General features: G+C 41.7%; 1 protein-coding gene across 1 annotated transcript; it reads right to left on the reverse strand.

Annotated features, from left to right (window-relative positions):
* Nucleotides 1–17,908: 17,908 nt before the first annotated feature.
* On the reverse strand, nucleotides 17,909–58,891 carry LOC134284904 (SET domain-containing protein SmydA-8-like). Its single transcript, XM_062844443.1, has 7 exons — nucleotides 58,559–58,891; nucleotides 47,878–48,066; nucleotides 47,206–47,737; nucleotides 38,151–38,335; nucleotides 29,387–29,690; nucleotides 19,112–19,419; nucleotides 17,909–18,412 (listed from the first exon to the last, which is right to left on the reverse strand). Exons 1-7 carry the CDS (start codon nucleotides 58,721–58,723, stop codon nucleotides 18,272–18,274), a joined length of 1,824 nt encoding a protein of 607 aa, XP_062700427.1. The 5' UTR covers nucleotides 58,724–58,891; the 3' UTR covers nucleotides 17,909–18,271.
* Nucleotides 58,892–60,948: the final 2,057 nt, after the last annotated feature.

Below are 60,948 nucleotides of genomic sequence, written 5' to 3' on the forward strand. Positions count from 1 at the left end.
CTCGATCCGTGTCATTGACTGGATGTGCTCATTTTGCCCCCATGTTCCCCTAAAAATACTGATTTTCTGAATTAAAAATTTGTTTCAACTGATTGCGGCAAACAAACCAATTTTTTCCTGATGTAGTATTGTCAGGTGTATACTATGTGGCACACCTCGATCTGTGTTATTGACTTATGTGCTTATTTTGCCCCATTTTCCCCTTAAATACTGTTTTTGGATTAAAAAATAATTTCGATTGTGGCCAACCGATCTATTTTTACCTGATGCAGAATTAACTAGCGCATACTTTGAGGCGCACCTCGTTCTGTGTCATTGGGTGGTGGTGCCCATTTTGCTCCATTCTCCTCTACAATACGGATTTTCTGGATTGAAAAAATTGTTTCAATTGATTGCAGCTAACCAATCATTTTTTTCCTGATGTAGAATCGACCGCTGCATACCATTTTCTTCATTTCCTCCTAAAATACTGTTTTCTGTGTTAAAAAAATATGTCAATTGATTGTGAGTCCAGTGAAAAGAATTGTCAGACAAAACAGGCACAAAACAAGCAACAAAGAAGGCGCGACGATTACTCTTTGTCCCTACTGGTAACAGATAATGACATGATCTCGATTTTTTTCTGTTGCAGACAAAACGGAAGCTGAATTTGCTGCGTACTTTTCAACTCGTGAATAATCAATTATTACTAACCCAAAGTCGAAACTGTTTGATGATATATCTTCAACAGAGTGGCAGTGTTTACCAACTCGAAGTTATCGTTCGAAAATCGCAATACAAGGCTTAAAAATCTCTAAACTCGTGATGTACGATGTTTATCCTATTATTTTCAAGTTGGGACAAACTCATGTCGCATTGGGTGGATTGTCGCAACAAATACAGGTTGCGACCAGTGCTGCTAATGGTCGTGACCACTAGCCTGGTACACGGTTTATATGGGAAAATACAAAAAATGAGAAACCGCAAGCTCCTGTATACTTTTTGAGTTCCACTTTGGGCCTATATCAACTGTGCAAAATTTCAGGTCGATCGGAAAAACTATATTTTAGCGCCCGCCATTCTTAGTTTTTCATACGATTTACTATGGGGAAGTATTACTCCTGCAAAGAAAAATCGCTAGGAGTCACCCCTAGATTCCTAAAAATAAGTCGATGAATGATTTCTGTAGAAAACTTCACTAGGAATCAGACCTCTGAAGACAGCAAACCGATTCGACGTTCGTGGAAAAAGTAATTAGGCCTCACCCGATCGATAAAATAACGAGATTTTATTATTTATTGTTATTCCTTACATGTTAAACAGCGTTTGCATGCCATTCGGTTTTCAGTTAATAACTTTTTTCACATGCCTTAGATCGCTTTGCGGTCTTCGGAGGGTTGGTTCATCGTAAAATTTCCAACAGAAATCATTCATCGATTTATTTTTAGGGGTTAAGGGGCAACCTGTGGCGATTTTTCTTTGAAAAAGTGATTTTCCCCATACTAAATCGTATGAAAACTTAAAATGGCTGGCGCTAAAATATAGTTTCTCTGATCGAGCTGAAATTTTGCACAGTTGATATGGGGCCAAAATGGAACTCAAAAAGTGTACAGGAGTAAAATGTCTTTTTGTGTCCCACGCTAGTGACCACCCCATGACGATGAACAAGTAGGCCTTTTCATCGTCACAAAATAAAACGAGCACTCGCGCACCTAGCCATGTCATTCGCAATGATCAAATTTAGGCTAGTCGTTGTATTTAATAGATAGAGAGGACATATATTCATGATTTAAAAGATTCTAACAATAACAAAATCCATCGAGGTGCTAGTAATTACCTTGTTTACAACCGTGTCACGCTTCGTCATGACCGAAAAATGAGCGCATATTGGTCTCGTCTCCCGATTCGATGACATTGAGATAGGCACTTCTGTAAAAATCACGTGACGACTCGTGTTGACATTGACGCTTTCCAAGCCTGGTTGCGACATTGTCATTATTGTTGCGCGATGGATGAATTTTGATTCACAATTTGTGACTAATCAAACTTTTTTTCTAATGTAAAATTAACCAGTGCATTTAATGGTGCACACTTCGTTTTGTTTTACGGCCTGGAAGTGTCCTTTTCGCCCCATTTCCACTAAAACACTGTTTTCCTGGATTTAAAAATAACTGCGGCTAGCTAGACAATATTTAGCTCCACAAGTAGAATTGATCTGTACATTTTCGGCGCACAGTTCGTTCTGAATCATTTACTGGAAGTTCCCATTTTATCCCATTTTCTACAAAACACTTCTCTGGATAAAAAAATAATTTATACTATTTGCAGCCAGCCAACAACTTGTTTTTCTTTTTGTTTAACTGACCGATAAATTTTATGAGGCATAATTCGTTCTGAATCATTCAATGGAAACGACCATCATGCTCCAGTGAATGCAATTAAATATACTGGTTAATTTTACACGAGAAAGTACTTATTTGATTCACCGAAATAAGTTGAAACTGTTTTTTAATCTACACAGTATTTTAGGAGAAAAAGTTCGAAATGGGCACTTCAAGTCATTGACAAAGAACGATATATACCTCATAGTATGCGCACCGACGAACCGACGTGACAGTGGTGTTTCAAAACTGTACCCCCTCAATTTAACGGTCGGCTAGCAAAGCGAGTGAACCCTTCTGTCGAATTAGCGCAGACGCGAACCCCTTCCTATATGAATACACAGGGGTTTGGGATCAAGCTAGCAAATCAACGCGAACCGTTATAGAGGAGGCGGTAGTGTTCGACTATTTTTCATCATGGCGTCGCGGACAACAAATTTGAATTCGTCTGTTCTAGCTGTCACGTCGGTTCGTCGGTGGTATGCGTCTGACATAAAAAAAAAGGGTTGGTTAGCTGCAATCAGTTGAAACTATCATCTAATCCAGAAAAAACAGTATTTTAGGGGAAATTGAAGCAAAATAGGCACTTCCAGTCAATTGCACGGATCGAGGTGTGAACATAGAATAATCCTGTCAATTCTACATAAAAAAGTAGGTTAGCCGCAATTAAACTCTTTTTAAATTCAGAAAAAAGTATTTTTAGGGGAAAATGCGGTAAAATGAACACTTATGGATCGAGGTGTACCCCATAGAATGCACCAGCCAATTCTACACCAAGAAAAAAAAAATGGTTGGTTAGCCACAATCAGTTGCAGCTAACGTTTAATCCAGAAAAATTATAATTTTAGGAAAAAAATAGGCAAAATTCATACTTTCAGTCAATGATACAAATCAAGGTATGCCCCATAAAATGCACCTGTCAATTCTACATCAAGAAAAAAAATGTTGGTTAGCCGCAATCAGTTGAAACAATTTTTTTATCCAGAAAAAAAGTACTGTAGGGGAAAATGGGGCAAAATGGAAACGTCGGATGAAATCTTAAGCACAGACAAACAGACGTATCACTTGTAACAAAGTGCGATTAAAATCATAGTCACAAAAGTATAACCTCCCAACACCAATTACGCTATGTTTCGCAAATCCACTGAGTAGATGGCGGTAGTGTGCAAGTGTCAAACAGGAGCAAAAACGATGCGAGCGCCATGAGTGAGATATTTGTGAACTACAGAATATTTGAAAAATTCGTTAAAAAGGGAATCGATGAGAAGTGAGTAGAGTGAGACGTCTGTTTGTCTGTGTCTTTAAAAACCATTTTTGAGTTATTCCTCCAAAGGCTGATCGTCATATCTCCCAACATAATCATCAACAGTCAAAATTCGAAGGAATTTTAACACTTTACTTGGCAACTAGCGCCATCTAGCAGCGAAAGCACTAACTAATTGTTGATTCACCAGGCTGCTATTGACATCCTGATGAACTTTGCCGAAAACAACAGTCTTTTTTTGTGCTCTGGATCCCGAAATAGAAAAGTTTAAAATTTAACTTGACAACTAGTGACTCACCAGACTGCTCTTAACTTCCTAAAGAACTTTGCCAAAGACGACACTTTTCTATCTACTCTAGAGATAGCGGAGTTTAAAACATTACTTGGCATCTAGCGCCACCTAGCGGCGAAATCACCAACTTATTGTTAAATTACTAGATAGCTTTTGGCATCCTGAAGCAATTTGCCGAAGACGACCCTTTTCTATCTGCTCTGGATCCCTTGATAGACAAGTTTGAAACATTACTTGTCCACTGGCGCTAGGTGGCAATCACAAACTAATTGATTAATCAGCAGATTGTACGTGACCTACCGAATAACTTTGCCGAAGACAGCATTGTTCTAGACTAGATCTTGAGATATTGCTTGTGATGACTTATAAGTGCTTCTACTGCACTGGGGTGGCTCCAAACAAACAGGTGGCCAAAAATATTTTTGCACTAATTCTATAACGTCTTGACCCTATTCGTTGGGTTTATGCCCTCAATATATGAAAAACACGTCATGAACACTTCTAAGGTCTCCAAACTCCTTGGAATTCAGTCCTACTATATCTATAAAAGTTGTATCGATATACACGTACAGTAATTGTGATCTGCTGATGGTAATTTTTGTTAAAGGACAAGTTAAAGGATGTTTTGAAGATTTCCTCAAACTATTTTATTATGGTATTCACCACCACGGATGTTCTAGGTTGTCCCAAACTACAAGAAAAACTAGTATTCTACGAATGTCGTCGGAGCAGATCAACTACCAAGCGAGCTCCTAAAAAATACGGTGAAGAAGCACTGGTGAGAGCATTACACTGGGTCATCACCAAAATTTGTGAGGACGAAGTATTACCGAAGGAATGGTGTGTCCAGGTGTGTCCTATCTACAAAAAGAGCAACAAATTGGATTGCGAGAACTATCGAGCGATCGCACTGCTGAGCACCGCCTATAAGATACTCACTCAAATGTTATGCCGCCGATTGCAAGAGAGTTCATGGGGCTATATCAGGCTGGATTAAGGGACGGACCAGATGTTCGCCATCTGCAAGATTTCTAGCTCCTTACTTCCAAGAGATTGAGGAGAAGGTTGGCCGGTTGAAAAACAACAAAGCCGCTGAAGCAGATCAACTATCAAGCAATCTTCTAAAATACGGTGGAAAAGCACTGGTGAGAGCACAATACTAAGTCATTACCAAGATTCGGGTGGTGGAAGTAATACCGGAGGAATGGGGAGAAGGTATCGTGTGTCCCATCTACAAAATGGGTGACAAGTTGGATTGCGGAAGCTACTACGCGATCACGCTACCGAGCGCTGCCTACAAAATACTCTTATTTTTTTTGCCGCCGTCTATCACCGATTGCAAGAGAGTTCGTGAATCGTGGGGCAATATCAGGCTGGATTCATGGGTGTATGCGTTACAACGGACCAGATGTTCGCAATCCGCCAGGTGTTGCAGAAATGCCGCGAATACAACATGCCCACACATCACTTGTTCATCGAGTTTAAATCGGCGTATGATACAATCGATCGAGACGAGCTATGGTAGATTATGCATGAATATGGGTTCCCGGATAAACTGATACGATTGATCAAGGTGGCGATGGATCGAGTGATGTGCGTAGTTCGAATATCAGGGACACTCTCGAGTCCCTTCGAATCTCACAGAGAGTTACGGCAAGGTGGTGGTCTTTCGTGCTTGCTGTTCAACATTGCTTTAGAGGGTGTAATTAGGAGAGCAGGGCCCATATAGCCGAGGCGGTAAACGCTCGGGTATTCAGCATGACCATGCTGAGGGTGACGGGTTCAATTCCCAGTCGGTCCAGGATCTTTTCGTAAAGGAAATTTCCTTGACTTTCTTGGGCATAGAGTATCTTCGTGCCTGCCACACGATATACGCATGCAAAATGGTCATTGGCAGAGGAAGCTCTCAGTTAATAACTGTGGAAGTGCTCATAGAACACTAAGCTGAGAAGCAGGCTTTGTCCCAATGAGGACGTTACGCCAAGAAGAAGAAGAAGGATAAACACGAGTGGGACGATTTTCGCGAAGTCGCGAAGTACATGATGGCAAAGGGCTCCAGGGAGGAATAACCGCGCCCGCCACCCCGAATTTCAATCGACGGTGATAAAATCGCGACGTTTGAAGAATTCATGTAGAGTAAGTGTACCAATTATGGCTATAGTACCAACTATTCGCCATAGGGGATTTTCATCCTTTAACGATGTAAATCAACGAGAAATAAATTGTGATCAACAGATCACGTCCACAAAAGATGATTGCACTCATTAAAACTCCACATTTTGCTCAAATTATGGTAGAAATAAATCGTTTTCCTTAAAATTTCGGCTGCCTTGCACCCTTTTTCGCCATAGTGTACCAATTATGGCCAATCCCATAAGGATTGCATTCAAATAGTGCGAAAAGGAACCGAATTTAAAAAATGTATCCATAACTGGTACAGGGTTCCTATCATTGACACACGATGTAATAAATACTAAAAGTAGTTTTGGCTCCGTTTCTATATTTTCCCTGTAAAGTATGGAAACTAATCTATCTTTTAACATATTGGTGACATTCGTCGTTGTTCTCGTTATTTTTGTACTAATAGTTTTCCTTAGGTAGTGCCATAATTGGTACAGGCACCCTACTTGGGCTCACTGGTGACCGCCGACAACGACACCAGTAGAGAAATTCAGAAGCGCATTGTGGCAGGAAATCGTGCTTACTTTGGACTCCGCAGAACTCTACGATCGAATAAAGTTCGCCGTAGCACGAAGTTGACTATCTACACAACGCTGATTAGACCGGTCGTCCTCTATGGGCACGAAACATAGACCCTACGTGCAGAGGACCAACGCGACCTTGGAGTTTTCGAACGGAATGCATATGGAAGACGGGACTTGGAGCAGGCGAATGAACCACGAACTGCATCAGCTGAAATCGGGAGGATACGGTGGGCGAGTCACGTCATCAGGATATCGGATAGCAACGTGACTAAAATGCTTCTCGAGAGCCATCCGACCGGTAAAAGAAGACGTGGTGTGCAGCGAACTAGGTGGGTCGATCAAGTGGAGGACGATCTGCGGACCTTTCGCAGAGTGCGAAACTGGAGACACACAGCCATGGACCGAGTAGAATGGAGCTGACTCCTATGTACAGCAGAGGTAATTCAGGCCTTAGTCTGACCCTTAAGGTATCCGACTTACCTAAGGTTCACCCAGAAAAATGTAAGAAAAGTCATCTCAATCGGATACATAAGACAATTCACGAATTCCGGTGGTGCATGATGTGGCGTGAGATAGGGCGTGATTAACCAGTCCGTTGTGTTCAAACTGAGGGGTGGACCATCGTTCCACCACCCAGTTCAACCATGTTTTTGTCATGGAGCAAGCACACACTTTATGACACTCGACGAATGGTTGCCATGATGATGTTGGCAATAAAAATTGAGAAGAAGATTCGTTTATCGGTCGGGGCGTATGTGCCTCGAATACACAATGAGTGCCTAGCATCAGTAATGCTCCGTTTTTCGTTGGATTATACGGGTCATAAAAACGGTATCATACCGTGATGCAGGTATTCATGCATTAACTGAAGCTTTTGGGCTACATCTGTATACCGAATTTGCGGTGAAATATGATATGGTCTAGGATCGATTGTTGATTTTTATACCTATTGTTCATTTTTCTCTGCGTGACAGACGAGATTAAACCATTCGAAAAAAATGCAAATCAGTTCCCCACTTAAAGTAGAAAATCGGTTCAACGGCCAGAGAACCATATTTTAATTTTACCCAATTAAAATTCGAATTGAATTGATAACCTGAAAACTTCTACGATTTAATTTTGCACAAAGAAATGGAAATTGTCTCCTCTCCATTCGGAGGCTTCTTTGTCGGATCCATTGGAAGCGATGGAAATATCGTAGAGATGTGTATGTATTTTCCATTTATTAAGATGATTAGATTTATTCGAGTGCACTTTGGACAACTTGACAAACCAAATCGAACCTTTCCACGCAGAGAAACATGCGTCACACTCTATAGGGTATCGCGCCACTTGGGCGGTGGCTTCTATATTCGTCTGTTTTCACTATAACTCAGTTAATTTTGAATCAATTGATTTGAAATGTTGTACACGGGTAGATACTATACCTATCTCACCACATTCCAAAAGTTGGGTCAATTGGTTCAAATTTGACTGAGTTATAGTGGAAAGCAGACGAATAGTGGCGCGATTCCCTAGTAGAGTCTCTACTCACCATTCTTCGATAGCCGTTTCAACAATTGATTCATTCAGGCTGTGAATCAATTAACTTCCTTGTTTAACTTTTATATAACAAAATTTATAGGTCGATAGTTATTTCGAGTCGGGTTAAAATAACCCTGCTACCGAACATGATGGGATCCATAGTTATATTTTTATTCGTAAGCGTGGGCATTCAAAGCGCGCTTAAGCGCTCATGCTCCGCGGTCTTGTCGCAGTCTACACACTCCGGACATCCGGGGAAGCCTGCGTGCCCGAATCTGCGCAGATACCAGACAGAAATTATGTTATGTTAAAGTCCATTTAGACACACTCGGTATGAGCCTGTGTGTTCATCTACCCTTGCTGGAGGAATCCCATTTCCTTTGCCACTTCTGCACGATGTTCTGGCGATCCACCTGGCGCCTCTTATGCCGCGTTGCTCGAAGCACCCTTTATCCTCTGTCACCACTAGTGCTATGGGCATCATGTCCGCTACCTCGCATACCGTGTGATTTGCGACCATGCGGTATGCGCTGATCGCCCCAAGGCACAATAACCTGTGGGAACTCTCGAGTCGCTTCACGCTTCGATTGACCACTAGCGCAATTTGGCCATGGAGCGGCGCCATACCATAGAATAAAGTCCGCTACTGTTGCGAGCAGCTTATGTTTACTCGAGACTATTCAGGATAGACGAGAACTGGTCTATCGGCCAGCTGGGAGGAGCAGAACAACTGCAGTAGTGTACCTCATTGATCTTCGCTATTGCGAAACCCTCATGTGACGTGGCAATTATTTCCTGGACTGGAAAACGACCGGTTGTACAGATCGCCGTTAGCTTGGCCTTATTCGCTACCCAGTTTCCATTATCGGGAGAAATGCGGTATGGCTACGATAGTAGGGAGATGTCTGTACTTGGCTCTGGGTCTGACTGCCAAAGCAACTTTTTTGCGGCTTCACAGTGGTTCAGCTTTAGCTGTTGTTTATGCCTAAACTATGATTCGGAATAAGGATGTCCCACTGTAGAAAATTGGTAGCATCTTTGTGGTCACTTGTCGGTATAACCGATACTATAGTTCTATAAGAGCTCATGTATGCATGCCCACTATAGAACCTTTGTTGTGTAAAGAATCCCATTGAACGCAAATACATACTGCAATGTTTGTTCGTCTGAAAATGTTTGTGATGCTTATGAAACCGCCATAGAATCTAGATCAATAGAATAGTCCTTGCAACTCGCAGTACAAGTGACTCTCAGTAAGAACACGCGCGAACAATCCAGATCAAGTTGGGACAAACGGTATCAGGCCATTCAGCCGAAAAGTTATTGGGTCTTCTTCTTGCCGTTACGTCCCCACTGAGACAAAGCCTGCTTCTCAGCACAGTTATTAACTGAGAGCCTCCTCTGCAAATGACCATTTTGCATGTGTGTATCGTGTGACAGGCACGAAGATACTTTATTGATGCTGAATCTACTGATATTTTACCCACGAATTTTTCCTTCTTTTAAATATAGGCTGTTCTTTCTAGTATCATTGCTAAAATAGTTTTTGGCGCTGAAACTGCATATATTCAATTCAAAAATTTTTCCTTCTTTAAAACATAGGCTATTCTTTCTAGTTTCATTGTTAAACTAGTTTTTGGCAAAAGTTGTTGGAAAAGGTAACCCGTTTGCTCGTTTCCGCGTTTATCGAATTAACTTTTGATATCGTTTCAGAGAGCGAGTAAAGGCGCTTAAGCCTAGGCTTGAGAGCCAGGGCATATGGCAAAATACCTTTGTTCCATCCCAGAATTCCAGAGGACATGGAGTGACATTAACATTCTTAGCAAAGTCACTCCCAACGTAGTTGTATATAATCCCACTTGTTACGGAACGGTTGGTACGAGATGTCCCCGTTTCACGGTTTTAATGTTGAATATAGTTCGGAACTGATTCTCACAGTAATGCTTAATGACGCTGCACGGTAGGCCTGGCCGGTTTAATGCTTGCAATGTACAGGGGATGCCCAAATTGTGAAACAAGCGCCGCCTAGTGCGAGAATTGCAAAATAAGTCTCTGCCATACTGATCAACTTTCCGAAGACACCAACTTTCTAAGTTATCCGGATTCTGAGCTATGATATTTCTAAATTTACCTGCTCACTAGCGCCGCCTAGTGGCAGAATTGCGAAACAAGTGTTTATTTTTATGTAAGTTTATGTCATGCTTATCAACTTTGCCGAAGACACCAACTTTCTAAGTTATCGGGATTCTGAGATATGAGGATTTGAAAAATTACTTGCTCGACACTAGCGCCGCCCAGTGGAGGAATTTCGAACTTCGCAACTCATCGTCAGTAAGTTATTGGCGTACCCAACAACTTTCCCGAAGACACTATCCTTCCAAATTATAAGGGTCTTGAGCTGTCGCATATCATAACGTTTGCTTGATATGGTTCCTGTAGTTCAATTTAGCATCAAACTATTGATGGTCCCTCTAGCGGCCAAGTTGCTAACTAATCATATGAACCAAAGTTCTAAATAGTAGATCTTATCAAGCCCTAAAACTTTGCCGAAGAAAGTATTGTGCTAACTCTCAACACACTCGAGATAATAGGCCACAACCCCAAAAAGCCGAAATCCCATAAGCTCTTAGTCTCCTATTAAGCGGATTCCTATTGCGCCCCCCGACCAGTGATCTTATAAGAGTCTCGACTGTAAACTTACATCACTTTTTGGCAGTAAACCTCAACCGATTTTAATGATCAACGGTTCATTCGACGTGGAATCTGGCCCCATTGTTTCCTATTGAAAATGGTTCGGATCGGTCCAGCCGTTCCGGAGTTATAGCAATGTTCCGGACCGGTACCACAGGAAGGGGCCAGATATGAAAATATTACAAACCCATGCCTCCTCTCCTCTTCTTGGCGTAACGTCCTCACTGGGACAAAGCCTGCTTCTCAGGTTCTATGAGCACTTCCACAGTTATTAACTGAGAGCTTCCTCTGCCAATGACCATTTTGCATGTGTATATCGTGTGGCAGGCACGAAGATACTCTATGCCCAAGGAAGTCAAGGAAATTTCCTTTACGAAAAGATCCTGGACCGACCGGGAATCGAACCCGTCACCCTCAGCATGGTCATGCTGAATACCCGTGCGTTTACCGCCTCGGCTATACATATATACCAACAGCTCACGCAGCGCATGAGACGAGCTCCCCGGGAGCTATGTGCCTAGCTCGCACCCACCAGATTTTCGTGAGCCTCCTAGCAGCGCAGCACACTGCGATTTTGAAGAGCTGGGAGATAATTTGGTGGGAGGCTCGCTGTCACATTTATGTACACATGAGCAACGGGAAACTCTGGATGGAACGAATCGTTAACCGTTGTTTAGTAGTGGGAGAGAGCAGGACTGTTTCCTCACGGAACATGCAAACCATGCCCTCAGCGAGCTGGCCAATGCCAGGCCTGGTTTGGTGGCTGAAGTTCACCATGTTGGACCGAGAAGCTGACAGGCCAAAGCTCCAGCCGTAGACAGAACGATCAAAAACCAGTTTCGCAGAAACGCCAATCCCACAGCCGTCCAAGGCTGCTTTCTCGAACGAGTATATGAAGCTTATTCGAATGTGGACATTTTGAATTAAAGCGATCATCCAAAACACCTGGGCTTAGGAATGGGACCCGAGCAGAAAACATATTGAGGTATTTTTCTTAAATAATATCATACCTCCACATGCACTTCATTAACTGTTCATAATCCACGTAGACCAAAATTTGGGCATCTCAGACCCTCCCTCCCCACTCGTAAACATTTGTACATACACATTTTTTGAAATATGTAAGGAGCGTAGAGCAAAGAAGGCTTACAAAATGATAACAAGTTCTGTTACCTCGTTATCATTCGTTTGATAATTGAGTTTGTTATCATTTAGGTTGAATTAAGAGCCAACATAACAAAAATGATAACTCAAATTTTCTTCTCGAAGTTATCATTGAGTTCAAGTTGATAACTAATTGAGTTAGGGAATCGCGCCACTTGGGCGGTGGCTTCTATATTCGTCTGTTTTCCACTATAACTCAGTCAAATTTGAACCAATTGACACAACTTTTGGAATGTGGTGAGGTAGGTATAGTATCTACCCGTGTACAACATTCCAAGTCAATTGGTTCAAAATTGACTGAGTTACAGTCGACTCTCTACATCTCGATATTGAAGGGACCATCGAGATAGGGAGAGATTGAAATGCAGAACAAATTTGAAATGCACACTAGATTGAAAAAACCTCCGCAACTAGGAAAAACCGTCAACAAACAGATGTCAGTTCGCTTTTCCAGAATGTTTGCACCCTCGAAAAGAGATCTAGCAACCTGCGAATATGGGCATATCGACATATGGAGAGAAAATCTAGAACAAAAACGAACGAGATCGTATCGAGATAGGGAGATATCGAGATAAAGAGATATCGACATACAGAGAGGTAAAATGTATGCAGATTGGAGGGACCGATCAAACCATCGAGATAGGGAGAGATATCGAGATGTATAACATCGACATGTGGAGAGTCGACTGTATAGTGGAAAACAGACGAATATAGAAGCCACCGCCCAAGTGGCGTGATACCCTATACAATATTATGTTCAACATTACATTTAGTTATCAACATGAAAAAATACAGCTGATTGATAACTGGTTTTGTTATCAAGTAGTTATCATTCTAAGCTATTTTATCGACCAAAATAATAAAAATCTACTTCACCGACATCGTTAGCAATTGAAAAAAGTTTATTTTAATGTTCAACCAATATTTTCAACTATTGCGCCCAGGCGGGTTTCGAACTCTAATCGAGTGATTGTCGGTCGCAGCCTATAGCCATTATACTAACGGGACTCAGTGAGAGTGAGAGTAACTGAAGGCTAAACTTTCGTACTACAGTCGCATTGAAGGTGGAAAACGGAATCTATTTTTAGATTCGAGGTTCATCAGACTCTCAGTTTTGGAAAAACTTTAAAATATGCGTTTGGAAACAGATAACATATTTTGTTATCATTTGGTATTTTTATGTTATCGCAATAGACCAAAATAATAAATATTAAATTTGTTATCATCTGGTTATCATCAATTGGAAAAGATGATAACAAAAACAACAAAATGATAACACCGATAATAAAGTTTATTATCAAAGTGATATCACTTTGTTATCCGCCTTTGCTCGGGGACTTTGGCCAGAAACGCAAAAACCCTTCCCCCCAAAAAGTCTACGTGGTTTATGAACGGCCCCTAATGTTGTATGAGTCACACCTAGAAATAACAAGTCTTGTTATTCCAATAACGAACGCATATCTGAAATTGCAAGTGCTATATTTGTTATCCGAAAGGTATTGAATAACAATGTGATAACATTTCTTATGATTATGTTATGTTCATTTTTCGATGATGTAATTTTAAAACACGTTATTGGGTTATTTTCTCTGCTAAATCAATAACACCACATCAATACCATACTTTGCTCAAATACCTCCAATTGTTATTATGAAGTTCTCATAAAATTGAGTAGAATAATATAGCAATAACAATTTCAGATATTAGAGCTCAGGTTGCTCTTTGTACGGAATTTGCAAGGTATTCCTTTTTGCTCGGGGACAGAGACCGATCTTAGTTTTTGAGAAGTATCAAAGCCGATACAGCCCCTGGGACTGATACACCTTCATGGTGGGAGCAAAAAGTTCTTTCTACACTGAGGCAACAAAACTTAGGAAGAGCATAAGATCCCCTTAAGATTTGGTGACACTACGATTATTGTTGAAAGCCATAAATTTCACTTATGATTAGGAGGGCAAAATTTTTATATCCGGACACTTACCAAAATCATAAGTTTTGCTTAGGAATACCGTTGGATCAAAGCTGTAACTATCGTATGTTTGCTCTTATTGAAATCAACTACTGAAACTTAAAGAAATCAATATTGGTAATTATGAATATCATGTCGCAAGTAATATGATATTCGTATTCATATATTGTGGATGTTTTGATGAAATAACTCTGCTCCAACTCGCATGTCATGTGTCTTGAATTACCGGGTAAGTAAAATGATTGATTTCTCTTCATCAATCACTTGGAATAAAATGACAAGAAGCGTATTCGACTGTACGTTCATAAAAGAATGCAAGTTTGCATGTTGTGTTTTTCCATCAGAATTCAGTCAAACTTGCTTCTTGTTACTTTAACGCTAGGATCAATTAAGAGGAATCGATCATGTTACTTACGTATAATTCCATTGTTGTTGTTGTTTTGACAGAGTTTATGGGCACTTAAATAAAATCAATTTGATTTTGAGTGTCCGATAGCTCCAAAAACTGATCTGTGAGTAATGCTTGTTTGTCTAAGACGCAGCTAGCTGGAATCCATACCCTCACTGTAAAGATTTTTATAGATTTCAATTATGGCTTTTTCACAACAATGTCGCGTATGTCAATCGTAAGTTGTAGATATGAAACGCATTCGCGACAACTATAACATCAATAAGCGAATAATGAAACAGAAAAATCGACCGTTCATAAGTTGCGACTTATTAAATTCCTAAGTGTTTTTGCCTCAGTGTATACTCCGAACTGAACACTCGCGACTGTCGTACAACATGAGAGGAGGTGGCAGCTTCCGCAAAACATGCGAACTATGCAAGGTTTACAATACGGTGGCGCACATAATCAACAACTGCCCGTAATATGAACTACTGCGTAGACAGAATGATATCAAATCTGCAAAATGTTTCTGTTGCGATACTATTTCGAGGAGTATTCCTATATCAAAGTAGGAACGAAGGCTGTGACAGATTGCGACATCGTAGGGATTGATATGGAAACGGAATAAAACGAAAATTGTACAAAAATAGGTGATTTCTTTGAAGAAGTTGATTAGATAGTGAGTGAAATAGACCATGAATTGCATATTTCACCAAACAACCAAGTGAGTTCGCGCCCTGGAAGTACGTCGGGAAGAATATATAATTATATTTCTAATCACTACAGCAGATAACGGGAGATCCGGCGAAGCCGATGCCAATTGATGCTTGCCTAGAGAGTGTGCGAAAAGATACAGGTCGTACTGAAAAATTGTAAGATTGTGTATAACTAAATAAGCGCTTATCCATCAAACGACGGTTTTGAATCTGCTCAAAGAAGTTCAGCTTATCCGACCCTTGGCCCCAACCTACGCAACAGATTCTGTCTACCTATGAGAGAACTCTCATCAACTTTCCACTGACCTATAAAAATTGGACTTGATGTGAAGTTTTCCCCGGATGACAACTGGATTTATAATTTCGACCCACGTTACGAAAATGGAACTGATTGGAAATAAGATCAGGATGACCCCACCCCCTGGAGATAATGATTACCACTGCGAACCACGGACACGAAAGGATACAATGAGACAGTTTGACAACCTAACTTTTCATACAAATAAATATCTGTAATTGAAGTTGTTACGGGCTGGTTGTGCCCATAAGGCACCTCGAGTAGTCTTTTCGTTATTTTAAGAGATAAGCCAGCCTAGGGCTGCAAATCTCTTTAATGAAGATAATAATAAGAAAAATAATCATTTGTGAAAAATTATTTACATTACTTAGAATGTAAAAGCAGTATGTACTAAATTATGCTTCCAATGCAATGAACCATCAGACCTTTGTCGCCCACATTGAACATCTTTTTTGGGACCACGTTCCATATCCCTTTCGTGACGAACCAGCACAATCGTGCTGTTTTTCGGCATAGGTTTTACACATTTTTTTTCATTTGTATTTTCCTTAGAATATGTGATGTAAATAATTTTTATGATCGACTTATTACTCTAACTTGTATATCTGAACCTCAGCTTTGATTGGAATTGTTTATAAAAAACGCCACGATAAGTTAAACAAAACGTAAACAATCACCCTAGAAGCTGAAAAAATTTATCTGTCGTATTTTTATAAATATTTGTTTAATCTAGGTATGCAGGGATAAAAATCGATAGAAAAATAGTAGTTCTGCTAAACGGCGAAGAAAAAGTGGTGCTTTGTTGAAAAGCACAAGTTTTCTGGGTGGTCAAAGTGGGACCAGCACAATTGTGCTGTTCCGTCCCCAAGGCGGTCCATGTTCCATCGGTAATTGCCTATTCTTAGGCGTTTTATAGTATAGAAGATTGATTTTAGTTATTAAATCACTACAAAGTGTTAGTTTGTAAAAACTTAGACGTATAATTTCAACTCAAGGAACACGATATCAGCTTGTACGAGTTTTTTAAGGGACTTTGAATACTTGGGTGAAAAATATTACTCCATATTATCAAAATCATGAATTAGATTGGAACAGGGATTTGCTGTTCTTATTATCTTCTTTTTATTCACTTCTATGATTTGAATACCCTGTCAAGCTGATCTCGCGTTCCTAGATTTAATATTATACGTCTAAATTTCTACAAACTAACACTTTGCAGTGATTTAATAATTACAATAAATCTTCTGTACCAAAAAACGCCTAAAAGTAGGCAATTTTTAGCAATTATTTAGAGAACATCGACTGGCTTGAGGACGGATTCCTAATTTGACCCCAAAAAGTGCATAGGTGGATAAAGTAGCCGAAGTAAAGAAAGTTTTATTCTAGAGGACTTTAAGTTTATAAGAGAAAATTTTAGATAATCATGCTTTTATGGTCCGTCACGAAAGGGATATATGCTACATGAGATACAAATGCAAAAATTTCATTGCAAAGCTTTCATTTCTCAACTCAAATACTGAAGATAAGATGCAGACTACATCCCATTAGGGTCGTAGTGTCAGGATGCAGGAGATAAACAAGAAGTGAAAGCATTAACGATTAAATGCTGCTATTATGGGCAGTTATTCTTCACTGTAACTATGAAATCTGAGGGGGTGCTAAAACGCCCCTGGAACCCACTTAATACTATTGAAATTCCCCAGAATTCCCCGTAATCCCATGGAAACACCAAAAAATCTTGACAGAACACCCTTAAAACGCCTCTCAAATCCCCCGAAACAACCCCTTAAACGCCCCAGAAGCTTCTTGGAACCCCCTTTTTGGGCTCTATGGATACTTTTTGGAAAACCCCCTTAGCCCCACCTCAACTGCCCAGGAGAAAGACCTGTACTCGTGTGCAAGATTCTCTAATCAAAGCCCAAACTTATGCATAAATTTCTCTCTTTTTATGCCTTTTTTAATTTATACAGTCCCAGCCATGTACATAAAAAGAGGTTCCAGTGTACACACCTTTATATTGAACTTTTCAGTTTTGATCAGCCTAAAAAAAGGATTGATTCGCAAAAAATGTTTGCGCTGATTTGATCCGAACACATACACTAGATTTTTATTTCACACGACCTTTTTATGTGTGATTTTATTCGCACGATTTTAATGAGGTTTCGCGAATTATTTTTATACCTACGACTCTGTTGTTGCGCGTTCATCGTGAAAAAAAAACAGAAAAAAGTATACGCTGTTTTAGTATCAACGTGTACTGAAACTTTTTGCAGGCACAGAAGTTTCGCAAAAACAGAGAAAAACAAAATATCTACTCCGTGTTGCTGCTCATCTGGTGTAACGTAGAACTCGCTCGCGTTTCAAATATCTGTAAAATTAATTGAAATTGTGAGATCAAGGTCAATTATGTTCATTTGAGCTTGCAAAGTACATATTAAATTAATTAAATTTATTGTATTTTGAGCACGGCTCGAGGCAACCACTTACAATTCTGGACGAGTGATATCAATTGAATGATGGCATGGAGGATGATGTAACGCGAAATTTCAAGTGAGATGGAGATTTCATAGGAACTGTCAATCCATTTCATCACTATTGATTTTATTACGATTAAAATATTCTTTAATCTAGCAAATGCCTCTTCCATTTAATCATAAATCAAATTTTCCAAATTTCCATGTCTACTCAATTCGAACGATTCACGGATACGCTAGGATCTTTTCACTGGGAAATTCAATGCTTACAGACAGGCACAGACTTTTACGCGAAGAATTCTTCGAAAAAAAAAAATGCCAAATGTAAATTGAATGAACCACACGAACCATGCGGTTGGAACCGAATTAAGCATTTATTTGATTTCATCTCTGTGTAGCTTTCAGTTTTTTTTTGCTCCATCTTTATTTCGTCACGGAGATTGTGTTTTTGGCTGGGCGTTGTTGCTCCAACGTTGGATCCGACTTCCGCATCTCCGTTAGCTCCGTTTCAACCTCCTGCAGGAGCTGTGCCGTGGATTTTTCGTAACCGGTGTTGGCGGGAATCTGTTGGAGAGGATAAAAAATAAACCGTGAAATGGGGAACTTTAGATAAAACAAGAAGGTTAATTTTTATTCTTCAATCACCTAACCTAATGAACTGCTCTTTTATCCACTTGGGCCTTGCGTGAGCGATTCCAATTGGAAGCTGCACTTACGCTTTGTACAACGCCTAAATGTATTCTATTCTAATTGTACTATATCGAGATGGTTGCCGTTGCTCTGCTTTCACTTTCAACCCAGTCATGGTAGAATGAGCACGACGATGTTGATGTGTGGCTGTTGATTGTTCCTTTTTCCAGTTCGATTGGGGGTCCATTATGGGTTGCCGTTCGCCGATGTCCAAGTATGCGGGTCCATTTGAGCCATTGGCTGAGAAGAGGGTGTCAGCTGCTCTCAGGGGGAAAGAACAACTGACGAAAGTGCCGGGGCTGGGATCGAACCCATGACCATCTGCTTATAAAGCAAACGTGTGACCAATTGTGCCACGGACCCCGGCGAAGGTAAATTTATCTTCGATTTTTGTAAGAATTCGTCGTGTACAAGTTGTTGCGTAAAATAACTGAAAACTCTATCAAAGTTCCCCCATTGAACGGTAGCGGAAATCTCGTCGCCCAACTTTTCCCATCCTTCTTCATTTGCGAAGTCTTCCGAGGAAAAAAAATAAACGAAATAACACTGTTTATAAATCAAACGATTTAATACCTCGGGATTGATTCTGCCCTTCTGCCTGCGCCGTTTGGACGTGGCCGTAGTCGTCACCGCCGCCGAAGCCGCCATTGTCGTAACCGATGTCGTCGGACGGACGTGCCCGCCATTTGAATCAACCGGCGGCGGTGGTGACACGTTCTCTTCCTCTCGCCCAACCAGAATTAGCAATGCATCCCGCAGTGCGACCAGAAGTTTTCCCCGGAAGGGGCTAAATCCGGGCTCGAGTCGGTCGGCCACCTCCAGCAGGTCCTGACAGAGTGCCACCTGGCGGCGAAGGTGAGCTTCCGGTTGGTCGGTGGCGGCTGAAATGGAATACCAAAAGCGCCGTTGTTATTGTAACTGCGTTTGTTGTGGTTGCGTCGTTGCGTGGGACGGTGATGCTGGGTGACAGTTACACAAATAATGGATGACGATGCGGATGATGGGTTGGCTCATTGTCGAATTGGGTCACGTACCAGAATAACGGATGGAAAGCATTTTCCAATTGTATCGTTTCAGGTTTGGGGTAGGGCTTTCCGGTTGAGGATTAAAGTTAAATATATTTAAAATGTCGCTGTATTTCTGTACATGTTTGAAACTTGGGAGAAGGCTTGGGGATCTAATGGGTCATTCTTTGAAATTTTGTATCTATTCTATCCCAGATCATCTTCCGTCGTCTTCCACCTATTAAGAATGAGAAGTTATCATGCCGGCTTCATCGATGGCCACTCGACAACGGACCAGGTCTTCACCGTACGGCAAATCGTCCAGAAAGGCCGTGAATACCAGATCCCGACGCATCACCTGTTCATCGACATCATCGGCATATGACAATAGCGACCACAAAGAACTATGGAAAATATTGGACAAACACGGTTTCACCGGAGAGATTACAAGACTGATCAAAGCGGTGATGGACGGTGTAACATAACTGCGTGAGGGTTTCGGGCGATCTGTTTAGTTGGTTCAAACGTCGTCGCCTGGGACACCGGCAAGGGGATGGACACTCCAGGAATTCTGCCGGAGATGTCTTTGAGAATCTCTTAAGATATTTTCCTTTTCTTTTTTTTCTGGGATATCCCCATGGTCGAAACATAAGACCAGTTAGTCGTTCCAATAACATCCAGTTCCAGTCGATAAATCCCAAATAAATATTTCCAGACGCTTTTTGTGAAATTTATTTAGGAACTCCTGCTGAGATTCTTTCAGACATTCTTGTTGGTATTCTTGTAGCTATTTCCAGGAATTTCTATAAAAAATCTCTCTCTCTCTCTCTCTCTCTCTCTCTCTCTCTCTCTTACAGTACTGTCATGGTAAAATTAGAGCTGGCTAATCAAGGTTTTCGAATTTTACCGCCCCCTACACTGGTGCGCCCTAATAAAATGACCTCATCATTGCGCCTAACTAATAACTATTCCGGGAAAACCCCGTCATGCATTATAATTTACCTTTCTTTTTCCTGTAATTTTCGCGCAAGAGAAATTTTTGCTGAAATTCCTATGAGGTTTGCAAGAATTCCCCTTTAAATTTTTAGAAAATTCTTCAAGATTTCCTCCAGGGACATCGTCATAAATTCTTTATGGGGATTCTTTGAAGATTCGTCTTGTTGTCCATGAAATCGTTTGAAGATTTCTGCAAGATTTTTACAGGAATTCTTCCAGGAATTTTCCTTGGCACTTCTGCAGGAGTTTTCTAAAAAAAAATCTCAAAAGATGAATGTTGAAACTGGTCCACGGGTTTCCACAGAAATTCTTCCGACATTTTTTCTGCGATTTTTAATCTATTCCATAGAAAATTCCTTCAAGGATTTATACATTGAAACATGCTTGTACTCCGTCATGTATTTATTTTAAGCATTTCTGAAGTTACTCCAGGAAGTCCTCCAAATGTTTCTTCAAAAGATTATTTTACAAAGATTGAGAGATTCATTAAAAAATTCCTGTTCGGCCCGAGATTGTGAACCACTGGTTCTGATCTCTTTAGATCACATTCCTCTTCACCATAGCTAATGAGAAGAGCGCATATCTCTACTTTGAATGAGTGTAATCAGTTTCGTACCTTTTAATTCCGCCCTAATTTGGGCGGAATTAAAAGTACGAAACTGATTACACTCATTCGAAGAGGGTATTCTGCTTAGAGGATTCGAAAAAGTCGGTACAAGAGCATATCTCTAGTTTACGAGAGCGATCCCCAAGTCGAGTTATATATCTTTGCATTCAACCCAAGTAAACCAGTTAGTTCCTCTACCTTGCCCACGTCACTCGTGTTTAAAATAAACGGTCCAGTCGTAGTTCAGTGCACAATTCGTGTAGTTGTTTATTACAGACGAAAAGGTCAGTGATCGAAGGCCAAGGTCAATGACCTCAGAAGAACCCAGTCTGGATGGACATTCGATGCTTACAGTCCACTACTAAGTCCGTACCGTTCCAATTTCTCTGGGATTTTCCTTAAAAATAATCAGGATTTTTTCTAGAAACATTTTCAGAAATTATTGATTGAATTACTCCAGAGATTCCTTCAGGAATTACTCCATTTATTTAAGGATTTTTTCGGGAATTTCAGTTGAAATCCTTAAAAAAACTCAAGGGATTTTGCTGGAAGTTCCTCCGGGTCACCTTTCAGGTTTATGCAGACCTTCCTTCAGAGATTTTTTCACAATTTCCTTCAAATTTCATAGGAATTTATCAAGAAAATAATCTATGAATACCTAGAGGATACATATGTGGAATTCGGACGAATGACATTCGAGTTTTGTTTCCAAAGCATCTCACTTTTGGAGAAAAATTAGGTACTTATTGAGTATGTATAATCGATAAAACTAACTTATCAGTCAGCAAGATTTATGTTTCGTAGCGACCAAACCCAAACAGAAATTACCCAATCATCTCTCTTTTACTAAAGGTCCCATTAGACATGACAAATATTTGGCCAAACAAGCCCAACAAACGACCAACACAGCGTGAATCATAGCAACCTTGGATGAATGTCGGGCTTCAATGACAAATATTTGTCATAACGACAAACAGTCTAATGGCACCTTAATGCGAGAACTAAAAAATAAGTTCGAAGATGACCATAGTTCATAGCTATCGCAGTCGCAGTTGACAACCGGTAAACCTCAAGGATGTTGCACCGCATCAGTAATGAAAGAACAATTCATTGATTACGCTTAGGGATCCTACGAGTTTTTTTTTTCACGGAAGTTCTTGGGAAACATAGAACATCTTTGGAAATTAGTTCATTACACAACAATTTTCCATGAACCTGTAGGATGTTGCACAGCATCAATAATATAATGAAAATCCATATATTGACCTTGTAGATCTTAAGGCCTCTACTCGTGGAAGTTCTTGGAGGACTTCGAATATCTTTGGATATTTGTTCTCTTCAGCTCAATGCTCCATGGTCTTGTATGATCTTGCACCGTATAAGTAGTGTAACAACAATCCATTGACTATGCTTGTAGATCTTAAGGCTCTTACTCATGGAAGTTCTTGGAGTACCTAGAAGATGTTTGGCAATTATTTCTCTACAGAACTATGCTCCCTGGACCTGTAGACCGCTACACTATATTAGTAATGTGGCAACACACCATTGATAACGTTTGTAGATCTTAAGGCCTTTACTCGTGGAAGTTCTTGGAGGTCCTAGATCATGTTTGGAAATTATTTCTCTACAGAACCATGCTCCTTGGATCTGTAGGACGCTACACTGTATTAGTAATGTGACTATAAACCATTGATAACGCTTGTAGATATTCAGGTCTTTACTCATGGAAGTTCTTGGAGGACCTAGAATATCTGTGGAAATTATTTCTATACAGAAGAAATGGTTCATGGACCTGTAGAATTTCACAACGTATTAGAAATGTAACAACAATCCATTGATTACGCTTGTAGATCTGAAGGCCTTTACTCGCGGAAGTTCTTGGAGGTCCTAGATCATCTTTGGAAATTATTTCTCTACGGAGCTATGCTCCCTGTACCCGTTGGACGCTACACTGTATCAGTAATGTGACAACAAACCATTGATAACGCTTGTAGATCTTCAGGTCTTTACTCATGAAAGTTCTTGGAGGACCTAGAACATTAATGAAAATTAGTTCCTTACAGAAAAATTGTTCATGGACCTGTAGCATGTTACAACGTATAAGAAATGTAAGAACAATTCATTGAGTACGTTTGTAGATCTTATGGCCGTAACTCGCGGAAGTTCATGGAAGACCTAGCATATCTTCAGAAATGAATACTCTTCAGTGCAATGCTCAATGGACCTCTGGTATGTTACAACGCTTCGGTAATGTAGCAAGAAACCATTGGCTATGTTTGTAGATCTTGTGGCCGTTACTCGCGGAAGTTCATGGAGATCAAAATTGGAGGTCATGTTTGAAAATTTATTATTTACAGAACAATGCTCTGTAGACCTGTAGGATGTTGAACAGTATCAGTGATGTAACAACAATCAATCAATTACGATCGTAGATATTAACGCCTTTACTCGCGAAAGTTCTTGGGTGTCCTGGAACATCTTTCTCTACACCATCTTGTTCCGTGGACCTGTAGGGTGTTGACATTCTCCTTGATCCTTCGTTTCGTCCGTCTAAATAGGCAATCCTTAACACCCCAAAATATCCTCTGCGATCTTCCTTGGAAACAGTAAGCACTCTGCTCCCCATAACCCATCCTTTGTCTCCTTACCCACTAACCCATAGATTCAACCCTTACTACTACCCATCCCCCCAAGGTTGCGACCATTCATTTGCAAAGATTTACATTCATTTGCTATTATCTCAGTTCAGAAGCATGCTATCGAAAAACAATGTATGGATGAATTTAACCTTGTAATTTTATCTGAAAGTTTGCCGAATAACATTGGGGTCGCAAACGTATACCAAAGTCGTGAGCGAGCTGCGAAGGCAACTCTCCACGCGGTGAATGTAAATTACATTCATGCTGTGGAAAGTTGCCTTCACAGCTCGCTCACGACTTTGGTATACGTTTGCGACCCCAATGTTATTCGGCAAACTTTCAGATAAACCTACAAGGTTGAATTCATCCATACATTGTTTTTCGATAGCATGCTTGTGAACTGAGATAATAGCAAATGAATGTAAATCTTTGCAAATAAATGGTCGCAACCTTGCCCCCCGAGTTCATCCAGGAATTACTGGATTATTGATTACTTCAGAAATTACGTAAGATTTTCGACTGGAAGTTTAATGTTTGGGAGATTTTGGCTTTCTCAGTCTAGGGATTCCAAACGATTAAATTGGCATTGCCCTTAATGCCAATTTAATCGTTTGGATTCCCTAGACTGAGAAAGCCAAAATCTCCCAAAAATTCAGAAATTACTTCAGGAAGTTTTATCCTGGAATTCCTTAGAAAAATCAAGAATTTATACAAGGAGTTTCCGAAGGTTACTCGTGGAGTATTTAGGGATTCATTGAGTCAATCCTCTATTGATTTGTTTTTTATTTCTTCAGAGATTCCTTAAAGAATGTGCAATTTCTGGAAGAATTTCGGAAAAATCCCTGCACGAATAATAAAACAAAGTCTGCAGGAATCTGTAAGGACATCCTAGGAGATACTTCTTATGCAGCCGCAGGATCCATTTTCAAAAAAATAAAATAAAGTAGGAATCTCTGCACAAATACAGAAACAACTAAAGGAATTCCTCAAAGAATTCTTTGGAGAAACCGTAGGAAGAATTTCCGAAGCAATGTAGGATTTGTAAAGAAATTCTATAAATTCCATGGAAAAATCTTCGAAGTAATCCCTTGCTGATGGTCCTGAAGCAGTCCCTAAAATTTTGAAGAAGTTCATGGAGATAAATATAATTTCTGAAAGGAATTTCAGTAGAAATCCCAGCAGAAATTTTTGGAAGAACCTCGTAAAGAATTTCTGAATAAATCTTCAGCAGAATCCATGTAGAAATCTTAGAAAGCACTTAGAATGAATGAATGAATTTCTGGAGGAATATCCAAAGAAATCCCAAACACTTTCTTGAAGGACTCCCAAGAGGAATTTCTTAACTTCCTGGAGAAATTACTCGGAAAATCCTTGTTGGAATTGCTGGAAAAAAATGTTGAGGAATTTATAGGAAAAAAAGTATTGAAGAACTCATAAGAAATGAAAAAAATATCTGGAGGAACCCCTGAGGGAATCTCTGTCTGAACTCTTTCTGAACTTCTGCTGGAATCTCAGGGGGAGTTCCTGTCTGGATCACTGAAAGTTTTAATGCAATGATCTCTGGAGGAATTCCAGCAGTATTTTTCCTTAATTTCTCAAGGTTAATTAAATTATTAATCCCTGAAGAAATACCTAGGAAATTTCGTAGGAATTTTGAATGGAACATCTAGAGCAATTCCTGAACATATCTCTAGACTTTCTGAAGAAAATCCTTAACGAATTTCTCGATGAATATTTGAAAGGTTTTGGCAGAAAATACTGAAAAAAATATTAAAGAAGTCCTTGTGAAAAAATCTGAAAAAACCCATTAAAACCTTGAACAGAATTCTATGGGAAAATCAAAGGGGGATATCTGGAGGAACCCTATTAAAAATTATCTGCACAATCTCTGGAAGAATTTTTCAAAATAAATCGCCGGAGGTTTCTGTTAAAAACTTTGGTAGATTTAAGGATTGAATTTCTGGAGTTATTTATGACGGAATCGATGGATTAATTTTGGAAAAGAGATTTCCTTGGACTTGGAATGCTTGGACAAATTTATGGAGGAGTCTTTAAGGCATATGCCTTAAAAAAAACCCAGTATGAATTTCTGGAGGAATCTTTGTATGCATTTCGGCAGGAGTCCGAGAAAAATTTGCGTTACAAATCATTGGAGACATTTCTGGAAGAACCATTGAAGGAATGTATTTGTTTTTATAATATCAATCGAACTCTATATTCACCACACGGAGCCGCCCAAATTTGAGTTCTTCTGACGCAACCCCATAGTTTGGCCCAATAACTTCAAATTTCAGTAAATCGATTAAACTCACACTAGATAGTTTGCCTTTAACTCCAGCAAAAAAAAAATACTCAAGAGTAGGTAAAACCCAAAACATTGGTAGTTTTAGTTCTCCGTGCAATGACATTTCAACACACGAACGCTAGCGTGAATTTTTCCATACACAAAAATGCACGCTAATTCAAATATTACTGCATATGCAAATATTACCCAATTGTTTGGGTAAAACGGCTAAATAATAATAAAACTAACAACCGGGGTAAGAGTGCTAATATTTTCCCCCAAGTTTCAAAACTACATCTACAAAGGAGACACGCACACATGTGAACGTGATTACCACTATTGATCGTGACCATCCCATCTCGATGAACAAGTAGGCCTTTTCATTGTCACAAAATGAAACGAGCAATAGTCAAGCGTCATGACGAAATCTTCCATTATGTTTTGAAATTAAAATTTTCACCTAGTCCCAAAAAATGTAGGCTAGTCGTTGTATTTAATAAATGGAGAGGACATACAGGGGATAGACAAAATGATCGGGATAGGCAAATTTTTTCCCTCTCAAAAAAATTTCAAATAGCTGTTACTTTTCGGAAAGTGCATCAAATATTCTCAAATTTTCACTGTAAGCTGATCAACTATTTGTGCATCAGTGGACAGAATTTGAACCGAATGCAATGAAATTTTGACCATTCATGACTTATATGATGAGCTTTGAAAAACTTTTGACATAACTTAAAATTCTTAACACGGAAGAAAATTATAACGACTAGATTATTTTTTCAATAAAACACCAAATTTTCTTAAATTTCAACATCGTTTCAATCTTCAAGATGCTAATTATAAATTATTTAAATTTTTCTGATCGTATTGAATACAGATATGTTTTGAAATAAAGCAACAACATAGACGACAATTCATTGAAAAAGTAATGCATCCCATTAAAAAATGCATCCCATAAAAATAGACCAATTTCCAAAAAATCATAAAATTAATTAAATCGCTATAACTTCTTCTCTTGTTAATAATTTTAAGTTAAGTTAAACGTTTTTCAGAGCTCATTATGTAAGTCATGAATGAACAAAATTTCATTGCATTCGGTTTATTGAATCCGGAGATATAACAGCTCAAAGCTGGTTATCGGATAATTCTACCTTTTTACTAAAATGCTTATAACTTCGTGCAGAATAGCCCGATCTTTTTCAAATTTTGTCCACTGATACACAACTAGTTGATCATCATACAGTGAACATTTGAGAATATTTGATGCACTCTTCATAAAGTTACAGCTAATTGGATGTTTTTTGAAAAGTGAAAATTTTGCCTGTCCCGATCATTTTGTCTATCCCCTGTATACTCATGATTTGAAGCATTCAAACAATAACAAAAATCATCGGTTTAGTAAAAATACGTGTTATCTCTTTGAACGTTTATTACGGTATGATCGGCTTAAGTCAACTGTCAAAGTCTTTCCTAAGTTATGGCCTACTTAGGATTGGGAGTAGCTTAGTAATTAATGTAGGTACTCAACATTCTACTCTTCTTTATACTACAATCGGTGTGCTAGTAATTACCTCGTTTACAACCATGTCGCGCTTCGTCATGATCGAAAAATGAGCGAATATTGTAAGACTCTTTTGGTCATCGTCTCCCGATTCTATGACAATGAGAGAGGCACTTAGAACTGTAAAAAACACGTGACGACTCGTGTTGACATTGACGCTTTCCAAATCTGTTTCTGATCATGTTGATTGGGATGTTGAATAATTTAGGGATTGTTCCCTTGCATCGAGCGTGCAGATTTTTTACCGTGTGTTGCAAGTGTCTAGGGCCCATATAGCCGAGGCGGTAAACGCACGGGTATTCAGCATGACCATGCTGAGGGTGACGGGTTCGATTCCCGGTCGGTCCAGGATCTTTTCGTAAAGGAAATTTCCTTGATTTCCTTGGGCATAGAGTATCTTCGTGCCTGCCACACGATATACACATGCAAAATGGTCATTGGCAGAGGAAGCTCTCAGTTAATAACTGTGGAAGTGCTCATAGAACACTAAGCTGAGAAGCAGGCTTTGTCCCAGTGAGGACGTTACGCCAAGAAGAGAGAGAGAGTGCAAGTGTCTCGTCTGTTTGTCAGCGGTTGGAGTGACTATATGACTATATGGCACACTGGGTTGGAGGGCTGGATTGTTGGTCGGTTTGTTTGTTGAGTCGAAGGCTGATGTGGATGTTGATTCAATGGCGACGAAGCTTATTAGGCTAGTAATACTGCTATAGAAGAGGTTTCTTCTTGTCTACGGTCGGTGATGGTTGTTTTGATTGGAGTGTACGTACACATGGAACGCTCCGCTAATTATGGCGTATACTAGAATATATTCTCGGGCAACCATTCATCAGTAAGTACATTATAAGCTCAGAACGTGATATGTGCACGATTAAATTTATGCATTTCAATTCTTGTAATTTATTCATGAAATAAATTTGATTCATACGCTTCCTGATGGTTTCCTGTAATTCGTGTGGGAAATGAACGTAATGTTCATTTGTTTCCATGTTTATTCAGTCATTCACGATGCTTCCGGGCATTATTGGCTGTGTTTTCTCACTGGCATTTGGGTGCATAATATCCGCGAAGTGTAGTCTAAACTGGCCCAAATTTGCAGATATCGAGATTGATCAAATCCAAGCTTCTTCTTTTTCTTCTGTATGGCTCTACGAATCCACTGTGATTTGGCCTGCCTCGCTTCAACTTAGTGTCCTTTGAGCACTTCCACAGTTATTAATCGATGGGCTTTCTTTGCCCACCCGGAATCGAAAAAATCTTCCCGATTGGAACGGGAATCAAAGAAACGTTAAGTACGAATTCCTTCAGAAATTTCAGGGAAATTTTTGTAAAAGTTTGGAGAGAATTTTGTGAGAATGCCGAATGCGTGTTGAGAGATGAAAGTATGAAAGTATGCTCAATTGATAGGATTTGTTATTTGACATTTTTTTGACTAAGATGTAATGGAACCTGATTTATATAATCATTTATTTATAAATACCTCCACCATCCATTCAAATCGAAGCTAATTACCAAAAGCTTAAATGATCCTTTACGTGCCAGCTTACCTATTGGCATTAGCTCATTATATAATCAAATCTAGTGAAGTGGTCTCATCACTGCCCCTGATTGGGTTCCTTCCCAGAAGCGAATCATTATCACGTCTGCTGGTCTCGCTACATTTCGTGAATCCAAGCACATCCCAACCTAATAGAGCTCCTCATTCGCATCCATCATGAATTGAAGCCCCGTCCCACCCAACTCAGTCAGTGTGTACTCACCTCCCCGGTAAAGCTGCGTCAGAGCGTACTTCACCTGCAGCACATTGGTATTCCACGGGTGCAGGAGCATCCCATTGTCGTCGCCGTCGCCGTCGCCACCGTTATCGTCCTTTGGGGCTTCCAAATGTGTGACCAGAAAGCGCTCGTACCCATCACGTGGCGATGCCGAACGGCTCAGCGTCATGACGGTTGCCTGGAGATGCTCGTTTCGTCGCACCATATTGATGGCGGGCTCGCGGAAGGAACACTTACGGCTCTGGCAGTGCCACTCCGAGCGGAGATCCAACGGGTCGAAGGGGACAACCTGGTGGGAGGGAGGGATGGAAAAGAGTACAGTGGGGCCTCCTGGAATTCCTCCTGGAATTCCTCCTGGAATTCCTCCTGAAATTCCAACTGAAATTCCTCCTGGAATTCCTCCTGGAATTCCTCCTGGAATTCCTCCTGGAATTCCTCCTGGAATTCCTCCTGGAATTCCTCCTGGAATTCCTCCTGGAATTCCTCCTGGAATTCCTCCTGGAATTCCTCCTGAAATTCCACCTGGAATTCCTCCTGGAATTCCTCCTGGAATTCCTCCTGGAATTCCTCCTGGAATTCCTCCTGGAATTCCTCCTGGAATTCCTCCTGGAATTCCTCCTGGAATTCCTCCTGGAATTCCTCCTGGAATTTCTCCTGGAATTCCTCCTGGAATTTCTCCTGGAATTCCTCCTGGAATTTCTCCTGGAATTCCTCCTGGAATTTCTCCTGGAATTCCTCCTGGAATTTCTCCTGGAATTCCTCCTGGAATTCCTCCTGGAATTCCTCCTGGAATTCCTCCTGGAATTCCTCCTGGAATTCCTCCTGGAATTCCTCCTGGAATTCCTCCTGGAATTCCTCCTGGAATTCCTCCAGGAATTCCTCCTGGAATTCCTCCTGGAATTCCTCCTGGAATTCCTCCTGGAATTCCTCCTGGAATTCCTCCTGGAATTCCTCCTGGAATTCCTCCTGGAATTCCTCCTGGAATTCCTCCTGGAATTCCTCCTGGAATTCCTCCTGGAATTCCTCCTGGATTTCGTCCTGGAATTCGTCCTGGAATTCGTCCTGGAATTCGTCCTGGAATTCGTCCTGGAATTCGTCCTAGAATTCGTCCTGGAATTCGTCCTAGAATTCGTCCTGGAATTCGTCCTAGAATTCGTCCTGGAATTCCTCCTGAAATTACCCTGAAAATCCTCCAGGCATTCCTCCTGGAATTCCTCCTGGAATTCCTCCTGGAATTCCTCCTGGAATTTTTCATGGAATTCCTCCTGGAATTCCTCCTGGAATTCCTCCTGGAATTCCTCCTGAAATTCCTCCTGGAATTCCTTCTGGAATTCCTCCTGGAATTCCTCCTGGAATTCCTTCTGGAATTCCTCCTGGAATTCCTTCTGGAATTCCTCCTGGAATTCCTTCTGGAATTCCTCCTGGAATTCCTTCTGGAATTCCTCCTGGAATTCCTTCTGGAATTCCTCCTGGAATTCCTTCTGGAATTCCTCCTGGAATTCCTTCTGGAATTCCTCCTGGAATTCCTTCTGGAATTCCTCCTGGAATTCCTTCTGGAATTCCTCCTGGAATTCCTTCTGGAATTCCTCCTGGAATTCCTTCTGGAATTCCTCCTGGAATTCCTTCTGGAATTCCTCCTGGAATTCCTTCTGGAATTCCTCCTGGAATTCCTTCTGGAATTCCTCCTGGAATTCCTTCTGGAATTCCTCCTGGAATTCCTTCTGGAATTCCTCCTGGAATTCCTTCTGGAATTCCTCCTGGAATTCCTTCTGGAATTCCTCCTGGAATTCCTTCTGGAATTCCTTCTGGAATTCCTTCTGGAATTCCTCCTGGAATTCCTTCTGGAATTCCGCCTGGAATTCCTTCTGGAATTCCGCCTGGAATTCCTTCTGGAATTCCTCCTGGAATTCCTTCTGGAATTCCTCCTGGAATTCCTTCTGGAATTCCTCCTGGAATTCCTTCTGGAATTCCTCCTGGAATTCCTTCTGGAATTCCTCCTGGAATTCCTTCTGGATTTCCTCCTGGAATTCCTTCTGGAATTCCTCCTGGAATTCCTTCTGGAATTCCTCCTGGAATTCCTTCTGGAATTCCTCCTGGAATTCCTTCTGGAATTTCTCCTGGAATTCTTTCTGGAATTCCTCCTGGAATTCTTTCTGGAATTCCTCCTGGAATTCCTTCTGGAATTCCTCCTGGAATTCCTTCTGGATTCCTCCTGGAATTCCTTCTGGAATTCCTCCTGGAAGTCCTTCTGGATTCCTCCTGGAATTCCTTCTGGATTCCTCCTGGAATTCCTTCTGGAATTCCTCCTGGAATTCCTTCTGGATTCCTCCTGGAATTCCTTCTGGAATTCCTCCTGGAATTCCTTCTGGAATTCCTCCTGGAATTCCTTCTGGAATTCCTCCTGGAATTCCTTCTGGATTTCCTCCTGGAATTCCTTCTGGAATTCCTCCTGGAATTCCTTCTGGAATTTCTCCTGGAATTCCTTCTGGAATTCCTCCTGGAATTCCTTCTGGAATTCCTCCTGGAATTCCTTCTGGAATTCCTCCTGGAATTCCTTCTGGAATTCCTCCTGGAATTCCTTCTGGAATTCCTCCTGGAATTCCTTCTGGAATTCCTCCTGGAATTCCTTCTGGAATTCCTGCTGGAATTCCTTCTGGAATTCCTCCTGGAATTCCTTCTGGAATTCCTCCTGGAATTCCTTCTGGAATTCCTCCTGGAATTCCTTCTGGAATTCCTCCTGGAATTCCTTCTGGAATTCCTCCTGGAATTCCTTCTGGAATTCCTCCTGGAATTCCTTCTGGAATTCCTCCTGGAATTCCTTCTGGAATTCCTCCTGGAATTCCTTCTGGAATTCCTCCTGGAATTCCTTCTGGAATTCCTCCTGGAATTCCTTCTGGCATTCCTCCTGGAATTCCTTCTGGCATTCCTCCTGGAATTCCTTCTGGAATTCCTCCTGGAATTCCTTCTGGCATTCCTCCTGGAATTCCTTCTGGAATTCCTCCTGGAATTCTTTCTGGAATTCCTCCTGGAATTCCTTCTGGAATTCCTCCTGGAATTCCTTCTGGAATTCCTCCTGGAATTCCTTCTGGAATTCCTCCTGGAATTCCTTCTGGAATTCCTCCTGGAATTCCTTCTGGAATTCCTCCTGGAATTCCTTCTGGAATTCCTCCTGGAATTCCTTCTGGAATTCCTCCTGGAATTCCTTCTGGAATTCCTCCTGGAATTCCTTCTGGAATTCCTCCTGGAATTCCTTCTGGAATTCCTCCTGGAATTCCTTCTGGAATTCCTCCTGGAATTCCTTCTGGAATTCCTCCTGGAATTCCTCCTGGAATTCCTTCTGGAATTCCTCCTGGAATTCCTTCTGGAATTCCTCCTGGAATTCCTTCTGGAATTCCTCCTGGAATTCCTTCTGGAATTCCTCCTGGAATTCCTTCTGGAATTCCTCCTGGAATTCCTTCTGGAATTCCTCCTGGAATTCCTTCTGGAATTCCTCCTGGAATTCCTTCTGGAATTCCTCTTGGAATTTCTTCTGGAATTCCTCCTGGAATTCCTTCTGGAATTCCTCCTGGAATTCCTTCTGGAATTCCTCCTGGAATTTCTTCTGGAATTCCTCCTGGAATTCCTTCTGGAATTCCTCCTGGAATTCCTTCTGGAATTCCTTCTGGAATTCCTCCTGGAATTCCTTCTGGAATTCCTCCTGGAATTCCTTCTGGAATTCCTCCTGGAATTCCTTCTGGAATTCCTCCTGGAATTCCTTCTGGAATTCCTCCTGGAATTCCTTCTGGAATTCCTCCTGGAATTCCTTCTGGAATTCCTCCTGGAATTCCTTCTGGAATTCCTCCTGGAATTCCTTCTGGAATTCCTCCTGGAATTCCTTCTGGAATTCCTCCTGGAATCCCTTCTGAAATTCCTCCTGGAATTCCTTCTGAAATTCCTCCTGGAATTCCTTCTGAAGTTCCTCCTGGATTTCCTTCTGGAATTCCTCCTGGAATTCCTTCTGGAATTCCTCCTGGAATTCCTTCTGAAATTCCTCCTGGAATTCCTTCTGGAATTCCTCCTGGAATTCCTTCTGGAATTCCTCCTGGAATTCCTTCTGGAATTCCTCCTGGAATTCCTTCTGGAATTCCTCCTGGAATTCCTTCTGGAATTCCTCCTGGAATTCCTTCTGGAATTCCTCCTGGAATTCCTTCTGGAATTCCTCCTGGAATTCCTTCTGGAATTCCTCCTGGAATTCCTTCTGGAATTCCTCCTGGAATTCCTTCTGGAATTCCTCCTGGAATTCCTTCTGGAATTCCTCCTGGAATTCCTTCTGGAATTCCTCCTGGAATTCCTTCTGGAATTCCTCCTGGAATTCCTTCTGGAATTCCTCCTGGAATTCCTTCTGGAATTCCTCCTGGAATTCCTTCTGGAATTCCTCCTGGAATTCCTTCTGGAATTCCTCCTGGAATTCCTGGAATTCCTCCTGGAATTCCTTCTGGAATTCCTCCTGGAATTCCTTCTGGAATTCCTCCTGCAATTTCTTCTCGAATTCCTCCTGGAATTCCTTCTGGAATTCCTCCTGTAATTCCTTCTGGAATTCCTCCTGGAATTCCTTCTGGAATTCCTCCTGGAATTCCTTCTGGAATTCCTCCTGGAATTCCTTCTGGAATTCCTCCTGGAATTCCTTCTGGAATTCCTCCTGGAATCCCTTCTGAATTTCCTCCTGGAATTCCTTCTGAAATTCCTCCTGGAATTCCTTCTGAAGTTCCTCCTGGAATTCCTTCTGGAATTCCTCCTGGAATTCCTTCTGGAATTCCTCCTGGAATTCCTGGAATTCCTCCTGGAATTCCTTCTGAAATTCCTCCTGAAATTCCTTCTGGAATTCCTCCTGTAGTTCCTCCTGGAATTCCTCCTGTAGTTCCTCCTGGAATTCCTTCTGGAATTCCTCCTGGAATTCCTTCTGGAATTCCTCCTGGAATTCCTCCTGGAATTCCTCCTAGAATTCCTCCTGGAATTCCTCCTGGAATTCCTTCTTGAATTCCTCCTAGAATTCCTCCTGGAATTCCTTCTGGAATTCCTCCTGGAATTCCTTCTGGAATTCCTCCTGGAATTCCTCCTAGAATTCCCCCTGGAATTCCTCCTGAAGTTCATCCTAGAATTCCTTGTAGAGTTTCTCCTGGAATTCCACCTGGAATTAATCTTGGAATTCCTCCTGTAATTCCTCCTGGAATTCCTCCTGTAATTCCTCCTGGAATTCCTCCTGTAGTTCCTCCTGGAATTCCTTCTGGAATTCCTCCTGGAATTCCTTCTGGAATTCCTCCTGGAATTCCTTCTGGAATTCCTCCTGGAATTCCTCCTGGAATTCCTCCTAGAATCCTGGAATTCCTTCTGGAATTCCTCCTGGAATTCCTTCTGGAATTCCTTCTGGAATTCCTGGAATTCCTCCTGGAATTCCTTCTGGAATTCCTCCTGGAATTCCTTCTGGAATTCCTCCTGCAATTTCTTCTCGAATTCCTCCTGGAATTCCTTCTGGAATTCCTCCTGGAATTCCTTCTGGAATTCCTCCTGGAATTCCTTCTGGAATTCCTCCTGGAATTCCTTCTGGAATTCCTCCTGGAATTCCTTCTGGAATTCCTCCTGGAATCCCTTCTGAATTTCCTCCTGGAATTCCTTCTGAAATTCCTCCTGGAATTCCTTCTGAAGTTCCTCCTGGAATTCCTTCTGGAATTCCTCCTGGAATTCCTGGAATTCCTGGAATTCCTCCTGGAATTCCTTCTGAAATTCCTCCTGGAATTCCTTCTGGAATTCCTCCTGGAATTCCTCCTGGAATTCCTCCTAGAATTCCTCCTGGAATTCCTCCTGGAATTCCTCCTGGAATTCCTTCTTGAATTCCTCCTAGAATTCCTCCTGGAATTCCTTCTGGAATTCCTCCTGGAATTCCTTCTGGAATTCCTCCTGGAATTCCTCCTAGAATTCCCCCTGGAATTCCTCCTGAAGTTCATCCTAGAATTCCTTGTAGAGTTCCTCCTGGAATTCCACCTGGAATTAATCTTGGAATTCCTCCTGTAATTCCTCCTGGAATTCCTCCTGTAATTCCTCCTGGAATTCCTCCTGTAATTCCTCCTGGAATTCCTCCTGTAGTTCCTCCTGGAATTCCTTCTGGAATTCCTCCTGGAATTCCTTCTGGAATTCCTCCTGGAATTCCTCCTGGAGTTCCTCCTAGAATTCCTTCTGGAATTCCACCTGGAATTCCACCTGGAATTCCTCCTGGAATTCCTCCTGGAATTCCTCCTGGAATTCCCCTGGAATTCCTCCTGGAATTCCCCTGGAATTCCTCCTGGAATTCCCCTGGAATTCCTCCTGGAATTCCCCTGGAATTCCTCCTGGAATTCCCCTGGAATTCCTCCTGGAATTCCCCTGGAATTCCTCCTGGAATTCCCCTGGAATTCCTCCTGGAATTCCCCTGGAATTCCTCCTGGAATTCCCCTGGAATTCCTCCTGGAATTCCCCTGGAATTCCTCCTGGAATTCCCCTGGAATTCCTCCTGGAATTCCCCTTGAATTCCTCCTGGAATTCCCCTGGATTTCCTCCTGGAATTCCCCTGGATTTCCTCCTGGAATTCCCCTGGAATTCCTCCTGGAATTCCCCTGGAATTCCTCCTGGAATTCCCCTGGAATTCCTCCTGGAATTCCCCTGGAATTCCTCCTGGAATTCCCCTGGAATTCCTCCTGGAATTCCCCTGGAATTCCTCCTGGAATTCCCCTGGAATTCCTCCTGGAATTCCCCTGGAATTCCTCCTGGAATTCCCCTGGAATTCCTCCTGGAATTCCCCTGGAATTCCTCCTGGAATTCCCCTGGAATTCCTCCTGGAATTCCCCTGGAATTCCTCCTGGAATTCCCCTGGAATTCCTCCTGGAATTCCCCTGGAATTCCTCCTGGAATTCCCCTGGAATTCCTCCTGGAATTCCCCTGGAATTCCTCCTGGAATTCCCCTGGAATTCCTCCTGGAATTCCCCTGGAATTCCTCCTGGAATTCCCCTGGAATTCCTCCTGGAATTCCCCTGGAATTCCTCCTGGAATTCCCCTGGAATTCCTCCTGGAATTCCCCTGGAATTCCTCCTGGAATTCCCCTGGAATTCCTCCTGGAATTCCCCTGGAATTCCTCCTGGAATTCCCCTGGAATTCCTCCTGGAATTCCCCTGGAATTCCTCCTGGAATTCCCCTGGAATTCCTCCTGGAATTCCCCTGGAATTCCTCCTGGAATTCCCCTGGAATTCCTCCTGGAATTCCCCTGGAATTCCTCCTGGAATTCCCCTGGAATTCCTCCTGGAATTCCCCTGGAATTCCTCCTGGAATTCCCCTGGAATTCCTCCTGGAATTCCCCTGGAATTCCTCCTGGAATTCCCCTGGAATTCCTCCTGGAATTCCCCTGGAATTCCTCCTGGAATTCCCCTGGAATTCCTCCTGGAATTCCCCTGGAATTCCTCCTGGAATTCCCCTGGAATTCCTCCTGGAATTCCCCTGGAATTCCTCCTGGAATTCCCCTGGAATTCCTCCTGGAATTCCCCTGGAATTCCTCCTGGAATTCCTCCTGGAATTCCTCCTGGAATTCCCCTGGAATTCCTCCTGGAATTCCCCTGGAATTCCTCCTGGAATTCCCCTGGAATTCCTCCTGGAATTCCCCTGGAATTCCTCCTGGAATTCCCCTGGAATTCCTCCTGGAATTCCCCTGGAATTCCTCCTGGAATTCCCCTGGAATTCCTCCTGGAATTCCCCTGGAATTCCTCCTGGAATTCCCCTGGAATTCCTCCTGGAATTCCCCTGGAATTCCTCCTGGAATTCCCCTGGAATTCCTCCTGGAATTCCCCTGGAATTCCTCCTGGAATTCCCCTGGAATTCCTCCTGGAATTCCCCTGGAATTCCTCCTGGAATTCCCCTGGAATTCCTCCTGGAATTCCCCTGGAATTCCTCCTGGAATTCCCCTGGAATTCCTCCTGGAATTCCCCTGGAATTCCTCCTGGAATTCCCCTGGAATTCCTCCTGGAATTCCCCTGGAATTCCTCCTGGAATTCCCCTGGAATTCCTCCTGGAATTCCCCTGGAATTCCTCCTGGAATTCCCCTGGAATTCCTCCTGGAATTCCCCTGGAATTCCTCCTGGAATTCCCCTGGAATTCCTCCTGGAATTCCCCTGGAATTCCTCCTGGAATTCTCCTGGAATTCCTCCTGGAATTCCCCTGGAATTCCTCCTGGAATTCCCCTGGAATTCCTCCTGGAATTCCCCTGGAATTCCTCCTGGAATTCCCTTGGAATTCCTCCTGGAATTTCCCTGGAATTCCCCTGGAATTTTCCTAGAATTCCCCTGGAATTCCTCCTAGAATTCCCCTGGAATTCCCCTGGAATGTGCCTGGGTATTCCTCTAGGAATTCCTCTGGGAATTTCTCTTTGAATTCCTCTGGGAATTTCTCTTTGAATTCTCTTTGATTTTCCTGCAGGAATTTCTCTTTAAATTCATCTGGAAATTCTTTTGAGAATTCTTTTGGGAATTCCTCCAGGAATTCCTCAAGAGTTTTCTCTGGAAATTCCTCAAGAAAATCCTTGAGGAATCCCTATAGTAATTGATCTGAAATCCTCTAAGAACTCCTCCAGCAATTCCTTAAGTTATTCCTCCAAGAATTCTTCTTTGGTCACTCTTGCCCCGTCTCACCCTTCGGTAGCCCGGGGAACCCACCGCTGAATAATTCAGTTCGCATAGCCACACCACACACTTACCTTGGCTTTGTGGCACAGGGGGCAAACAACGGACCCCACGTAGGTGCCCAGCTCGGTCGGATCCCGGCACCGGTCGCAGCCGCATTCAAAGCACTTGGCCTGTTGGATGGCATAGCGACGCTGAATGGTGCCCATCAGTGGCTGGGTGTAGGAAATGCTAATTACGCCGTCCTTCGGAATGTCCACTGTGGAAGAGTAGAAGTAGGTAAACGATATGGTGGGAGGGTGGGAAAGCTTACATATTGGAGGATCGATTCTATGGCGGAATATGCACTGGCCCTATTGGTTACTAACTAATTAACTTGGAGTGTGTATGAGTACTCAATGCGTATGAATCGTATGCATGCTCAATGCAATGTGCAAACTGCGATGTAAGCTTATTATAAATTTGTTCGAAACTGAGTGAGTGAATTGAAATTGTATAAATGTGCACTCGCTGAATTGTTCATCAATGATATTTTACCCTGATTGAGCTTTTAATAGAAACAGAATATTAATAATTGATAACTTTTGGTTCACGTATGCTATCAGAAATTTTGGGAGTTTCATAAGTTGACGTGTTTTGCAGAAATAAAGTTCTCCTGAATCTAAATTTTTAATTTTTTTCTTATATTTTTCGTCTAGTTTTATCTTTCTCATGTATTTTTTTGTTCTCTCCTCTACTGTATACTCTTCTATTTTCTATTTAGTTCTATTTTATTTCTTAAATTTATTGACTTCTATTTTTTGTCCTCAGTTTTTCACTCGCTGTCTTCTGTCTTATACTTTGAATTTCTTATGCTTCTAGTTGTCGTATAGATTCTATCCTATCAACACGCGACCGAGAGGGAGGGGTTATATTTTCAAGTTGGTGTTCATGCAAGGATTAGAAATGGGGATATAACGTGGTGGATCAAGAGATGCAGGTGTGAGTCAAGAGGGTTTCCAGTGAGGTTGAAGGAGGGCAAAGGGTTTCGGAGGAGTGCATTTTATCATTTTTTGTCTGTTTTTGTATTTTGATTACATTAAATTGTCACATAAAGACCCGTATAAGAGGCGTCTCTATTTGGGATTTGTAAAAGATTTTAAGGTGGCTCCATGGAGGATTGAAGAAGGCTTGTTTGTGTTTATAAGCGTTCTAGGAGCGTTTCAGGTTATTTAAAAGTGTTTCAAAAGAGTTTACCAAAGGTTCCAAGTGAGTTTCAGGTGGTTCCAATGAGCTGCAAGAGTCTTCTAGAAGCGCTGCAAGTTATTCCAAAACAATTTCAGGGAAGAGGAGGGGTGTTTCTCTAATGTAAAATTTTCTTAAACCCCTTGAGGCTTTTGAAATCCTCTGGAATCCGTTGAAACACTCCTATAGTTCTATGAAAACCCATTGAAATATCTCAGAAATGATTCTGGAATGCTCTTAAACCTTCTGGAAACTGGCAAAGCAATACTAGATTCTAAACTCCTTGATTGCACGAAGTTCTTCAGACCCCGTAGATAACCCCAACTTCGAAGCTTTTCTCTTTTCAAATTTTTTTATATTTTTGTCTACTTCTTCTGCTTTCTTCTGCGAATACCAGGAAAGCCCTCTAAGACCCCTTTGCCGTGTTTTTCCTACTCGATTTAAACCTTCCTTTCTTATTTTTCATTTGCCCTCAATGGTTTTCCTACATCATACCTATACAAGATCCTAATTTAAAACCCTCTGAAACAATCTTTTACCTCTCTTTGAAAAAGTGTGTTCAAGAGTGAGGGATGAGAAGGAGCTGTGACAATTTTGAGGTCTCCAGAGGCTTTCAAGAGCATAGATGTACTCGCATCATTTGTGAACTCTTGCTGTTGTAAGAAGAAAAAGGTTTATACTCACTTTGGCTCATAAATCTTAAGTTATATTTAATTATGAGTTCTGTGATTGTCTAAGTATCTGTAAACTCCCCTTAGTATATGTTTTCGAACCTACAAGTATTATGTGAGATCTTTTAAAGAGATTTTTGAAAGAACTTTATGCTTTCACAGATTCATGAATCTATGTACAGGCACATGAAATCCCTTGCGTATAGATCATCACGTTTTAATTCTAAAACGCATTAAAACCGTTCTAAAACTCCCGAAACACACTTGAAACACCTTGAAATGCCTCTGAAACGTCTCCAACATTCCTCTTAAACCGCTCTATAGCTCACTTAAAAGCAAGTGCAGCCCCCTGAAGAGCCCGGAATGTCCTCTGGAATCCTATGAAATGCTCTGAAAAGGCGTTGATACGCATTGAAACGCCTCTGAAACTTTCTCTTAAACCGCTTAATTGAGAGCCTGTTAAGCCCCCTCTACTCCTGGAACACTCGGAAACACCTCGAAAAGCATCTAAAACCTTTCCCTGAAGTTCGCCTGTAAGCCAGCCCCCCCATATTCTCCTTGTACCCATCAGAACCTCTCTGAAGCTGAGCTCAGAGCCTGTGAATAACCACTCTTGAAGCCTTTGAAATTTATTTAGGCGCCTTAAAACGTATCTGAACCCTCTCAAACTTGTCTGAAGCTCTCACGACGCCTCTGATATCTCCTGAAAGGCATTGAAAAGCCTCTAAAACCTTCGTTAAGCATCCTGAAGCTCACCTGCGAGCAGGACCATAGACAGAAGTGAAAGGGGCAGGGGTGTTGGTTTCGGGTTACCACCCGACCTACTACCCTCTTCTGAGCACGGCCCTATCTGAAAGTCTGTGAAGCCCCTCAAAGCTCCGTAATGCCTTCTGAAGCTCCTTGAAATGGTTGAAAATGCCTGGTGATGTTACTGAAACCCCTCAGATACCTCAGAGCTCATTGAAGCCTTTGAAACACCCTTGAAGATATCTTGAAAGCCCCTGATGCCCCATAAAAAATCATAAATTCGCCAGAGAAGCGTCGGAAATCCTCTGATCTTAGTAAAGGACTTCCTTTTGACTGCCTTGAGCATAGAGTATCTTCGAGCCTGCCACACGAGAAGCAGGTCAGCTACCGAGAAACAGGCTTCGTCTTAGTGAGGACGATACGGCAAGAAGAAGAAGGAGCGTTACCTTCGGGGAGTTCCCGGTGCGGTACTTCAATGGGATTCGTATGATTTTAAGCAAGTTACAGGGGCATAGCATGGGGCATTCAAAGGGCTTAAGAGGTTTTAAAAGGCGTTCCAGTTTGTTTCACATGATTTGAGGAGGTTTTCGGAGCTATTCAGAGTATTTTCAGAGAGTTGCCGAGGCGCTACTAGGGGTTTCAGGGGGTCCCAGGGGAGTTCCAGAGGGTCTCAGGGGCGTTTCAGGTGGTTTCAGGTCCGTATCAGTGTATTTCAAAGGGGTTTCTTGGGCGTTTCGCGATGAGAACTGAAAGGGTCGCAGGAAGTTTGAGGAAGTACCGCGAGGTCAGGGTGCTTAAGGGGCTCTGAGGAGGTTTTAGGGGTCCCCTGAGGAGGGTCTTATGGGGCGTTCAAGGTGTCTCAGGAGCGTTTCAGGGGTGTTTCAGGGGGTCGCAGGGGATTTTAGGTGGTTAACTTGAAATACCAGGAACGTCACAGAAGGTTTCCAGGGGCTCTTCAGGGTGTGCCACAGGTTTTTGGGGGTGTTCCACGGACGTTTTAGGAGGTACCTGGAGGTCTTTGGGGCGTTTCAGAGGATATTCGGAGGGCACATGTAGATCGCAGAGGCGTTTCAGAAGATCTCAGTAAACCACAGGGGGTTTCAGGGGGTCTCGACGGCAGCGCAAAAAATTTCATTCCGACATAGCTATATTGATATTTTCAATAGATATCAATTCAATTGATATTTTTAATAAGTATCAATTGGCATTTTTCGAAGGTAGTCGATGACATTTTCCTTAAATGTTAAAGATAAAGAAGATTTTCCGTGATATTCTTGGACTGGTCTAGCTGCACAAGTTTTTCGTATTCCTTATTTTCTGATTCAGCTTTTGAAATGAACTATAGGTGTTTGCATCCAAATACGCCGAAATGACATTTTCAGCACTGCTGAAGGGCATTCAGGGGGTTTCAGCGGGTGTTTTGGACGCATCAGGGGGTTTCAGAGACGCCTCAAGGGGATTCATGAACTTGTCAGGTATTTCCAGGTGTTTTTTTGGAGTTTCCTGGTGCGTTTCAGGAGGGTAGCTGAAGGTCTCAGGAGCGTTTCAAGGGGTCTGAGAAGATATGTGGAGATCTAAGGTGACGTTTCGGAAAGTCCCGGAGAGTTCTAGGGATTCTAAGGAGGATTCAGTATGGTTACAGGAGATCTTCGTGTCGCAGAGGCGTTTCAGAAGGTCTCAGGAAGCCTTAGGGGGTTTCAGAGTAGCTCAGAGGGTTTCAGGGGGCTCCATAGGGTCTCAGAAACGCCACAGTGTGCCTCAAAGGCGTTCTAGGTGGTTTCCGGAGCGTTTGGAGGGATCTCAAGGTGTACCCAGAGGTTTCAGAGGCGTTCCAGAGAACCTCAGGAGGTTTCGGAGGGGTTCCAGGGGATATCACGGCGTTTCACGAGTTTCGAGGGGTATCAGAAACTCTGTGGCACTTCAGAGGGTCTCGTGGGCTCTTCTGGGGCACCCAGAAAATTTCACGGGGGCTCCAGGAACGTTTCAGGAGGTCCCTGAGGCTTCCAGGGTGTTTCAATGGCGCTTCTAAGGATCTCTGGGGTATGCCATGGGGTCTCATAAGAATTTTGGAGGGTTCAAGGGATGAGTTCTGTAGTGATCTCAGTGCCGTTTCAGGGGTGTTTCCGAGGGACCCAGGGGTCTCAAAGAGAGGTTGGAGGGACTTTCGGAAAGTATCCTTGGTCCAATTCAAATACTAGGCCCAGAAGCAATGCCTGTAGCAATGCCGTGGTTTCCTCATCAAAGCCCTGACTTAATGTGTGCACCAAAATCCCTCTTTTATTGTCCCTTCTCTGAAACCTCCTGAAACGACCTGAAACGCTTTAAAACGCTTTGAAACGCCTCTGAAACCCACATGAAACCTCCGTAAAATACACCAGCGAGCCTCATAATCACCCACAACCCCACCACCCCTTGAAATCCTCCGAAAAGACCTGAGACGCATTGATACGCCTTGAACCTCCTGAAACACCTTGAAATGCATTGAAGTGCACTGAAACGTCTTTAAATGCTTTGAAACGCTTCTGAAACCCCCATCAAACTTCCGTGAAATTCATCTAAGTGCTTCTGAAGCCCCCAAAAACCGCTCCAAAACCTGCTCAAACGCCCTGAAACGTACTGAAACGCTATGAAACCCCCATGAAATCGAAGTGAAACTCACCTGAGAGCCTCTGAAGCTTCCCTTAAAAACTTCCTGAAACGCCTTGAAACGCCTGGATACGATTTGGAATGCCTCTGAAACCCTGAGAACCACCGAAACCATCTGAAACACCTCTCAAACGTTCTGTAACGACCCGCAAAGCATTGAAACTGTTTAAATGAAATTGGCATGAAATTTCATGAAACACCTGGAAACGCTTTGAAATGCGTTGAAACGTCTTGATGCGTCTCTGAAGCCCTCTAGAGTTCACCCGAGAGCCTATGAAACCCCCTAAACGCCCTCTGAAACCTCCTGACACGTCCAGAAATGCCGCTGCCCCCTTCCCTTTTAAAACTGCGTTGAAATCACTTTGACCCTTCCCCTTTGCATCAGAAAGCCTTGAGCCCCGTTTCAAGGGGTTTCAAATGGTTGTGGGTTTTGAAGAAGGTCCAGGAGGAAGGGGATGGTATTTCAGGTGAGTTTCAGAGAGTTTTATGGAGCATCCGAGGCGATTGATAGGTTTCATAAGCATTGCACCAGAAATCACAGTAATGTTTTGAGCGCCTGTGTTCAAGCTGAATTTCAGGAGATTTCAATGGGTTTCAAGGACCTTTCTGGATCACTGCAAGTGGTTTAGAGTAGATCAGCGCTGCTTCCGCGACCTTGCTTACCTTTTGAACACGTTTGTAATGCTCGTTTTCATCATTGGGGCATATAAGGGCCTAGGCCACAAAGGGTTAACCCTTTGGAGCCGAGGGGGTCATATATGTATGACCCCAATATAGAAACGGCTGTATAAATTCACCCATTCGATAAAACAGAATACTGTCTTTGGCAAAGGTGTTGCAAATGGAGTCCTCTATTAGGAAAATAATTGGAATATTTGTATTTGGGATTTCATTGATAACCAAGAACATCCTGAACACCATGAAATTTAGAAGATCGAAATAATTGACATACCAGTTGTTCCAAAAGCTGAACTTGGATGTGAGTTATGTTTATATGTATTAATTAAGCCTTCGTCAAGAATATCAAAAGGTGTTTCATATTCTGGGATGTTCTAGGTGTTCTAAATTGTCCTATAGTGAAGTCCTTCAAATCTACAGGAATAATTTTATGTATTTTTGCCACAAATAATAGCATTGCATAACCTACTGTGATCCTTGAAGCTCTTGACATCTACAATGTCATTTATAGGCACTGTGGGATATTCCAGGTCTGCCAAGTTTCCTTTGAGTTCAGGTCTTCAGGTCTACACTCGTAACAGTAGCCATATCTGTCATACTGAGTAACGTTGCATATTCAACCGCAGTTACTGGCGCAATATGAAGTCTACTAGCTTATTATAAACCTTTGGGACATTTAGGGTCGTCCAAACTGTTTTATAATGAAGTCTCTCAAATCAACAAGAATAACATTTATGTGTTTTTTCAATAAATAATAGTATTGCATAACCTGCTGGGATCCGCGAAGCTCTTGAAATCACAATGATCATTTGAAGACACTACAGGAATATTTCAGGTCAGCCAGGTTACCTTTGAGTTCAGGACTTGAGGTCTACACTCGTAACAACAGCCATATCTGCTATACAGAGTAACGTTGCATATTTATCCGTAGTTACTGGACCAATCTGAATTTTTTTTTCTTTGGGACATTCAGGTTCGTCCAAATTGTTCTATAATGAAGTCCTTCAAATCTACATGAAAAACTTTATATGTTTTCGCCATAAATAACAGTATTGCGTAATTTGCTGGGATCCGCGAAGCTTTTGAAACTCAAAATGTCATTGAGAGACACTACAGGGATATTCCAGGTCAGCCAAACTACCTTGAAATTCAGGACTTCAGGTCTACACTCGTAACAGTATCCATATCTGTTATACTGAGTAACGCTGCTTAATCAACCGCAGTTACTGGAGCAGTCTGAAGTCTACAAGCTTATTATAAACCTTTGGGACATTCAGGGTCGTCCAAACTATTCTATAATAACGTTCTTCAATTCTAAACACACTCAATCCTGAATTGCCTGTTCAGCACTTTTTTGGCGAAAATAGAACAGCAGAACTATTTCGGTAGCTTCGGTAATCGATTTTACTGAGGCTCAGTACACCAACTGTCAAAACCTGGTGCAAAAGGTAAACAATGCAGTATAGCTGTATACAGCTGTTCTATTTTCGTCAAAAATTTACCGAAAACGGTATTCCAAATTAAGTGTGAATAGAATAACTTAATGTTTTTTCGACATACACAATAGTATTGCATAATCTGCTGGGATCCGCGAAGCTCTTGAAATTTCGAACGTCATTAAAAGACATCACAGGGATATTCCAAGTCAGCCAAACTACGTTGGAGTTCAGGACTTCAGGTCTACACTCGTAACAACAGACATATATGTCATACTGAGTAACGTTGCATAATCAACCGCAGTTACTGGAGCAATCTGAAGTTCACTCTTTTTTATCATAAACCTTTGGGACATTCAGGTCCATCCAAACTGTTCTATAATGAAGTCCTTTAAATTTACTAGAAAAACTGTTTGTTTTCACCATAAATAATAGCATTGCTTAATCAGCTGAGATCCGTGAAGCTCTTGAGATCTCAAATGTCATTTAAGGACACTATGAGAATGTTACAGGTCAGCCAAATTATCTTTGAATCAGAACTTCGGTTCTACACTCGTAACATCAGCTATATCTGACATACTGAGTAACGTTTCATAACCAGTCGCGGCGACTGGACCAATTTGAAGTCTGCTTCATAATATTATGAACCTTTGGGACATTGAGGGTCGTCCAAACTATCCTCATGATTAGCTCTTGATAGTAACGGTATTTTTCTACTCACAATGAACTTTAAACTGTAATCTGTAATCCCCCTGGCATATCATGAGTCATTTAAAGATAGTTTTGATATATATTCCAGATCAACAACACTACTCCGGAGGCCATAGCTTCAGATCTACACTTGTGATAAAAAAATCTTCCACTACGTTAAGTAGTGCTACATAATCCACTGTGCTTACCAAAGCAGTTAGAGGAACAATAAGCGTTGTTATATATTTATGGAACATTTTGGGCTTCCTTACTGTCATGAAGCTTAGTTGAGAAATACAACCACAGTAACTTTCAGAAGGCTTATTAGACATGATAGATTATAAATCGTAGTTTTTAATGAAAGATGTTACCGTGACACCCGTAGACTTAAGGATTTAAACTCAAGAACAGTTTGGATGACTTAAAATATTCCGACTGATCTGATACTGTCTGTTGAACTTTCAGAAGACTTTTTGGATATGATAGATTACAAATCGTGGCTTTGTTTAATGAAAGAAGCTACCATTACAACTATAGACTTAAGGATCTAAACTCAAGAATAGTTTGGATGATCTTGGATATCCAGAAAAAAATGTTCTACTGTTATTATGCTATTGACCACCAAAACTACAGAAAAACGTAGAAAAAAAAACTCCATACTAACGCTTGGAAAAATTCCGGCTTCAAAGGGTTAAACCGGGGATTGTCCTAAATATTATGTGAAATAATAATGAAACCCCTCATACTCCTATGAAAAACCCTTAAAATCTTCTGACACCTCTTGAAACGTTCTTGAAATCCTATAAATTATCTTCAAGTCTTCTAAGACTTCCCTAGAATCCCTAGAAAACACAGTATACTTTCATAATCTGAAAGCTTCTGAAACGTCCCAGGAAATCCTGATACATGCTGGAACAGGCTGTAGCCTCCCAAGTCTTAACAGAAACTCCCAAGAGCAAAATCCTATTCTTGCATTCAATTTATGCAGCTGCCAGTGTTACGAAATTCTGGTTGTCGAACTGCCATCATTTACTCACCTGTAGCCACCACGACCAACCGCAGCTTCTCATCAAAGAAATGCTTGGTGTTCGGTCGGCAATGATGGGACATCATGGCGCCCAGCTCGTACAAACCGCGAACCTTCACGTCCCGCTCCGGTAGCCGAACGTCGTAGCAGTTGGTGTCCAAAATGGCAGCAATTTGCAGCAGCTCCTGCTCGGTGACCTCCGCCCGCATCCCAAGGACGTCACGCACAAATGGAACCAGATTGGTGCGGAGGGCCGCGTAGAGGGGCGTTTTGAGGCGCGTTTCCAGATGCGACTCCAAGGTGAGGAAGGTGTTCTGGAAGCGTTGGGGGTTTGATCGCTTGAGGAGGAGGGCTCTGAGGGGAACCACTACGCAGTAGGAAGATTCTTTCCGGGTTGGATCGGTGGGGTTGAAATGGATCCGCGAACGTACGGCTTTGGATGACCGGGCCAGCAGAGGGCATTCGTCCTTGTGTTGAGATGAGGTTTCACATGCGGGACCGCACAAAGGCCAACTGCAGTGGCGACAGTGATGAAAATCAATCTGCGAATGAGTTTATATGTTGGGACTGATTGATGTTGATGCAAGTATAATTGTACCGTAACTGCGGGTGAGGTTGGTCGCTTATTACGATGAAAAAACACAGCAAATGATTTCGCCGCAGCCTACGGTACAAAACCCACCTGTGGAGCGTCGTCATCTGTCGAACGTTGCAATAATTGCGGTGCCAAGCTCCGGTGGCAACCGAGGCAAACCGCTGTGCTGGCAATTTTTGGACCCAACAGAAGAGGGGTGTCGGTGTAGATGACTTCGCCACGGTTGATTGGACGGGTTGCCGTCAGATGGCGTCCGAGGGTTGCGTTTTTGGAGATCTGCCATTTTGGGAGGTATTAAAATGATAATTTTTCATTGAATCATACAAAACTAAATAGTAACAGTAGTAAGAGCGTACACGTGCAATTGGAATTCATTATGAGTTTCTTCTCGCCCATGTTGACAGTAAATTTGTTCTCGAATTTGTTCAATTAATTTAGAATTTTAAAAGTTGTGGTACTTTTACCGACTGAGAATTTTGTATGTTCATTTAAAAACCTTTGACAATTGCATAATTAATAAGGGTATGCGGTATACCGAAAAGTTTCGCCAAATACACCTCGAAACGAAATTCCGCGGAATTCCACGGAATTCAACCAGGCGAAATTTATGATTTTGAATTTCGTTTCGATTCGTCAAATTCTAAACATTTCGCCTTCAAAAAATAGATTTTGACGAAATTGCACGGAATTCCGCGGAATGTCTAATAAATTTCGAAAACAAGTTCATTGTGTAAATGCCGTTTGTGAAATAGTTTAAATTTTTAGTAGATCTCTTGAAAGGGAATTACCATTACATCTGCATGACCAGGGCTGGATGTACGGGTGGAGGGGGGTGGCCGGGGGTGGTTATTCGGGCTCCGGGCCCCCACATTTTAGGCCCCCCTACAAAGACCTTTTTTGGTTATTATACATCCACTTTATGTTTCATATTGCGCAAATACTGTTTGAAAACAGAGAAATTTTGGTATGCTCATCACCAAGGGACCTTCGCATCCACTCGGGCCTCGGGCAATCCTTGATCCGGGCCTGTATATGACGAAACGCTATTCACGGTTAAGCTCTTATTTCTTTCGTTAATAAGAAATCTCGTAGAAGTTTCTGTAGGGTATTTTCTGATAAATTCAATCATCTATCATTTATTTTCAAGTTGTAGATTTCATGCTTTCTCTAGCTTGATTGGTAAACATCTAGTAGTTGATGTTTCCTCATCATATGCTTCATGTTTCTGATAAACAATCGATATTAGATCATCTCACAGAGCTACTAATTCTGGCACTGCAGTCTTGGGGAGTTAAATGAAAGTTTTAAATAGGGTATCGCGCCACTTGGGCGGTGGCTTCTATATTCGTCTGTTTTCCACTATAACTCAGTTAATTTTGAACCGATTGACTTGAAATGTTGTACACGGGTAGATACTATACCTATCTCACCACATTCCAAAAGTTGTGTCAATTGGTTCAAATTATAGTGGAAAACAGACGAATATAGAAGCCACCGCCCAAGTGGCGCGATTCCCTATTTCCCAAAGTTTCGACTCGTATTATAGTCTTCTTCAGGGGATAATTCTGGATTTTTTTTTCGTTTGGGATTGCATTGAACCAGGCACATCCAGTGGAGGTAACGATTGGTTTGAAGATTGTGGCTAATTTGTAGCTCGAGCATCTTATAGCATCATCACAATGATGCTACGCATTGGTGTGATCTTAAGCCATTGGAGTAATCTTATTCGGTTATTGGTGTAAATTTTGAAATTTTCAATATGTGTTGCTAAAAATTGAAGAAAAAAATATCTGAGATCATTTGGGCACTTTGCGTTCTAACTCAGTCAATTTTGAACCAAATGACTTGATTTTTTTACGCAGTGAGATGTGCAAAACTCCAAGTAAATTGCTACAATATTGGCTGACTTACAGCTCAAAGTGATCAGAATCGGTCCAGAGCCCAAATGTTCCTCCACCCTTGTTACGCAAAGTTGGGTACTTATCTGAAATGTTTAGACATTTCAAATTATATTTGAACACCTCATTTTGCATAAGATGCATGCTAATAGGAATTCAATTGTTAGTTTTGTGAGGAGATGTTTCCTAATTAGATCACCGAATTTGTGAGTAGTTCTATTTTTCATGTGTATATTATTATTTTAGCATTTTAGCTTACCGAACACAAATCCAATGTCGGGTTTGATGTGAGAAACGGTAGCAGCAAAACCTAATTGAGCTGTAGCAAATGAAGTCTTGAAGATGAGACTTAACGGAAACACCGCCAAGCCACCGCTACAAAAAAATGCAAACACGCAGCATCCATTTCCTGATCAATTTCATATATAAGTGCAAAATTCCGCGGAACTTTTTCGAAAATTTCGTTTCGTTTCGAAAAATACCGAGTGAATTCGGATTTCGTACCGATCTCACGAAACATTTTTGAATTTCGTTTCGTTTCGTACCGCATTGCATAAGAAATTTCACATATCGTTTCGTTTCTTTTCGCTTTGAAAAAATCCCATACCGCATACCCTTAATAATTAATGTATGGCAGGTTGAAAAAAACTTCAAGTTCAGATAAATTGAGAGAACTCTGAATTTGAACAAATCATTCAACAACTACTATATAACAAAACCGATCAGATTCAGGAACAAGCAAACTTCAAGCTTCCCATTATTTTTGTCAAATTCTGGAAACCTTTTAGTCCCACATATGTTCATTCAAAAAAAGCATAAAACAGATAACGGCAAAAAGATGACTTTTTGATGGATACAAACCCATGAATGCCTACGAAACATACGGAGCACAGCGACTGTGGTGGCATAGTCTGATGTATGATACGGATTTAGAACGGAAAAGCTGGGTAGGGGACAGCAAAGAACGAACGAAAAAAAGGTTTCATTCATAACTGGGAGAAAGTCAAACCTGATGTGGGCGCTTTGTGTGGGCCTGAGAGAGCTTAACAAACGATCCATTTTGGTTGTTGGGTTCTTGGAAAATGGAAAAGGAATGATGAAATGCTGGCTAATGATTTGACAAAAGGACCATCTTTTTATTCATCATAAGCTTATCGTGGAATAGATGAATAGTTACTTTTTTGTGGGGGATTTTGACGATTGACTCCTATCTGTCATACGTCAGTCATACAAAATGAAACAGAAGTTTAAGACATTGCATGTTAACTTCTACAAAATTTTAATTTTTTCGTTAAAAAAATTGTTCTTATTTCACAGGGATTAATTTTTATTTAATTAGTTCAAGATCAAATTGATAATAACACTGAATCAATAATTTGCCGCCATAATACTGGATTTGCAGCTCTCCAACGTCGGTCACGCCCAACACTCGCCAGATCACGCTCCACCTGGTCCGCCCATCGTACTCTCTGCGCTTCACGCCTTCTTGTACCAACCGGATGGTTAGCAAACACTAACCTTTCAGGGTTGTTGTCCGGCATTCTTGCAACATGCCCTGCTCACCATAACCGTCCAGCTTAACCCTTTGAAGCCGGATAAATTCGCCACTGCTGCCGCAGCCTCACTGGTCCCGAATATGTTTGTAATGCTCGGTTTCATCGCCGGGGTCATATTGACCCCTCCGGCTCCAAAGGGTTAAGCTACTTTCAGGATGTTGGGTTCTCCGTAAAGTTTAGCGAGCTCGTGGTTCATTCTTCTCCGCTATACACCGTTCTTCTACACGCCGCCGAAGATCGTCCTTAGCACGCGTCGCTCGAATCTCCGAGTGCTTGCTGGTGCTCCTCGAGCAACCTCCATGTGTCGTGTCCGCAGAGAACCCCAGGTCTTATTGGTGTCTTGTACATGTACAGTTTTGCACATCGGTCATCGTTGCTCTTATCAGTCTGGTAAGCTTCCCGGGACAGCTGTTCTCGTCTATGATTTTCCATAGCTCTGTGCGGTCGATACTGTCGGTTCCGGGTCATTTGGCCGAACGCCATTTGGCCGAATTCCGTTTGGCCGAATGCCATTTGGCCGAAAGGGTCATTTGGCCGAATGCCATTTGGCCGAATGCCGTTTGGCCGAAAATGAATGATGAATTTAAGTGACCATACCACTGTTCCCAGCCTCAGTATAACTTGGAAGAACAGCCTATGAATCAAAGAAGGAAAAATCTTTGATAAAGTATAGGCAGTTTCAACGCCAACTAATTCCTGAATGTCAAAACTAGAAAGAATAGCCTATGATTAAAAGAAGGAAATATTTCTGATGATCATATTGGCAGTTAGAGTATCAAAAACTTCTTCTGAATTCTTTTGATCATGATTCGGCCAAACGACCCTTTCGGCCAGATGGCATTCGGACAAATGGCGTTCGGCCAAACGGCATTCGGCCAAACGGCATTCGGCCAAATGGCCGGACACCGATACTGTCGTATGCCGCCTTGAAGTCGATGAATAGGTGGTAAGTTGAGACGTGGTAATCAGGGCATTTGTGGAGGATTTGCCGTACGGTGAAGATCTGGTCGATTGTCGACCGGCCGTCAACGAAGCCGGCTTGATAACTTCTCACAAACTCGTTTACTTAAGGTGAAAAACGATGGAAGATGATCTGGGATAGCGTTTTCTAGGTGGCATTCCAAATGGTGATCACTCAGAAGTTCTCACACAATAACTTTATCATATTATCCCTTCCTTCCACTTCTCCAGTAGCTGTTCGGTTTCCCAGATCTTGACTACTATCCGGTGCAGACAGGTGACCAACTTTTGCCGGCCCATCTTGATGAGTTCTGCTGCGATACCGTCCTTACCAGCCGCTTAGTACTTTTTGAGCTGGTGGATGGCATCCTTTACTTCCCCCAGCGTGGGAGTTGGTACCTTGATACCTTGTTGGCTGCAAAGTAACTTTACTCCAACGCGGAGCATTTAAGCCTTAAAATCTTGAAAAAAGCCGCAATATTGAATTTTGAGCCGCCATTTTGGTTTTAAGTCCGCCACCTTGGAAATTCTGGTCGCCATTTTTTTGACTCCAGACTTCTTCCCCATACCAGATATGCCCATATTGAATTGTTTTAGAGCCCAAAATTCAATTTAACAACCACACTCACGAATTTGGAGACGCCATCTTTGGTATTCTGGCTGCCATTTTTGAAATACGGTTGGCTTCCCATACCAAATATACACATATCGAATGGTTTTGGAGACTAATTCTCCATTAAAAAGCTGCCATCTTGAATTTTGAGCCACCATCTTATATTTTAAGACGCCTTCTTTGATATTCTGGTCACCATCTTGGATATTTTAATCGTAATTTCTGGACTACAGACATCTTTCCAATACCAAATATACGCATATTGAATGGTTTTAGAGTTAGAGCCTAAAACTCCATTGAACAGCCGTCATCTTGAATGTCGAGCCGCCATCTTGGATTTTCAAACGCCATCCTGCTCGCCATTTTCGAACTCTGGATATCTTCCTCGTATCAAATATACTCATATTGCTTGGTTTGAGCGACTAACACTCCATTAAACAGCCGCCATCTTGAATATGGAGCTGCCATCTTGGATTTTAGACCACCATCTTGTATATTCTGGTCGCCAGACATCTTCCCCATACCAAATACACCCATAGCGCATGGTTTAGAGTCTAAAAAAAAACAATGAATAGCCGCCATATTGAATTTAGAGTCGCCATTGCAGACTTAAACTTGGATTTCTCTGGAACTTTTGGTCCGACATCGTGGAATTTCTGGTCTCCAGTGTTGATTTCTACACAAAATTCGTCAACCATGCTAAAGATTACAAAAATCACCGCAGTTTGATGTGTCACATGATGGGGCTTGGTTCAGTGTTGTATACGGCCAGCTGTACCGGTGCTGTTCCAGATCACTGAAATGGTCATAACTTCGGAGCGCCTTGACCGATTCGAACCGTTTTCAATAGCAAACAATGCGGTGAAATTCCGGTTCGATTCGAGCTATAATCCGAAAAATCGGCCAATGGGAAGTGCCTCAAAAGTGAGTGAACTTTTTTGCGCACAGACATACATACATACACACATACAAACACCATCTCAATTCGTTGAACTGAGTTAATTGGTATTTGTGACTTGACCCTCCGAGCCTTCTATCGAAAATTCGTTTTTTGAGTGAACAATAGGTCGAATCTACTCCCAGCAAACTTAGAGCCCATGGTGATAAGCAGACGACAAGAAAACAAGAATATCAAAACGCATATTCAGAAGACAAAAGACCATTATATCAAGGGAGGAGGTCACCAGAAGACCAATAGATGAGAAGAACAGAAGGTCAAAAGACCAGTAGAGCAGATGGGAAGCAAATCAAAATCCCAGTAGAACAGAAGACCTGACGACAAAAAGGCCTATATGCCACGAGTTAGAGATCAGAACAGAACAGAACAGAACAGAACATCAGAAAAGACAAGAAGATCATCAATTAAGCATTGAAAATTAAGACTAGATGATCTAAAAATATAACTCAGAAGACCATCAGAACAATGGAACACCGGAAAACTATAAGATTATAACAGTGCACTGTGTGCTGCGAAGTGTCAGTATCAACCGATATTCAAAGCTGAAATTGAGATAGGTAACCACTCATTTTCCATTTATTATCTGAATATCATGCCCGTGTAGCTGCCGGCTTAGAATAGCACTACGGACCACCTGTTCCGGGGGTAAAAGTCCACCAAACAGGTAACCCCAATCCAAGGTGTTAGGCGACCCGTGCTGAGGGATGAATGGTTGAGGGGGTTTAAAAGATGCTCGATCTTTAACGGAGCCCGTAGCGTGGGTAGATCGCCTTTTTGGGTTGCGTTGCGGTGTTAGATCTACCAAACCGAAATCTAGTGTCGTCCTATTTTTCAATTTTGGAATATGTGTTCTGGTAATTCAAGGAATTATAGTATTTAGTCCTTACTACTAGTGTTTTGGAGACTTCCAGTTTTTGAATAAAACTGAGTTTACCAACTTTACTTTGCATATAGTTAAAAACCTCACCATCTGAGGCTAAACTCAATGCAAAGGAAATCAAATTGGGTTAGGGATCCATGTATGTACTAACTCTTCGAAGACTGGAAAGTGCTAGTACGCATAGGAACATACTAGAATTCTTATTACTGAACGCATGTTCCATTATTGGAATGATATTGCTGCTAATGTTAAAACCCGGGTCCTAATGGGGAGAATTTAGCAGTAAAACAAGGGTGATGCTAGGTTTCCGATGCATGGCCAATATCAGTTCTCTTGTTTTGTTTTCTAAGAAAACAAAACAAAAACTGTATCAAAATCGATACTTTATTGCCCCTCAATGGCAATTGAGTAATGCGACATGCACTACACTAAGGATACGGGTAATGTCACAATAGATCTAAAAACTGGTCGCAGTGACAAACCCGAACAGGAATAAAAAAAAAATCGGAATATCAATTGACTAGCCTCTTATCATTCAATTGACATCAGCTCCAGCCTCAGTCAAGGCACATATCAATCAATTCAGCCCCAGCTAGGATACATAAATGTGTGGTGCTGTAGGTTCAAAGTTTTGCCATCGTTGATGACGTCAAACCCGACATCAACCTATCATTCACCTATTTTTATTTTGGCCACCAAACCCAATATAGACCCAATAGTTGATCGATGTTGGTCCAACAGTGGCCCAACATTCGATAAAAATTGACCCGACTTTGATCCGACATTCGACATTTTTTGCAGTCTGGCGAAATTTTGCGGGGTTTTTCGTGTTTCGTGCCAAGCTACTCATTTGAGTGACAATATATTCAATTGACAAGGATTCACTTCTCATTTGATAGGTGCTCTGATTGAATGAAATCGTTTTGAACATAACTAGAAGCAAAAAATACTGAGCAGATTGGTTAGTTAGTGTTCAAATGAATGAATTGAATTTTTGCAACACTGGATTAGAAGACAAATAGTCCAAAATACCAGAAAACCTGAAAAAATGAAAAGACTAGCAAAAGAAGGAGCCTGAGAAAACTGGAAGGCAGAAGATCAGATTAGGCGCTGTCCATGAACTACGTACGTAGACTCCATTTTGTTAATCTGAGACCTCACCTCCTCCCCTCTCGTAGACTGTACCGTAGACTTTGGCCAGAATCCCCCCTCCCCCTTCAGAGACTACGTAGTTTATGGACAGGCCCTTATCAAAAAAAACCACGAATCGAAAAGACAAGAAATTCAAAAGATCAGTTGTTCTGATGACTGAGGATCACTAGAATTTATAAAAGCCACAAGGCCTGAAGTCAGAAAATACTTTAGGTCACGAGGCCAGACAATCAGAAGACCAGAATATCGAATGAACAGAAGACTTGCACACCAGAAGATCAAAAGACAATTCTAGATAATTATAATTCTAGATGACTCGAAAATCAAAAGATCAGAAGTCTGGGTGACCAGATAACAAGAATCACAGAAGACCAATAATCCAGGAGACTCTAATCTACAGCATTGAATACATTAATATTTCCGTTTTAGTATAACATCAACATCAAGAAATTATCTATCAGAGAAAAGGGAAAATAATAAATGAATTTCATAAAATCATGGAAGTATATCCCAGAATCCATAGAATGCGCTAGATTCGAGGAATATTTTGGGAAAACGGTACATTCGGGGAAACATTTTTCGGAGGAATGGTACATTCGGGGAAAAACTTTCGGGAAAACTTCACTTGGAGAAAGGACTTTCGGGAAAATGTCGCACAATCGCTATTACCTTTTTGAATGCTAACAAATGTGGTTATCATGATCTTCTACAGAAATCATTGAATGAACTCCAGGAGAAATCCCAGGTGGAACTTCAAGCAAGACGGAAGTTCCCGGAAGATTCCCTCAAAAAAATTCTAGAAAAAAAAATCCCTCAAGAAACTGCAGGCGAAATATTTTTAGAAAATCCAAGAGAAATTCCTAAATGAAGTCCTGAAGGAATTCCTGGAAAAAATATTCAAGAAGTTCTAGGAGAAATCCATGAAGGAATTTGAAAACAAATCCCTTATCGAATCCTTGAAGTAGAAATCCTCTAAAGAATTCCAGGAAAACATCCTGAGGAAATAACAGAGTAAATTCAACAAGAAACTCCTAGAAGAATCCCTGCAATAATTTATGGGTGAACCAACTGAAGAAGTATCTTGCGAAATCCCAGAAGGAGTTTATGAAAAAGTCTCTCAAGAAATTGCTGGAAAAATCCTATAAAAATCAAGAAGAAATCCCGAAAGGATTTTTCTGAATTGCTGCAATAGTTCCTGGGGAAATCTATGAAGGAGTTCCTGGAGAATTCCCTTAAGGAATTCCTGAAGAAATCCCCGAAGAAATTCCTTAAAGTGATCACGAAGAAATACTTGATGGAGGAATCCCCAAAGAATACTTGGAAAATTCAATGAAGGAGTTCCTGGAGTGATCCCAGAAGGAGTTTACGAAGAAATCTCTAAACATATTCCGAGAAAAAGTCCTCAAGAAAGCCTGGAGCAGTCAGTGAAGGCATTTGAGAAATTCGAGAAGAAGCTTCTGAAGGAGTTCCTGGAGAAAGCTCTCCAGCAACTCCAAGGGAAATTACGTAAAGATTTCTAGGAAAATCCTGAAGCAATTTCTGGAGGAATTCGAGAAAAAAATCTTAAAGATATCTCCGAAAAAAGATTTTACTGATGTAGTTTCTGTAAGAATCCATGGAGAAATGCTCGAAGAATTCCCGGAGAAATCCGTCAACAATTTCCAAGACAATGTCCTAGAGTAATTCCAGGAGAAATCTCTTAAAGGATTCTGGACGACTCTCTGAAGGAACTGCTGGAGGAATCTCTGAAGGACTTCCTGAATCAATTCCTGGAGGAATTATTAGAAGAACTTTCCAGAGGAATTTCTGAATGAACTCCGGGAGATACCCTTCACGGGGCTTTGAAATGAATTCCTGATGGAAACTCCTGGAGGAATTTCAGAAAAAAGAAAATCCCAGAGGAATCCGAGAAGTTAATCATTCAATCTCTGAAGTAACACATAAAGTAATTCTTGAATTAATTTCAGTCAAATCTCCTGACGGATTTTTTGGAAAAATCCCCAAAATCCCCTCATTCTTCGAGAATAGGCAAATTTTCTTCCAGCCAATTTACTGACGCTTTTATTAATGGAATAAGCTCTACTGTTTATTTTGCTTGGAGCTCGCAGTTCAGGATGGCCAGCCAGTGTCGTTGTTTCGGTGCAAATTTCAAGAAACTTCAAGAATATTTAATTCTCCATTCTTAAGTTTTGTCTGCAAATCGAATTTAGAGACACCTCCAACCATGCCTGGTTTTGAACATTATCTTCCATATGGGTCCGATTGGTCCTTCGCGGGTTTGACACAACCAAATGAGACAAACGCAAGCTTAAACGCAGGACGGAACAACTGTTTCAAAGACTAGATGATCAGTTTCTATGTTTTACTTGTTGAACCTCGTCTTGTTTTTGTTTTAGTATCCAGATTAAAAACAAGCAGATAGTGTTAGCAACGGTCGGATTAGGTTGCCAAATATTTGAACCTACATCGCCGGGAAGACAGTTGTCATTTCTTCGAGACCCCCAGAGATCCATCAAACACAGTCATTTGATCTATTTGATAGGCTCCATCGGACTAACTAAACAGAATGTAATAAGGTGTTTCACAAGTTTATTTTGTTGATGGTTTTGAATAATTCAGTTTTTACTTGCTGCAGATGTCATCGATTTGGTTAGGTATGTTGTACATATTATGTAACATAGAAACTACATCAATGGAGAATTATTTTTGCACTTCGACGTAATTCACGCTTGGAAAACAATTTCACTTCACCTTAAAACACCGGCACTGCTCCCGATGACCAGCCTTCCAGTGCTGCCGCTGATGGTCCCTACCGCAGTAGCTGACCTGCTGACAACCGCCACATCGTTTCCCACCGGAAACGCCACACACCGCACACCGTCCTTCTCCGGCAGTCATTGAACTTCCAACTACCATCAACAACGGCTCCGAAATAACCGAACAACACTTTTTGATTGACCCAAACTGACCGATTGATCCAACGACCGACCGCCGACGGATATACTTCCCATCCACCGCCAGAAGCGAGCGCACACTAAGTTGAGCTGTCGTGTTTCCATTTGTCTGGCGGGGGCCTATTTCGTCTCATTACCGCATATAGAGCTACAACCCCGACCGACGACTCCGAGACCGAGAGATATGGGGACCGGAGATGGACGGCGGACAGACCACCTGTCATAAGACGATTTGCTGCTTGGGCGCGAACGAACGGGGCTGACAGACACGTGCGCCCGACACTTTTCATTTTCGCGAAAATTTAAATACGAGGGGGAAGTGTGAATGGTACGTGGATGTTTTAATAGTCGTACTGACAAAAGTTTACTACTGTTATCAAAACATGACATTTTTATATGTTTGCCTTTCTCGTACACCAAAGTGTACTGGAAGGCTACCCGAGCAAAGGCGGATAACAAAATGATAACAAGTTCTGTTACCTGGTCATCATTCGATTGATAATTAAGTTTGTTATCATTTAGGTTGAATTAAGAGCCAACATAACAAAAATGATAACTCAAATTTACTTCTCGAATACCAAAATGAAAAGAAGTTAAGTTATCATTGAGTTCAAGTTGATAACTAATTTTGTTATAGAATATTTTGTTAACATTACATTTAGTTATCAACATGCAAAAATACAGCTGATTGATAACTGGTTTTGTTATCAATTAGTTATCATTCAGAGCTATTTTATCGACCAAAATACTAAAAAATCTACTTTACCGACATCGTCAGCAATTGAAAAAAGTTTATAATAATTTAAAGCCAATGTTTCCAACTATTGCGCCCAGGTCTCGAACCCTGATCGAGTGAGTGTCGGTCGCGACCGATAGCCCTTGTACCAACAGGACCCAATGAGAGTGAGAGTAATTGAAGGCTACGCTTTCGTACTACAGTCGCAATGAAGATGGAAAGTGGAATCTATTTTTAGATTCGAGGTTCTCAGACTCTCTGTTTTGGGAAAGCTTTAAATATGCGTTTGGAAACAGATAACATATTTGATATCATTTAGTATTTTCATGTTATCGCGGAAGACCAAAATTATCGATTACTAAATTTGTTATCATCTGGTTATTATCAATTGGAATCAATTTCCCTCGGCAGAGAAAAACTCTGCTACACCTATATGCCTCGATCCTCCTGGTACCACTGATATGGCTGTTTCAGGGGGGGATGTGGTGCATTGCGCTCATGCGCTCTTCTGTTACTGTGCTCATGCACTTTTAGTCGTTTCTAACCTCTGCTTATGCAGTTCTCGTATTTCGTTACCTCTGCAAGCGATCCCAGCTTGCTGGTCGCTCCACCACTTCCCCTGCAACTTCTTCAGCATTTTTGTGACTGCCCTGCTGATCATATTCCACATCTCCTCGGCACATCCCGTCGACGAGATTGTCCACGCTTAATGCCGGCATCGATCTTCTTACCGTTTCGAATCTGGGGCAGATGAACACGTGCTCCAGTGTATTCCCCACGTTCTCGCAGTCCGTACATAGCGTTCCACAACTTTGGCCCGCGGATGGAGCCTTGTGGAGCTCCCGCCGTCACTTTCATCCTCCTTTGTCCAGCTACAGTGTCGTACACCAAGATTCTGTTCTGAAAGTAGCTTTTCACGATCCGACACAGGTAGTCTGGAACCCGCATTCTGTGCAGCGCTACGGCGATGGCCTCCCTGCTGACGCTATTCAACGCGTTCTTGACGTCAATTGTGATTACGACGCAGTCTCGTTTTCTTCTCTTCTTCTGTGTAGACGCCTTCTCGGCCCTCTCCAGGACCGTCCGAATAATAGCCACTGCCGACTTTTCCTTCCGGAATTCGAACTGCTACTGTGACAGTCCATGCTTTCCTTCTGTGAACGACTCCACCCTGTTAAGGATGACCTTCTCCAGCAGCTTCCCAAGTGTGTCCAGCAGGCATATCGGTCTATACGATGCTAGATCCGCCGGAGGTTTTCCTGAGTTTTGGCAGTAAAACCAGTTTATGTATCTTCCTCATGTCTGGGAAGTGGCCTTCTTCCAAACATTTCTACATCACCGTCCTTAACATAGCGGGGTAAGCTAGGACCGCCGATTTTAACGCCACATTGGGAATCCCATCCGGACCCGGGGCTTTGTTCGCTTTCAGCTTTTCCACCACTGCTTATAAT

The sequence above is a fragment of the Aedes albopictus genome, chromosome 1 (genome assembly GCF_035046485.1).
Source record: "Aedes albopictus strain Foshan chromosome 1, AalbF5, whole genome shotgun sequence".
Lineage (NCBI taxonomy): Eukaryota > Metazoa > Arthropoda > Insecta > Diptera > Culicidae > Aedes > Aedes albopictus.

Bases quoted from the DNA above. Each gene is read 5' to 3' on its own strand.
- LOC134284904 (XM_062844443.1), bottom strand. From the start codon at position 58,723: ATGGTAGTTGGAAGTTCAATGACTGCCGGAGAAGGACGGTGTGCGGTG. The intron at 47,738-47,877 runs GTGGGTTTTGTA...ACTCATTCGCAG, and splicing joins CAGATGACGACGCTCCACAG to ATTGATTTTCATCACTGTCG. The intron at 38,336-47,205 runs GTGAGTAAATGA...ACTCTTCCACAG, and splicing joins GTTGGTCGTGGTGGCTACAG to TGGACATTCCGAAGGACGGC.